At 36.6% G+C, this 72,089-nt stretch overlaps 2 protein-coding genes across 2 annotated transcripts; both read right to left on the minus strand.

Annotated features, from left to right (window-relative positions):
- On the minus strand, window positions 14,606-17,827 carry LOC107630542 (protein MARD1-like). Its single transcript, XM_021118946.1, has 8 exons — window positions 17,701-17,827; window positions 17,559-17,634; window positions 17,394-17,466; window positions 17,220-17,315; window positions 16,839-17,128; window positions 15,858-16,763; window positions 15,366-15,458; window positions 14,606-14,842 (listed from the first exon to the last, which is right to left on the minus strand). Exons 4-6 carry the CDS (start codon window positions 17,241-17,243, stop codon window positions 16,661-16,663), a joined length of 417 nt encoding a protein of 138 aa, XP_020974605.1. The 5' UTR covers window positions 17,244-17,315; window positions 17,394-17,466; window positions 17,559-17,634; window positions 17,701-17,827; the 3' UTR covers window positions 14,606-14,842; window positions 15,366-15,458; window positions 15,858-16,660.
- LOC107630541 (CASP-like protein 1B1) lies at window positions 24,101-26,788 on the minus strand. Its single transcript, XM_016333716.2, has 3 exons — window positions 26,391-26,788; window positions 25,883-26,006; window positions 24,101-25,304 (listed from the first exon to the last, which is right to left on the minus strand). Exons 1-3 carry the CDS (start codon window positions 26,645-26,647, stop codon window positions 25,059-25,061), a joined length of 627 nt encoding a protein of 208 aa, XP_016189202.1. The 5' UTR covers window positions 26,648-26,788; the 3' UTR covers window positions 24,101-25,058.

Here is a 72,089-nt window from a genome sequence, read left to right on the forward strand (position 1 = left end):
TAAAACGTGCTGTCGACCTTTTTAAGGGAGGGAGCCTCAAAGCATCATATACAAATAATGGCATAATACTCACGCATGCACCTAAGTCACACATGCAGTCAAAAAATTGTATACCCTCAATAGTACATGTAACCATGCATGGCCCCGGATCCCTACATTTTTTTGGTATGGCACCCAATAAAGCAGATATAGAGCTACCTAAATGAATAGTTTCTATATCCTGTATTTTTTTCTTATTCATGCATAAATCTTTTAGAAACTTCGCATATTTAGGTACCTGGCGAATAGTGTCAAAAAGGGGAATGGTTACCTCAACCTTTTTTAAGATCTCCATCATCTTGGGGTCGAGCTCCATCTGCTTTTTGGACTTTCTAGCAAGGTGTGGAAAGGGAATAGGAATGACTTCCCTTACAGCTTCATCTTCCTTTGGTGCTCCATTCCTCGGTTGAGCTGCTTCTTCTTCAACCATGTCTTGTACTTCATCTTCCTCTTCAACATCCTCTACCTCAACAATGTCTTCAACTGAAGTGTCTTCCTTTGATCTTGGCTCCTCATGACTCCTCTCTTACAGTGTGTGATGGCATTAATTCCACCTTTGGGGTTGGGTAAAGGTTGAGAAGGAATTGCACTGGAACTTGAAGGTTGATTGTTGGGGGTAGATAATGAATCCATCCAGGAGACGAGAGCTTGTAAAGTAGCGTTCAGACCATTTATGGTAGAGTCAAGTGTATTCTAATATCTTGTTGTCCTTGTGCAAGAAAATGAAGCATTTCATCATTAGAAGAAGAAGGAGGGTAAGTGATTTGAGGGGCCTACTGTTGGTTGTTTTGAGGCTCTTGGGACTGCCTTAGGTGAGGTGCTCGGTAAGGTTGGAATTGGTTCTGCAGTTGGTAGGGAGGGTTCTGTTGATACCAGTTCCGCTGATTGTTGTTGTTGTTCCACCTCTTATTTTCACCATTGTCTCTGCCTCCTCGGTTCTAGTTGTCCCTCCATCCTTGGTTGGAATTATCCCTCCACCCTTGGTTGGAGTTATCTCTCCACCCCTGGTTGGAGTTGTCTTGCCAACCTTGATTATAGTTCCCACCTTGGTTATAATTACCGCCTTGTTGATAGTATCCTTGATTCGAGCGGTCATAGAAATTATGGGTAGCTGCCAAGGTATTGTCTTCTTGTTGGAGCTGCGGATACTCATCAGTGTAATGAGTATAGCAGGCACATATTCCGCACACTCTCTGAGGAACCAACTGTTGACTCTGTTGTTGTGGGAGAGGCTGAGGTTGTTGTTGATTCAGCTATAGCTGCTTCAGTATGTTGGTCATCTCTCCCAAAGTCTATGTGAGAGCAGTAGTCTCACTACTAGAGGAAACCTTCGTAATAGCCTTGGGATGGTTGTTCCTGTGCCTGGCATTCTGGGTAGACTCAACTAGATCGGTGATCAGCTGCCATGCTTCTATCGCCGTCATGTACTTCTTCAGAGAGCCATTACTCGCAGCATCTAATGTAGTCTTGTCTTGAGGCTTCATGCCTTGTGTGAAATAACTGATCAACACCAACTGGTCAATCTTGTGGTGAGGACATGAGTCTAGGAGATTCCTGAAGCATTTCCAATACTCGTAAAGGGTTTCTGATTCGCCTTGGATAATGCAGGAAATTTCTTTCCTCAGTCTATCTGTAACTTCAGCCGGAAAGTATTTGTCCAGGAACTCCCTTCTGAGCAGATCCCAATTAGTAACGACTGCTTCAGGTTGAGTGTAGAACCACTCCCTTGCCTTTCCCTCAAGAGAAAACGGGAAGGCATACAACCAAAGAGTAGTTTCATCTGCACCATGACACCTAGTAGTTGAGCAGGTTGTCTAAAAATCCCTGAGGTGCTTGATAGGCTCTTGATCAGGTAAGCCAAGAAACTTGGGCAGCAGGTTGATTAGCACAGTCTTCAGTTCAAAATCTACAGCCAGATTTAGGTGACGTGCTTGATTCGGTTGCAGTGTAAAGTCTAGAGCTCCTGCTTACTACAGAGTAATCCTTCTGGGCTCCGCCATATTACCTGCACGTAAATCAACCGAATTAGTAGAAGAGGAGCTTGTTTCTTCCTCACATGGCGCTTCAGATTCGCCCTCAGATAAGACTGGTGAATTGGTAGTAACCACTTCACCACCCTCAGAGGCTAACTGATGAGCGGATAATTTATACGCTTTTTGGCACTATTTTTAGGTAGTTTTTTAGTATGATTTAGCTACTTTTTAGTATATAATTATTAGTTTTTAAATAAAAATTAAATTTCTGGACTTTACTATGAGTTTGTGTATTTTTCTGTGATTTCAGGTATTTTCTGGCTGAAATTGAGGGACCTGAGCAAAAATCTGATTCAGAGGCTGAAAAAGGACTGCAAATGCTGATGGATTCTGACCTCCCTGCACTCAAAATTGATTTTCTGGAGCTACAGAAGTTCAATTGGTGCACTCTTAATTGCGTTAGAAAGTAGACATCCTGGGCTTTCCAGAAATATATAATAGTCCATACTTTGTCTAAGATATGATGGCCCAAACTGGCATTCAAAGTCAGCTCAAAATATCTTGGCGTAAAACGCCCAAACTGGCACCAGAATTGGAGTTAAACGCCCAAACTGGCACCAAAGCTGGCGTTTAACTCCAGGAACAGCCTATGCACGTGAAAGCTTCAATGCTCAGCCCAAGCACACACCAAGTGGGCCTCGAAAGTGGATTTCTACATCATTTACTTATTTCTGTAAACCCTAGGATACTAGTTCATTATAAATAGCACCTTTTACTATTGCATTTTCATCTAAAGATCATTTTTGAGACTATCCTTGTATCAATTTTGATCTCTTGATCACTTTTGGGGGCTGGCCATTCAGCCATGCCTGGACCTTCATCACTTATGTATTTTCAACGGTGGAGTTTCTACACCCCATAGATTAAGGTATGGAGCTCTGCTGTTCCTCATGAATTAATGCAAAGTACTATTGTTCTCCTATTCAATTCAAGCTTATTCTTATTCTAAGATATTCACTCGCAATTCAACCTGATAAATATGATGATCCGTGACACTCATCATCATTCTCACCTATGAACGCGTGCCTGACAACCACTTCTGTTCTATCTGCAATAGCTTGAGTGTGTATCTCTTAGCCTCCTGGTTCACGATGCATGGTTGCCTCCCCTGACAACAGAGCCCTCCATTCCGTGAGATCAGAGTCTTCGTTGTATAAGCTAGAATCAATTGGCAGCATTCTTGAGATCCGGAAAGTCTAAACCTTGTCTGTGGTATTCCGAGTAGGATTTGGGATGGGATGACTGTGACGAGCTTCAAACTCGCAAGTGTTGGGCGTAGTGATAGACGCAAAAGGATCAATGGATCCTATTCCAACATGAGTGAGAACCGACAGATGATTAGCCCTACGTAACCCGTAGCCGGACCATTTTCACTGAGAGGACGGACGGTAGCCATTGACAATGGTAATCCCCCAACATACAGCTTGCCATGGAAGGGAGTACGCATGATTGGATAAAGGCCATAGGAAAGCAGAGGTTCAGAAGCAACAAGCATCTCCATACGCTTATCTGAAATCCTACCAATGAATTACATAAATATTTCTATCTTATTTTCTGTTTTAATTGTATTTCAATTATCAAAACCTCATAACTATTCGAATTTGCCTGACTGAGATTTACAAGGATGACCATAGCTTGCTTCAAGCCGACAATCTCCGTGGGATCGACCCTTACTCACGTAATGTATTACTTGGACGACCTAGTGCACTTACTGGTTAGTTGTGCAGAATTGCAAAAGTGTGACTGTAATTTTGTGCACCAAGTTTTTGGCGCCGTTGTCGGGGATTGTTCGAGTTTGGACAACTGACGGTTCATCTTGTTGTTCAGATTAGGGACTTTTTATTTTATGTTTAAGATTTTTAATTTTTATTTCTTTTCGAAAAATTTAAAAAAAATAATAAAATAAAATATTTTTCTGAAGAACAAAATAAAATATGTTTAGTTTTCTAAAAATTCTTCAGAATTTTTAAGAATGAATTCTAGAGTTTCATAATGATCTGTTGAAGTTTGGCTAGCTGTGAAGCCATGTCTAATCTTTTGGACCGAGGTTTCAACTTATCACCACAAGAGCTTGTTGATTTCTATCAATCTTGCTGTTGAATATAATGATCTGCTAAAGCTTGGCTGGCCATTGGCCATGTCTAGTATTTTGGACCGAAGCTTTCACTAAAAGCTTGGCTGGCTAGTAAGCCATGTCTAATTCCTGGACCAGAGTTTTAGACTAACATTGCATGATTCCTAGAATTCTCATTAAGAATTTTGAATTCCTTATTTTCTTTTTCCAAATTATTTTCGAAAAATACAAAAAAAAATTAATAAAATCATAAAAACCAAAAATTTTTGTGTTTCTTGTTTGAGTCTAGTGTCTATTTTTAAGTTTGGTGTCTTGCATATTTTTAATTTTCATGCAATTTTTTGAATATATGCATTAAGTTCTTCATTGATCTTCAAGTTGTTCTTGACGATTTTCTTGGGTCTGATCTTTAAATTCTCTTGTTTTGTGTCTTTTGTTATTTCTCATGTGCATTTTCAATTTGTTAGTGTCTCTAATTGAAAATTTCTAAGTTTGGTGTCTTGCATGCATTGTTTATCTGATCTTAGTTTCCCATGATTAGTTTCATTTTGTTGTTTCTCGTCATTAAAAATTAAAAAAAAATTTCAAAATTATGTCTTTTCAAGTCAATAATACAGAGAATTGAAGATTCAGAACATGCAGCAGGGGAATTACAGAAAAAAAACTGGGCGTTCAAAACGCCCAGTGAGGAAGGAATTCTGGCATTTAAACACCAGCCAGGGTACCTGGCTGGGCGTTTAACGCCCAAAGAGGTAGCCAAATGGGCGTTAAACGCCAGAATGGATACCATTCTGGGTATTTAACGCCAGGACAACACAAGGGAGATAAGTTAGTTTTTAATTCAAATCTTCATAATTTTTCAAAATCAAATCTTTTCCAATGATATCTTTTTCAAAATCAAATCTTTTTCCATTTTTCTTCCACTATTTTCGAAAATCCTTGCTACCAATTAATGATTTGATTCAAAAATTTCAAGTTTGTTACAACCTTGTTAAGAAAGGGTCAAAATTTGAATTTTAGAATTATATCTTTTAAATTTCTTGTTAGCCAAGTCATTAATTTTAAGACCAAATCTTTTTAAATTGTTTTTCAATCATAAATTCTCAATCATATCTTCTCAATCACATCTTTTTCAAAATAGTTTTCAATCATATCTTTTTCATTACTGATTTCAAAATCTTCTTCAAAATCACCTAACCATTTTCTCACTTTTAATTTTCGAAAAACCATCAACCACTTTTCAAAATTCTTTTTTATTTTAAAATTTTCAGTTTTATTTAAAAATTTGTTTTCAAAATTTTTCCCCATCCTCAACTTCTTCTATTTAAGGACTAACACTCTTCCTCAATTAACAATTCGGACTCTCTCTCCTTCTTCATATGTTCGAATTCTTATCTACCTACCTCATCTCTCTATTCCTGTTTTCCTCTGACACCTCAAGGACTCTCTATACTGTGACATAGAGAATTTTATACTTTCTTGTTCTCTTCTCTTTCATATGAGCAGCAACAAAGACAAAGGCATTCTTGTTAAAGCTGATCCTGAACCTGAAAGGACCTTGAAGTGGAAGCTAAGAGAAGCTAAAGCACAACTCTCTGGACAGGACCTAACAGAAATTTTCAAAAAAGAAGAAGACATGGCAGCCGAAAATAACAACAATGCCAACAATGCAAGGAAGATGCTTGGTGACTTCATTACACCTTCTTCTGACTTCTGTGGAAGAAGCATCTCAATTTCTGCAATTGGAGCAAACAACTTTGAGCTTAAGCATCAATTAGTTTCTCTAATGCAGTAGAATTGCAAGTATCATGGACTTCCATTGGAAGATCCTCATCAGTTTTTAGCTGAATTCTTACAAATCTGTGATACTGTTAAGACCCATGGTGTTGACCCTGAGGTCTACAGACTTATGCTCTTCCTTTTTGCTGTAAGAGACAGAGCTAGGACATGGTTGGACTCACAACCTAAAGAAAGATTGAACTCTTGGAAAAAGCTTGTCAATGCCTTCTTGGCAAAGTTCTTTCCACCTCAAAAATTGAGTAAGCTTAGAGTGGAAGTCCAGACCTTCAGACAGAAGGAAGGTGAATCCCTCTATGAAGCTTGGGAAAGATACAAGCAATTGATCAAAAGGTGTCCTTCTAGCATGCTTTTAGAATGGAGCATCATATGCATATTCTATGATGGTCTGTCTGAACTATCCAAGATGTCATTGGACAACTCTGTTGGAGGATCTCTTCATCTGAAGAAGACACCTGAAAAAGCCCACGAACTCATTGAAATGGTTGCAAATAACCAATTCATGTACACTTCTGAAAGGAATCTTGTGAATAATGGGAAAACTCAGAAGAAAGGAGTTCTTGAGATTGATACTCTGAATGCCATATTGGCTCAGAATAAAATATTAACTCAGCAAGTCAATATGATTTCTCAGAGTCTGACTGGAATACAAGCTGCATCCAGCAGTAATAAAGAAGCATCTTCTGAAGAAGAACCTTATGATCCTGAGAACCCTGCAATGGAAGAAGTGAATTACATGGGAGAACCCTATGGAAACACCTATAATCCTTCATGGAGAAATCATCCAAATCTCTCATGGAAGGATCAACAGAAGCCTCAACAAGGCTTCAACAACAATAATGGTGGAAGAAATCGGTTTAGCAATAGTAAACTTTTTCCATCATCTTCTCAGCAACAAATAGAGAACTCTGAGTAGAGTCGTTCTGGCTTAGCAACCATAGTCTCTGATCTATCTAAGACAACACTAAGTTTCATGAATGAAACAAGATCCTCCATTAGAAATTTGGAGGCACAAGTGGGTCAGCTGAGTAAGAGAATTACTGAAACTCCTCCTAGCACTCTCCCAAGCAATACAGAAGAAAATCCCAAGAGAGAGTGCAAGGCCATAACCATGGCTAACATGGCCGAACCTAGAGAAAGTAAGGAGGACGTGATCCCCAGTGAGAAAAACCTCGTAGGATGTCCTCTGAACAAAATGAAGTTCCCTTTTGAGTAACCTAGGGAATCTGAGGCTCATACAGAGACCATAGTGATTCCATTGAACCTACTTCTGCCATTTATAAGATCTTATGAGTATTCTTCTTCTGAAGAGGATGAAGATATTACTGAAGAGCAAGTTGCTAAGTACCTAGAAGCAATCATGAAGCTGAATGCCAAGTTATTTGGTAATGAGACTTGGGAGGATGAACCCCGCTTACTCACCAATGAACTGAATGACTTGACTAGGCAGACATTACCTCAAAAGAAATAGGATCCTGGAAAATTCTCAATACCTTGTACCATAGGCACCATGACCTTTGAGAAGGCTCTGTGTGACCTGGGGTCAAGTATAAACCTCATGCCACTCTCTGTAATGGAGAAACTAGGGATCTTTGAGGTACAAGCTGCAAGAATCTCACTAGAGATGGCAGACAATTCAAGGAAACAGGCTTATGGACTTGTAGAGGACGATTTGGTGAAAGTTGAAGGCCTTTACATCCCTGCTGACTTCATAATCCTGGACACTGGGAAGAACAAGGATGAATCCATCCTCCTTGGCAGACCCTTCCTTGCCACAGCAAAAGCTGTGATTAATGTTGACAGAGGAGAGTTGGTTATTCAAGTGAATGAGGACTACCTTGTGTTTAAGGCTCAAGAATCTCCTTCTGTACACATGGAGGAGAAGCATGGAAAGCTTCTCTCAATGCAGAGACAAACAAAGCCCCCACATTCAAACTCTAAGTTTGGTGTTGGGAGGCCCCGACCATGCTCTGAATATCTGTGAAGCTTCATGAGAGCTCACTGTCAACCTATTGACATTAAAGAAGTGCTTATTGGGAGGCAACCCAATTTTTTATTTATCTATGTTAAATTTCCATTTTCCATTGTTATTGTATGTTTTCTTTAGGTTGATGATCATCTGAAGTCATAAAAACAACTGAAAAATCAAAAACAGAATCAAAAAAAGCATTGAAAACAGCACACCATGGAAGATGAACTTACTGGCGTTTAATGCCAGAAAAGGGAACCAGACTGGTGTTTAACGCCAGAAAAGGGCATCAAGCTGGCGTTAAACGCCAGAAAGAGAAGAAAATGTGGCATTAAACGCCAGAAATGGGCAGCAACCTGGCATTTAACACCAGGATTGGCACTCCAAAGGGCATTTACACGCCAAAGGTGCATCAAGACCACTTCTATGAAGTTGTGGCAAAGAAAAAGGTGATCCCTGAGGTCTCCTTTAAGCTCAAAAAGAGTGAATATCCGGAGATCCGACATGAGATTTGAAGAAGAGGTTGGGAAATTCTCACCAACCCCATTCAACAAGTCGAAATCTTAATGGTTCAAGAGTTCTATGCTAATGCATGGGTCACCAAAAACCATGATCAAAGTGTGAACCTGGACCCAAAGAATTGGCTTACAATGGTCCAGGGGAAATACTTAGATTTCAGTCCGAAAAAAGTAAGGTTGGCATTCAACTTGCCAATGATGCAAGGAGATGCACGCCCCTACACTAGAAGGGTCAACTTTGATCAAAGGTTGGACCAAGTCCTTATCGAAATTTGTGTGGAAGACTCTCAATGGAAGAGAGATTCAAGAGGGAAGCCGGTTCAACTAAGAAGGCTTGACCTCAAGCCCGTAGCTATAGAATGGTTGGAGTTCATCCAACACTCAATCATTCCTACTAGCAACAGGTCTGAAGTTACTATAGACCGGGCTATCATGATCCATAGCATCATGAATGGAGAGGAAGTAGAAGTTCATGAGGTTATATCCCTAAAACTCTACAAGGTGGCGGACAAGTCCTCTACGTTGGCAAGGTTAGCCTTCCCTCATCTCATTTGTCACCTCTGCAATTTAGCTGGAATTGACATAGAGGAAGACATCCTCATTGATGAGGACATGCCCATCACTAAGAAAAGGATGGAGCAAACAAGAGAGCCCACTTATGGACCTCAACAAGAGCATGAGGAAATTCCTCATCATGAAATCCCTGAGATGCCTCAGGGGATGCACTTTCCTCCACAAAACTATTGGGAGCAAATTAACACCTCCCTAGGAGAATTAAGTTCCAACATGGGACAACTAAGGGTGGAGCACCAAGAGCATTCCATCCTCTTCCATGAAATTAGAGAAGACCAAAGAGCCATGAAGGAGGAGCAACAAAGGCAAGGAAGAGACATTGAGGAGCTCAAGCACTCCATAAGATCTTCAAGAGGAAGAACTAGCCGGCATCACTAAGGTGGACCCATTCTTTAATCTCCTTACTCTTATTTTTCTGTTTTTCGAAAATTATGCTTTATGTTTTATTTATGTTTGTGTCTTATTATATGATCACTAGTGTCTAAGTGACTATGCCTTAAAGCTATGAATGTCCTATGAATCCTTCACCTTTCTTAAATGAAAAATGTCTTAATTGCAAAAGAAAAAGAGGTACAAGAATTTCAAATTTTAAAATAGTTTAATTATTTTGATGTGGTGGCAATACTTTTTGTTTTCTGAATGAATACTTGAACAGTGCATATTTTTTATAGTGAAGTTTATGAATGTTAAATTTGTTGGCTCTTGAAAGAATAATGAAAAAGGATAAATGTTATTGATAATCTGAAAAATCATAAAATTGATTCTTGAAGCAAGAAAAAGCAGTGAATACAAAGCTTGCGGAAAAAAATAAGGGGTGAAAAAAAAAGAAAAAGAAAGAAAAAGAAAAAGCAAGCAGAAAAAGCCAGTAACCCTTTAAACCAAAAGGCAAGGGTAAAAAGGATCCAAGGCTTTGAGCATTAATGGATAGGAGGGCCCAAAGGAATAAAATTCTGGCCTAAGCGGCTAAACCAAGCTGTCCCTAACCATGTGCTTGTGGCGTGAAGGTGTCAAGTGAAAAGCTTGAGACTGAGCGGTTAAAGTCGTGGTCCAAAGCAAAGAGTGTGCTTAAGAGCTCTGGACACCTCTAACTGGGGACTTTAACAAAGCTGAGTCACAATCTGAAAAGGTTCACCCAGTTATGTGTCTGTGGCATTTATGTATCTGGTGGTAATACTGGAAGACAAAATGCTTAGGGTCACAGCCAAGACTCATAAAGTAACTGTGTTCATGAATCAACATACTGAACTAGGAGAATCAATAACACTATCTGAATTCTGAGTTCCTATAGATGCCAATCATTCTGAACTTCAAAGGATAAAGTGAGATGGCAAAACTATTCAGAAGCAAAAAGCTAAGAGCCCCGCTCATCTAATTAAAACTGATCTTCATAGATGTTTTCGGAATTTATTGTATATTCTCTTCCTTTTATCCTACTTTGTTTTTAGTTGCTTGGGGACAAGCAACAATTTAAGTTTGGTGTTGTGATGAGCGGATAATTTATACGCTTTTTGGCACTGTTTTTAGGTAGTTTTTAGTATGATTTAGCTACTTTTTAGTATATAATTATTAGTTTTTAAATAAAAATCACATTTCTGGATTTTACTATGAGTTTGTGTGTTTTTCTGTGATTTCAGGTATTTTCTGGCTGAAATTGAGGGACCTGAGCAAAAATCTGATTCAGAGGATGAAAAAGGACTGCAGATGCTGATGGATTCTAACCTCCCTGCACTCGAAATAGAATTTCTGGAGCTACAGAAGCCCAATTGGCGCGCTCTTAATTGCGTTGGAAAGTAGACATCCTGGGCTTTCCATCAATATATAATAGTCCATACTTTGTCTGAGATTTGATGGCCCAAACTGGCATTCAAAGTCATCTCAAAACATCTTGGCATAAAACGCCCAAACTGGCACCAGAATTGGAGTTAAACACCCAAACTGGCACCAAAGCTGGTGTTTAACTCCAGGAATAGCCTATGCACGTGAAAGCTTCAATGCTCAGCCCAAGCACACACCAAGCAGGCCCCAGAAGTGGATTTCTGCATCATTTACTTATTTTTGTAAACCCTAGGCTACTAGTTCATTATAAATAGGACCTTTTACTATTGTATTTTCATCTGTAGATCATTTTTGAGACTATCCTTGTATCAATTTTGATCTCTTGAGCACGTTTGGGGGCTGGCCATTCAGCCATGCCTGGACCTTCATCACTTATGTATTTTCAATGGTGAAGTTTCTACACTCCATAGATTAAGGTGTGGAGCTCTGCTGTTCCTCATGAATTAATGCAAAGTACTATTGTTCTTCTATTCAATTCAAGCTTATTCTTATTCTAAGATATTCACTCGCACTTCAACCTGATGAATGTGATGATCCGTGACACTCATCATCATTCTCACCTATGAACGCGTGCCTGACAACCACTTCCGTTCTATCTGCAATAGCTTGAGTGTGTATCTCTTAGCCTCCTGGTTCACGACGCATGGTTGCCTCTCCTGACAACAAAGTCCTCCATTCCGTGAGATCAGAGTCTTCATGGTATAAGCTAGATTAATTGGCAGCATTCTTGAGATCCAAAAAGTCTAAACCTTGTCTGTGGTATTCCGAGTAGGATCTGGGATGGGATGACTGTGACGAGCTTCAAACTCGCAAGTGTTGGGCGTAGTGATAGACGCAAAAGGATCAATGGATCCTATTCCAACATGAGTGAGAACCGACAGATGATTAGCCCTACGTAACCTGTAGCCAGACCATTTTCACTGAGAGGATGGACGGTAGCCATTGACAACGGTGATCCCCCAACATACAGCTTGCCATGGAAGGGAGTACGCATGATTGGATAAAGGCCTTAGGAAAGCAGAGGTTCAGAAGCAACAAGCATCTCCATACGCTTATCTAAAATCCTACCAATGAATTACATAAGTATTTCTATCTTATTTCCTGTTTTAATTATATTTCAACTATCAAAACATCATAACTATTTGAATTCACCTGACTGAGATTTACAAGGATGGCCATAGCTTGCTTCAAGCCGACAATCTCCGTGGGATCGACCCTTACTCACGTAAGGTATTACTTGGACGACCTAGTGCACTTGCTGGTTAGTTCTGCGAAATTGCAAAAGTGTGATTGTAATTTCGTGCACCACTAACTGACGCTGAGATCACCTAATACGTGAAATGGTTCTTTCAATTTCAGGATCAAACGCGACTAAGCTCGGATCAGGTAGTGAACGCGTCATTCAATGAAAGAAACACACAGCTCATGGTAATAAAATAAAATAAAATATGCAAATATGTAAATTTAAAAGGAAGTAAAAATATTTACACCAACGAATAATTTAGCACATTGTTGCAACTCCCCGGCAACGGCACCAAAAATTGACGGGCGAAAAATTGCCGATTAAGAATTATTAATAGAAATAACGTTGCAAGTACAGTTCTTAATCGATGAAAATTCCGCTTATCAATTTAGAAAGAATTGTCACAAATTGAGAATAAAATACTGGGAGTAGAATTCCCAAGTCATCTTCCAATGAGTTGAAAAAAGAGTGCAATTTAATTGTCAGGAGCTTTTCGAGAAATTTTAGAGTTGGAGAATAGAAAAATAAATATTTATAAATTAAAGCAATGAAAATTAACAAGAGGTTTTATGTAATTGAATTAAAAAGCCTTGACCAGGAGAAGATTAATCGGAAGTTCTATCCTTGTTAGATTTTCCCAAGTGTAATAGTAAGAGGTTTTTGTTCTACTTAGTTATCCCTTACCTAATAAAGGAAAGTCAAGTAACTAACCAACTCGGAACCCCAAGTCCTGATCCTCTCCTAAGGAAGGATTAGAGTTAGAGACTAGAGAGCCAGCCAACAACTTCCAATTAAAATTAACACTTGAGTATTCCAACTCAAGGTTCTCCTATTAATCAAATCCAAAGTCAAGTTAGGAGTCTACTCCATGGACATGAATACCACTTTCATAGACATAAAAAGGGAACAAAAAGAAAACAAAATAAATTAAATAAAATAATAACTAAAAATTAATTAAAGGTAAAAGTAGTTTTTTGCATTAATGAATTCCCAAATCAAAGATATCCATATGTAACTCTGAACAGGGTAAATGGGCAATAAAAGAGTAAGGAAATAAGGAAACAAACTAGAATGATAAAAACTTCAGCGGAGGTAGTAACTCTTCTCAATATCCAATCCAAAAGCATAAAACTAGAAATCTATGAATGTGAAGAACCCTAGAGGAGGTAGTATATTCTCTCTAAGATTCAAAAACTAAACTAAAAACTGAGTGAATGAGAATGTGTGTTGAGTCTCTGCTTGTCCCCTGGCTCTAGTCTGTGTTTCTGGGATAAAAACTCGGTCCAAACTCCGCCCAAAATCGCCCCCAGCATCTTCTCCAATTTCTGCACGTGACGCATGTCACACGTACGCGTCAGTCACGCATACGCGTCGATGGTCTTTTTCACGTGTAACGCATATGCATAAGGTGCGCGCACGCGTCACTGTGGAATGCGCCAAGTTGAACGCACGCGTAAGTCATGCATGCACATCGATCCTCGCTGGTTAGCTCCTTAGTTTCTTGTGTTCCTTTCATTTCTGCAAGCTTCCTTTCCATCCTCTAAGTCATTCCTGCCCTATAAAGCCTGAAAACACTTAACACACAGATCACGACATCGAATGGTATAAAGGGAAATTAAAGATTGGTAATTTAAAGGCTTCGGAAGCAAGTTTTTAATCATATAACAAAATTGGGAAGGAATTATAAAATCATGCAAATTGTATGAATAAGTATGCAAAGAGTTGATAAAAATCACTCAATTTATCACAAGATAAACCATAAAATAGTGGTTTATCACCTCCACAATCTATTCAGTGGGGGTTTTGTATGTGTTGAGTTGAGGTTTTATATTAGACTTTTGTGACAATTTTAAATCACTTTTGTGGCAGTTTGAAACCCCCACAAATTTTTTTTTAATTTAACAAAAATTAATTATTTTGTGAGATTTTCAAACCTCCACAAATTCTGTAATTATTTATTTATTTTTAATTTCAAATCACTCATTAATCTCATCTCAGTTACATACTCTCAAATTAGAATTTTATTTGTTAATATCAAAATTTAAAAAGTAAATCTTTTATAATACAATTCCTCAGTATAAGACAAAACTCTATATATAAAAAAAATTCTCAATGTCAATAGTTCCAAACATAATTGCATATTGTATTGTTTTACATAACTATTACTATTTTTCTTTAAAAGTAAAATAAAACAATTTTAATATTTCAATATCATCTAATTATATAAAGTCTCAAATATATAATCCAGATCCAAGAATGAAAAAATATTCTATGAACTACACAACCTTAAGAACATGCCCGAGATTCCAAACCTATAAAGCACTTTGCCAAAGAAACTACCAGCATTTCAGCCTCTTTAGTGTCCCAAGCTTCATCAGCATTGAACAAGACAAATAACATTCACTACTCAAATCGAGAATAAGAAGTTTTCAAGAAATGTGACAAACATGTGTTGATAAGACATTTAGAGGCTCCAGTTAGGAGTGAATTAAATGAAGATAATGTGGTAGGAGACAAACTATAGGAAAAATTATAAAGAGATTTCAAATTAAAAAATGGTATAAACATGCATATGACCCATAATATTCATTTGATCTATGTAATCAAAAACCAACCCACTATGTGGGACTAGGCTTACTTTACTGCTAGTGCTGGCTAGTGTTTCTCTTTCCAGCAATATAGATACTCAGGTGCATTCAAAATGGTAAACCGTGTTGACTTTGTCTCAAAATGAGCTCTTCCAACTTCAACTATTTTTCCCTGCAATTATTACAAACTTATAACTTTACCCTGATTATGAGTTCTAAGCTAAATACAGTAAAATTGTCTCCATCAATTTGTAAAATACAGTAAAATTATTTTCAGTTATAATTCCTTTTGAAAAGAGAAACATGGATAAAGTATGGATGCTTCTGCATAGTTCAGGAATCAAGAGTAGAGTAATATTTCTGCGCAATTATTGTCAAACTCAAAGCATTCATCCTAATAAATACCTTTCGGGCTGAAAGTTGCAACCTAGGCTACAAGCATGACAATCACAAACAATGTAGTCATCGGGTAAAATAGTAAGACAAAGAGTACAAAAGAAAATCTGCATAGTTTCCATACTAATTTACATAAATCTTAGCATATAAAAGTTCTCAAACATGTTTTATTTAAATCCTCTAACTTACCTAAATCATTAGCCCTGACATTCATCAGAATATAAATAAATAAAGTGATGATACAAAATAATAACCATGTGATAATAAGAGTAAAATGAGCCATTGATGGTGGTGGGTACCTTAATTTATCAAGTGGAGAACAAACCAAGTCAGCATTACATACTGGACAATGCTTTAATTGCTCATCTATTAGCTTCTTATCTATGCATTCCCTGCAAATTGTTATTCAACAAACACAAATCCAGCTCACATTACATGCTGCATGGAACATACTCACAGTGACACACAGCCAAAAATGAATCAAAAGATATGAGGTGATAAATACAAATATTTTCCACAGAATGGATTAGAAAAGTACTAAAACATGACAATAACAAATAATGTATCAAAGAGTGAACAAAATAAATAAAAATTGTACCAAAAGATTATCGTAACAGATACAAAGAATTAATAATGTATTAAAGAACAACCATAATAAATAAAAATTTTATTGAATTTACCAAGACAACATGGCCAAATAAAAGAGAATTAAATGCGATCGTAACTAAAAATAAAAAGAAAAAAGGGAAAGAAAGATAAAAAAAGCAAGAAGGAGGAGGAACTGTACTGACAAGTGTGTAAGCATTCAGAAATGGTGGTGGCATTGTTGAACAATTATTGCACAAAGGATATGTTAAGCATGCCTCAAGCTTCACTCTATTCAGCTTCACCGCTTGCCTTTCAAGATTTACTCTTTTATACCTGAAAATACGACAATCACGAACATCCTGTTAAAAGATAAAAAAAGGTATATTAATTTAGAAAATGGCACAGAATCATTCCATTGAATAAAGTCAGTAAGCTGTTCCCTCGTAAAGCTTACATCAAGTGTTCTATATTCTCAAGCGATGACAGTATTCTTTCACTTTAATTTATACAATGTTATTGTAGACAGTTTTTACATAAATATCTAACTATATGCTACTACATAAATGAGAAATGTTTAACTCAAACTACATCCTATTTCAAAATTTATACCAACACATGTCCTTGTTAATATAGAATTCTAATTCTTTTATAGTATTATTCACCTTATTATTATTGGTATTATTATTACTGTAGAGTGTAAAATACTTTATAAACAAAGACAGTAGAGACTAGAGTGTAAGGTGAAGCTATAGATAAGAGTATAACACAATAATCATCACTACCATATTTGAATTGAAGGAAAAAAATTGTGGCAAGCCAAGAAATCCCCTAATTCATGATTTCAACAAAAATCTCCTCTAGCTTAACCTTTTAATTCAAACCCCCAACTCTATTTTCTACAGATACAATTTCTATATATATAGTTTAAACCTAGAAATTAAAACTGAAAATGGAAGAGGAAGTTGATTATTATTAATGGTTGAGACTTGAGACTTGGTGAGAGGAACTAAGTCCCATAAACAGCCTCTTCAGCTTCCAATTTGTTGATCTCTTCCTCCATCAGCATCCCCTGGTAACAGCATTCATTGTTGCAAAATGCTCTCTCACCCCTGAACATTGATTGAATAATTAAATCACTTGGCAAACTAAACTAAAGCAGTATTTGTAATTAGCATTAGACATACCTGTACATGTAGATGTCTTTACCATGCCCAAGATTCTTGTTACAGATAAAGCAGACAGTGAGAAAGGAGTGAGAAGGATACCAAGTAGAAGCATCTAGCTTGGGTGAGACAGAAGGGGTACTCTGAATGATGCAGTTATCGAATATGTGAGTGTTCCTTGGGTTAGGACAATGGAAAATCATGCATGTGTAGTCCTCAAAGAGTTCCATCAGTTCCAACTCGCTGGCAGATACACACCCTTTGAACACCCTCTCACCTTCTGGTGGTAAGGGAGGAATTTGAATCTTCAGCTGTGAACCAAACACCATCATTCTTAAAAAGCGAAACATTTTCTAAACATTTCTAAACATTTATCTAAAGTCATTTCTAAACATTTATTACTTCAGCCATTGGCATAATTGACATTGGCTGGCCATCCTGGAAACAAAAGAGTCCACCATTGAAATCCTTGCCATAATTATTTAAATAGCACACTACCTTTGATGAACAAAAGTTGTCAGCAATAGTATTAAATAAAATTCAATAAATGAGAGTAGTGGAAAATAAAATCCTGACTGCAAAGTGCCGCTGTTTCAGATAGGGTCTGTTATCATCACTATGCCACCCAATGTTTGCACCTCTCCTCCAGCTATTTGATGATTCATAAATACAATAAGGTAAAGATTGTAAAAGAAGTAACAACCAACAAGCAATTGATAGTCCTTAAGATAGAGTAGTAACCTGATTAAAGCGGTGAATTCAACAAAGCGCTTGTATTGACAGTTGAAAAACTCCTCTAGCTTGTCTTTCAACCTTTCTGTGAAGAAATTTGATTGAGATTGAAAATTTTGATGAAGGGAAAGATGATAAAGAAAGAGAGTACCTCGGATGGGAATGAAGGGAATGAGGAAGTGGTAAGAGTTGGTGGCAATGAGATGGGAGAGAGTGGTTGAGAAGACATTTTGTCTATAACCAACAGTGCTTCTACTCTTGTGTATGAATTCTAGCTCCTAAAAGCAAGTTGGGGCCAAGCTTTGTATATCCCAAATCAAGACTCCTGAGTTGAAAAGGAGGAATCCATGGATTATTGAAATGGTATTTTAAAGATGTATTGTGCATCAACAAATCTTTCAAGTTTGAGAGTTTGGAAAAGTGCTCTTCGAATATTGTTTCGAAAAATGAATTTTCCCAAATATCTAGACATTCTAATGACGTCACCTAAATTTGAAGGAATGGTTTCATAGAACAAGTTTTAAGAGAAATCAAGAAACCGCAGGTTTTTCTTTTGGACTATCCACTCTGGAATTGAGCCATTGAAATAGTTACCGAATAATTCATACACATCTAGAAGGCTATTGTCAATGAGCAGCTTCTTTAGTTCAAGAGCAATTTTAATAGCTACATGATTCGGAATCTGCAACCAACAAGCTAATCACAAATGATACTAACCAAATCGAATCCACATTGCAGCATTAAATCCAGTCTATAAGGGCAAGTACAACACTTTTCAACACAATCCAATCTCAGTCCTATCCACATAGTAGTGATCCACATTATCACCCAACCGCACCTTCACCTATAAGCATAAAACACAACGGAATCGATATTCACATTATAGAAGCAAATAAACCAATTGAAACTGAACAAAAAATAGATTCCAAAATGATTGATTATGTGCATTCATGCAATGAAGAAAATTTTCGATATCTATATTGAAATTGAGGTTTCAAAACGGACCTTAACAAAATCATACTTGGAAGAAGCATTGCGGGAAGAGAAATTATTTTTGGAGGAGAAGCTTTGCTTTTCGTCGCTTTCTTCGCCGCTGGCGGGGATCGAAGGCATGGGTTCTTTCTCAAAAGTTACCGTGTCGCGACTTAAGGAGACACATCGACAGAAGAAACAACGGGAAAAGAAATTGTTGAATCACGTGGTGGTGGCGTTAGCATCAAGTAGATGAATGGCTGTAGCGGTGGCGGTGGCAATGGCGGTAGCGACGGCACGGCGACGACGACGGCTGTAATTTAGGGTTTCCATTAGGTTTTGTTCACAGTTCACTCTCCATCTCACTCAAAGCTAACCTTGTTTGCATCTTTAGTATGGGTTTTGAGTGTTTGTTTGAGCCTTTAAAATACTGAAATTTTTATTTTTGGGAGTTTTGTAAATTGTCACAAATAAATAATGTTAGGGAGGTTTTTAAAAACTTCCACTATAAAACCTCCATCAATTAATAAGAATCTTGTAGTGTCATTTTGTCATTCCAACGATTTCCATCGAAGAGATTCAATTTGAAATTTAATTTGATCTTGAGCCATCTTCAACTAATTTCTCTTTAAAATTGTTAGAATAATTATCATGAGAAGATGACAAAATTTAATTTCATTCTGTTCAATACACGATTAGATTGTTGTCGTTAGGAAAATATTTACCCTCACACGGAATTGTTGTTTGATTGATAACGATTCTCTTTTAAGTTACAATAAACCTTTTAATTTGTTTACCAGCAATTTTAAAAAATTACTTTCCACTCTTTACATACATTTGAATACAATTTTTTTAATTAATATAATAATTTTTCTTGTATTTAATATACTGAATAAGGAATATATATATATATATATATATATATATACACTTAAATGTTCGGGCTGGTTATCTTCGCAAACCGAGTCTTGAGCTTTGATATCTGTATTTTTGTATCCATCAAAATATAGACATAATGATATGTATATAATATTTATTTGATGAGACACAAAATTATGAAAAATACTACAAACAACTACCATAAACGACATGTATTCTGTATTTTTGAAAAATATTAAGACAAATAAAAATTTGAGACACTAATTTTTGTGTAATTTTTTTTTTTAGTATTTTTCTCTCCACTCTTTCTTCATCTTCTCATTCGCGAGTAGTCTTTCTCAGCCTTCTACTATTGCTGGCTTTAGGTTTCAACAGCGCCAACTTTCAATCTCTGGCTATTCTTCTTTTTCAAAGTTTGTACAACTCTCTCTTTCTATGTTTTGTTTTTCTTCTCGTTCCCCTTCAAGATCTTGGCAATGATGGGAATAACCACTGATTCAGCATCAAGGAATGACCACAGATCTATGATTCTGCCTCTCCTTTCCTCTTTGCATCTTTGTCGTCACCTCTATCCTTCAATCTTTCGTTTCTCCTCAGATGTCGTCTTTGTCGTTTGATTCTCTTTATATTTGTTTGAATTTTTTATTTTTATTTTTATTAAAAAAATTGAATCTTTGTATTTTTTTTATTTGAGATGAGATTGAATTTGATTTAGATTTGTGTAAAAATAAAAATTCATGCTTCTGAAGTGAAATAGAACTTGATGCATGAAGACTTGAATCTTTTGCCTTTCTACTATTTTTCATTTGGGATGAGATTGAATTTTTTTTTTTTGTTAATTTTACATATTAAATTTAGTTTGAATTTTGATTTTTTTGTTTTTAAATTTAGTTTCAAGATGTTGGTGATTTTTTATAACTTTAAAAGAAGACTGAGAAAAGTAAAAATGGTGGTGCTGTTGAAATAATGAGGATAAAGTTGATATTTTACTATAAAGTGTTCTGTTCTGTCTAACTTACGAAACAAAACATAAAATGTCAATGTACTCTATGTACTTTTGTGTCTATGTACTCTTTTGTATTTATATCTATGTCTTTATTAAATTGAGACAGTAACCAAACACAATCTTACAGACACGGGACATTGAGATAGAGACACAGAGACACAAAATTATATTTAGCAGATGTGATATGGACAAAGATATTATATCCAAAGACACTGAATTAGTATATTTTGTGTGCAGATAGAAATGACACAAAGACTTTAAGAAGAGATATGTAAAACCCAAATAATTAATATATAATTAACTCATAAATTAAAATTTATTCTACAAAATTAGAAATGTTATTTTTATGATTTAATATGATAGAGCTAATTAAAATATGAATTTTGACACCAATTTTAAAAAAATTTAGCCCAAAATTGGGCCGAACGAGCCAAATCAGGCGAACCGGGACCATATTAGGCCAACCTAGTCACCTAACTGAAATAAGCTCAGCTCATTTCTCCCTCCTTCTTGATGCATGCTGCGCTAAAACACTCAAAAGGAGGGAAGGGAAGAACAAACCCTTGGTTTGATTCAATTTAACATAACATTTCACTCCGAGCTCCGATCGCTGCACAATTTGTGGCCACGCGACCGCAGCGTCAAGCTCTACAAAGCCCACAAAATTGTTTAAGAGGTAAGCCACGAAGTCCTTCTAGTTTTTTGAGCCCTTGATTTTTGAATTTTTTGGATAAAGGTGTTGAGATTTTGAATTCTTTGATGTTATATGATCCAATTAGCTTGAGAAGAACGCTTAATCTTACCTCGTTAGTCCATGGGTACGGTAAAAATTCTTAATCCTATTAAAGTTCTTGATTTGTTGTGTTTGGGTATTGAGTTTGTATGTATGGGTGTCTATGATGTGTATTAGGTAATATATATAATAAGTTTGGAGCTTGATTGAGATTTTGGAAGCTTGGAAGTGGAATTGTATGCTGAAAAATCTTTTGGTGAGGTGTTGAGTTCTTGAAAGCTTGAGGAAAGGTGAATTGGAGGTGTTCTGGGTTTATTGGAAAATCGGTCAAGGTATGGTTTCGGTTTCTCGTATCTAAAATGTAATGTAATGTGAAAATTTAGGCTAGTGACCCTAGGATAGGAATTAAATTTATGATGTTGTTGATTGGTTGAAATTGATTGTATTAATGATGTGGTTATTAGTTTTTGAGGATGTAATTAATATCCTTGTTGATGATGCATGTGCTTGGTATATGATGATGATTGGTATATGTAAAGGTTGATTGGAAGTTGATATTGTACTTGATATGGATATTTGATGATGTATATTAAATATTGTGGAATTGGAAGTATTGGATTGGAATTTGATGAAAATAGAGAATTGGTAGGATGATCGATATGTATTGTATATTGTTGAACTTGAAATATTGAGTTGAGATCTATGAAGGATGCTGAATTGGTAAGGGTTTGGGTTGATTTTAAAAAGGGGTTGAAATTAGTATGTTTTAAAAATGGAGGTTTTGTAGAGTTTTTACAAAACCTATGATTTGGACACAACTTTGGCGGAGCATAACTTGGTCCCCGAACCTTTGATTTGTATCAAACTTGTTTAGAAAGAAAATTTGATTCGAGATATTTACGCCGTTTAAAGAACGATTGAAAAATATTTTAAAATGAAAAAGTTATGCTCGTCGGAGTTCGGAGTGCAAAACTGAAAATTCTGCAGCATTCAGCATTTTTCTATTTTGCAAAGCTTGCGTACGCGACTACTGCACGCGACGTGTCCAACCTCTTCGGGTTGGGCGTCTCATGTACGCAAGCAAGGTGTTGGCGTATGCGAGGAAGCAAAAATGCATGCCCACGCGTATGCGTGGCCCACGCGCACGAATGAGGAAGGAAAAATGCACGCCAATGCGTACACCTGGACCATGCGTACGCGTGCCCCTGTCTTTCAGCAAACTTAATTTTGTGTTAAAACCTAATTTTGAACCTCTAAACCTATATTTTTACTCTTTTAAACCCCAAAACTTAATTGTATGTAGAGTTGTGAAAAGAAGGTAGGGAGGAGTGGTAACTTGGAGATGAAGAAGTTTAAAAAATGAATGAATGAATGAATGTAAGTGAAAATGAATGACGAAGTATTACTGAAATATAATTGATAATTAATTGAGAAAGCATAAAAATGTGGCGAGTATGTCGGAGATGCATATATGAGTAATGAATAAATGTGGTAAATGAATTCATGAGCAGATGTTTTATACACTTTTTGGCATCATTTTCATATAGTTTTTAGTGTGTTGTGTTTAGCTTTTATTAATTTTTATAGGTTTTAGTGTTAAATTCACATTTTTGGATTCTACTGTGATTTTTTGTATTTTTGTATAATTTCAGGTAATTTTTGGCTGAAATTGAGGAGCTGGAGTAAAAGTCTGATTCAGAGACAGAGAAAGCACTGTAGATGCTGTCTGGATCTGACCTACTTGCACTCGGAAGGGCTTTTCTGGAGCTTTAGAAGTTCAAATGGAGCATTCTTAACGTTTTGGTTGTCACAAGTAACAAACTCCTTAAAATTGATAACCGAGTATTTAACCTTGGGTCGTCTTCTCAAGGAACTGTAGGGAAGTATGTTCTTATTATTGGTTATGGAGATTGTAAAACTGGGGTTTCAAGAATGAGGAACGAGTAATTTAATGACAAGTAAATTAAATGGCAATTGAAAATAGATAAATACTGTAAAGCAAACTTTTGGCAAGGTATGAGAAATTAGAGGTTCTATCCTAGCTATCCTTAGCAATGATGATGATGGTTGAATCCTAATTCCACTTTGTTAACCTTTACTAAGATAAAGGAAGGTCAAGGGATTAATTGGTTTGATCTTCGAATCCTTTTTATTTCCTAAAAAAAGATTGGGATTATAGAAGTTCAATTCAATTAAAAAAGATAACAATTATCAATTATGCTGTTGAATTGGATAACTCATGAGTTACTGATTTCTTAACCAAGACCAAAAGGAGAAAAATAAATCTACTTGGAATAAAAATGTCTTCAGAGTAAAAGTAACAATAGCATGAATAAGAGAAATCAATATTAAACTGAAATACCTCAAATAACATTAATTCAAATAATCTGTAACATGAAAGGATTCATAAAGTAGCTTGCAAAAGTAAATAAAAGGAATATTGAACCTGATCAAAAGAGATAATCCTGAAAGTGAATAAAAATCCTAAATATAAACCCTAATCCTAAAGAGAGAGAATCTCTCTCTAAACTGAATCTAATTCATGGAAAAGTAACAATTGGCGAGCTCTCCCTAAATGGATGCATTCCCTCACTTCATAACCTCTGGTCTATGCCTTATGGACTTAGATTTGGGCCAAAAAGGGCTTCAGAAATCGCTGGGAGCGTTTTCTGCAATTTCTGGTGCGTGGCCTCTGTCACGCGTCCGCGTGGGTCACGCGGTCGCGTCATTCGGAGCTTTTCTTGCCACGCGGTCGCGTCAGTCATGCGACCGCGTCATGTGCGTTCTGCTTAAGGCGCGCGGTCGCGTCAGTCATGCGGCCGCGTCGCTGCTTCTTCGCACTTGGCACGCGATCGCGTCGTCCATGCGATCGCGTGGATACCAGTTTCTTCAAGGACTCCGTTTTGTGCTTTCCTTCCATTTTTGTATGTTTCCTTTCCATCCTTTGAGTCATTCCTACCTTAGAAGATCTGAAACTACTCAACACACTGATCACGGCATCGAATGAAAATAAAGGTAATTAAAATAATTAATTTTAAAGTATAGGAAACATGTTTTTCACATACATCACATAATAAGGAAGGAGAAGTTAAATCATGAAATTAATATGAATATGTGGGTGAAGGATTGAATAAATCACTCAAATTAAGCACAAAATATATCATAAAATATGGGTTTATCAATCGTCGTGTCCAAATTTTAAAGAAGCCATGGACTTAAATATCCATAAACCAACCAAAAAATTAGACGTCAATTTATCCTTTTCCTCTAAATTTTTAAATATCTTTGATCCTATTGCTATACTTTAGTACCACTTGAACCGACCGTCTGGTTCTTATCTTTGCCTAATTTATAAAGAAACCAAATTATTAATAATTCATCGCATGTCTGAACAGTAGTGCATATAAGGCGACTCAGAAAGTTGCATGATATTAAAAGTTTGGCTAAATTTCTTAAATAAGTTCTTTTGAAAAAGGAGATTAAAATATAAAGACTTTTATTAATAACAACTTTTAAATAAGTTATTTGTGTTTGGAAAGTTATTATAGAAGTCCTTGTTTTAAAGTTGTGCATTAAATAGGAGTAATAAGATAGATTTTGAAAATAGGAGAAATCATATTTTTTAACTTCTTCAAAAGCTCTTAAATAACTTTTTAAAAAGTTAAAAGTTTATCTAAAAAATTGTACCAAACACTATTAATGTAACTTTTTATAAGTCAAAAGATAAAAAAAAAAAAAAAAAAAGTAGCTTTTGGAGTTTCCAAACGGTCCCTAAACCTTTTTTTATTTGTGCATCGGGTAGCATTCAAACAGGAAACTAAAGTCAACCTGACAAATATTAAGAAGAAAGAAAGTAAAAAAGAAAGAAATAAAAAAAAAGAAACAGAAATCTTTTGTGTAACTACTGTGATGTTAATTATCAGTTAAGGATCAGAGCATGGTTAATGCGATTTGGCTTGAGGAGCTTGATGATAGACATGACTGTAATTATCAAGAGGATGATGAAGCCAATGAAAGATGGTATAAGAGCAGCACCACCTCTGTCACAATAGGTTTCGAATTTGTCACATATCTTATTCCATCGTGCATGAGAATTGCCATTCCTTCCCAACATTGACATGAATGTTGCAGCACCATCTCCAGCTGATGCCAAAGCCACAACCATCTTCCCCACAAAACCATAATCAAATATGGTTATCGTAAATTATATTAGTAATTTAAATGAGAGATTCTGTAGCATTTGAGTTGCACAAAATTAAAAGAATTGAATTTCAAAAATGCTGTGTGAACACTAAAAATTGTCCGTCAAATCAACTATCATATATTAACTTATTTTGAATGCGTATTTTATATTTTAATATGTATTTTTTATAATTGATTTTTTTATACATTTAACATGATTTATTTAATTTTGATATGCTACTCATCAACGTATTTTATAATATCTAATTATATATTATCTCCAGAGATATATCCACATTCAAGAGGAATAATTACATAAAACTTCTTATTATGTTTATATATGACTCATCAGCTAAATTTTCTGAAATTTTTGGTCACGTATGTCACATATTTATATATGTATTTAACTATGTGTCCTATTTTTTCTTTTTAAAAGCTGGTAGAAAAATTCAATAATAGTATAAATTCCTTTTCTCTAGTAAATATAGTATAGAATTCTTATATTTTAACAGTCAAAATTAATCTCAAAACAAAAATCAATAAGAGAAATTTGTTCAGTACCATATCTAATATTGCAATTAATGCAAGCCGGAGTGCCTTGTAATCATATCGGGGTCCTAATAAATCCACAGCTATCATCACCAAGTTATGGAGACAAGCGTTTCCATTGGCTATAATAAAGAACCTGTATCACAACCAATAATTTGATTATAGTTGATCAATAATAATGTCTAACATTTTGGGGTATGTTGCAAATAAAATCTTTGAACTTGTTCATGCTCAAAATGTATAATTTAGTTTTCTAAGGTTGTCTGTCAAATGGTATAATTTAATCTTTTAATTTCACGTGGAGATTATTTGTATTTTTCCAATATTATTTCAGTAGTAGTTTAGAAAATTGTCAAGACAGAAAAAAGAGAAATATTAGTGTATTTAACTTGTATTTTTATTTTTAATATTTTTTATTTTTATCATTTTTTCTTTCACAAAAGTCTAAAAATAAAAAATACTAAAATAAAAAAAGAAAATAAAAATACAAACAAACTCACATCTACAGTTGAGAACTTACACAAAAGCTGGAGTTTGGTTAAACTTTGCGGTAATAGTGGTAGTTATAGGAGTGGTACCAAGCGTAGCAACTACCAAATTTTTTGTCTGTTTATTGAGTGTCATCACAATTGTGGCAGAAGCAGTGGCCAAAACTGAAACCACCCTAAGGGACAAAAGGACCCAGTCCTTCTTTGCCTTTGTCTCATTAGTAATTGATGATGAACTGAAACCAAGCTCTTCTTTCTCTCCGTTACTCTTATTACCTGTTGAGGCCATTGTGAAGCAAGCACTTTATGAGAAAGTGATGGGTGATGATATATATATGCACATGTGTTAGGGACAGACAGTTAAATTGATGTAACTTATCATTTGTCAAGTCAAAGAAGCCAAGTGTTGTCTGTTGTATGTGTGTAACGGTGAATTCTTTGGGTGGGGTAACAACTGAACTTCTGGTGGTTGTTGGTTGGTCAGAAATATGAGAAGTTGCCCTTATGTTACAACGGATGTGACTTTTTTTAAGGGATATGGCCATACATGTTGATCCAATGGCTCAAATATTCTGACTTCTTACATTATAACTTGATAACTTCATTGTTATTTGATACATTCCATATATACAGATTTGTAAAATAATAAATAATTAATTATCATTAAATTTATATTTTTTATTATATATAAATTTATTATTTGATAAAAAAATATTAAAAAAATAAAAATATCATGTATAATGCACGTTTTAAAAAAATTTAGTTATAATCTTTATTTTTCATCCAATTTCATGTATAAATGAAAAAAAAAATTCCAAAGAACATGATAGCAAAGTTTTGAAAATCGAACCAGTTATCCAATCACTTTAGTTATTGGTTTACTAATTTATTGATCCAAGCAAATTCAACTGTGGTAAACTGTTTTATAATAAAATAATAAATAAATTATGAATAAACACCCTAAAACATGATTATAGCCTAATATGGACTTTAAAATGTCTTTCAAATTTAAAGCACTACATCAACCAAGATATAATATAACATTTAATCTCATTAATTATTAACAAGTTATCACTCATTAGTCATTATATCACTATCGAACTCATTAAGATCGTTACAAGAAATAAAAAAAATATTGAATTAACCAAACCAATCATAAATATTCAATCATCTACAAATAAAAGCTTATGCTTTAGTATAATTTTAACAATATTTCAACATAATTTTAACAAAGATTAACAAACTTTTCTACACAAAGATTATCAAGGTTTTTAGGCTTTCCGCACATTTTTTTCAGCATAACACAAAAAAAGCAACAAAACAAAGTATAGCACAATAGCAGCATTCAACAATTCAATCTGAATAGTACTAACGCAGTGGAATCCTTAACAAAAGAACAAATAACCAATGTTTAAGAACCTTCACCTACTTCGTTCAACGTTTAACTTTGTTCCATGTTTATTGTGTTACTAGAACCAACAATGCGACGACGCTGTAACAGTTCAAAACAATAATTGAAACAAGAACAATGGAAAACAAGAATTGTAACAGCATACTAATCATTAACACAACAATTGAAACTTTAAAATACAGCAAACCAACAATCAAATAACAAGAACAATTGAAACTTTAAAATACAGCAAACCAACAACAAACAATAACTGTAACAATATACTAAACATTAAAAGTTAAAATAACAATCAAATAAACAATAACTGAAAAATAATTAATACAAAAAAGAACAAGAAGAAGAAAAAGAGCTGGAGCTTTAAAACGCAATGGAGATGGCTGAACAACAGTGGAACTGAGGCTCCAACACGCGATGGAAAAGGATGAACAGAGGACTAAGCATCTCTAACTAGAAGTAGACAAGGCATGGAGCTCGGCGGAATAGAGGCTGAAGAGCAGAAAAACCTCGGCGAGACAGTGGCAGAATCACGGCAAAATAAAGGCAGAAGCTCAGCCAAAACAGAGGCAGAAGCACGGCGAACAAGGGTGGAATAGATGCCTTGCAACAAATTTGTAGCAGTAAGGACGGTGGCGGTGATTGGACGTTGAAGAACGGCAATGAGATGGAGGGCTGCTTCCTCCAATTTTGAAATTCTCACTTCTCTTCTTTGCTTTGGGTTCAAAGGCAAGAGAGAGATAAGGAAAAATCTAGGATATTCTTTCAAATTGCTGAAACGGCGTCATTTGGATGATCTTGCAAAAATCGGCCAGGGTCCAATTCGGTTAGACCGACTGATTTTCAACCGGTTTAACGATTTTTTACCAATTTTCTTAATAGGAAGCTTTTTCTATTATCCAAACTAATGCAGTCAGCGGTTCTCGGTTTGACCAGTCCAACTGGCCGGTTCAAACTGATTTTCAGAACCTTGCATGATAGAAATGGAAAAATTATTTACAATATTGGGTGGGTAACGAGGATCTAAACTATATCTCTCTTTCCTCACATTCTCATCTATGTACATCTCTCTTTAATCTTATATTTAAAGCCATTAAAATAGATTAAATTTATAAAATATTCAACTCAATTCAATTTACATGTTTAAAACTTCTCAACCCAAACTCTACCTGCATCCTAAAGTCTTACACTTGACCTTACCTATAAAAAAAATTATTTTACAAAAACACAATATTTAATTTACAATATTTGATAAACATACTAATAATATAAAAACTACTAAATTAAACCCATATTAAAATTAAAAGCAACAAAATCATAACTAAATCTATGATAAAGTTACAAACAACACAAACATCAATTTATCATCAAGTTCTTGCAAAAGTTAATAACACAAACAACAATAAAATATTTACCTCAGTGGTTTGGAGAAATTTTACAAAACAAAAAGACTATTTTAGATCATCACAACTCACAATATATGTATAATATTTTTTTACAAAATACACTAACGTCTTAGGGATAATACAGATAGGTTGAGTAGGATTAGACCTAAATTCGCACCCTATTCGATCTGTGGCTCAACCTGAAACCTCCAACTCTACCAGCAGTAGGCTAGGTTGTTAACCTTGTTCGAACGGATTAAATCAGATTGGATACCTGTTCGTACCTGTGCTGAGGATATGAGCTAGTGAGACCAGGGGGTTAGGAGATCCTAGTCCGCACGGTGTTAAAATCAGGCCGAGTAGGCTTCCTGCAAGATACTCTGATACTTAAGTCAGTAGTATTTTCTGAAATTGGAGTTTGAGTTAGAGTTTACCTGCTGAGCCACGTTCTTATTTATTCCCTTTTTCCAGGGTAATGGCTTTCTAGGTGTTTACTGCCTTTGATATCCATTTTTAATGCCATAATTTGGTGGTTTTGTCAGATCTCAACTTCATTGACATTAATGATATACCCGTTTATTAGTAACGTGATATCCTCTCTTGATTATGATGTCGGTCGGCTGATCTTGTCCAGCACAGTACCACTACAAGAATTTGACAAATTAGCGATGAACTTTTGCGAGAAATATTTTTTGTTACTAAGTCACTAACTAGTGATAAATTAGTGACACACTAACGACAAAATTAATGAACGGTCAAAATATCCAAACTTGAGAAAATCAAATGATTAGCGAGATATTCACAAGTAAGTTTGTTTCTTGCAAATTGAGTTTTCTATCTAAAAAAGAGAAAAAAAAATTTTCTCACTAATTTGTCACAAATTAATTAGCGAGTGACAATGTTCAAGCAAATCAGTCACTTAGGAGTTCAATCGAATAAGTAAAGTAGTAAGGGATATGTTGTCACTGTTCTGCCGTAAGTGTTTGATATACAATTAGCGAGAAATAATTCACACACTAGTTCTTCGCTAAGTAAACTTTATGCGAAAAGGCTAATTAGTGAGGAACAATATTCCTAGCTAATCTGTCACAAAGACTTGAAATGCATTTTGCGATGAACAATTTCCTAGCTAATTTGTCACCACAATTTTTATTTTTAGTGAGCAACTAGTTTCTTGCTAATTTGTCTCATAATATTGTAAAGTTCAAATCAGGTTAGCGACGGAAAACACTCGTCGCTAACTTGTTGCAACGGATAAATTATTCTGCTAGGAATGTTCCTTGCTAATTAGTTGCTAAAGTGGAAATATGGATATTGAGTGTCTGGGACCTCAGTAGCGATAAATTTCCGACCCTTTAACAACTGATACACTTCGTTCGCTAATTTCAAGTCGTTAATTAACAAGCGAAATACATTTGTCGCTAAGTTGTCTTATTTTTAATTTAGTGAGCAACTTGGCAACTACAATCTTGTTGCAAAACAAAAGCTATACCCTACCTAATTTGTAGCAAATTACTCGCTAATCTCATTAGAAATTCATCGAGAGTTATGACAAATCCAAAACTAACCGAAAAAATTTTAGAAAGTAATTGATCGCAATTGAGTTACTAATCAAAAACTTATTTAGTGAGTAATTAGTGCTTAACAACTGATAGACATTTTTCGCTTATTTCATGTTGCTACTAATTTGTGAGTAAAAATGCTAGTCCTTATTCCATCCTTATTTCATGTCGCTACTAATCGCTAACCTCTATATAAATCCATGAAAAATTCATGAAAAGTTTGAAGCAAATTTTTCAAACAAGCTAATGTAATTTGTCCCAATTTTATCACTAATCTAAAGCTATTTTAAACGAGAGAATAATTAAAATCCCAAAGTCGTGACTAACTAACTAGCTAATTTTTAATAACTAATAACTTACAATATTTTAGCAAGATGTTGATTCTCAAAAATGTCACAAACAGCTCAAATCAAAAGCTTTTTCTCAAAAAAGTTTTTGCCGCAATTTGATCACAAATTTGTTGTTATTTTTAATGGAAAGTTTGCTGAAAATTTGAATTGAAATTTAAAATTAATATAACTTAAAGACAAATTTAAATATTCAATATTTTTAGGAAATGGGAGCATAATGATAATTTTCAATCACAAAATATACTAGAAAAATATATAATAGAAAAGGTAATTAAATTGTTATATATGAGGATTTATTTTCAAATGATCGTACAAGTTTTATTATTAATTAGAATCATTTAGAAATTTATTCAATAAAGATTAAACTGAGCCAGCTCTTGAATTAATTAGGATCGTCAAAATGGTCTAGATCCGTCGGACTAGCCCGTTTATCTTACTTAAATAGATAGATATTTGACTCTAAAATCAAACTCGTAAAAATACAAACCTAAACGACTTAGCTCGATTAACCAGAAAAAATAATGAATTAAACTGGTCGACTCTCGGACCAAACGAATGCCTCTTTTTTTTTTTTCCAAAATAAGCTAGTACATTTTTTTGTCGACTCGCCCTGAAATCCGATTAGCCCCCGAAAAAAGTAAGACGGTTAACTTAAAAGTGTTTTTTTTAGCTAATTTTTTTTTTTAATTTCTCACAAAAAAATTTGATTTTTTTTCAATATTTAGTAAAAAAACAAAAAAATTAACCGGGTTTAGCTTTGGCCATAAATTGTTTGGGATAGCTGGAAAATTGAAGTCTACAAGTAAAGAATTTTCAATAATTAAACTATATTGATACAAGAAGTAATCAATACCTGTGTATAGGAATAGATTCATGAATATATATATATGGTCAAATAATACTAACAAATAATATTAGAGTATATGGTCAAATAATACTAACAAATAATATTAAAGTATATGGCCAAATAATACCTGTGTATAGGAATAAATTTAATAAATAATACTAACAAATATATTAGAGTATATGGTCAAATATATATGGCCTATTAAATATTTTACATGAATGATTAAGATTAAACTAAAAAGTTATAAAATATTTTAAAGTGGTCGTCCATTCATCATATATACAAATCCCAATTTTTGTTGGCAATACTGAATTGGGGGAGGGAGCTCTATTGTACTTGATGGATCAATACTGAATTGAATTTCTTCATCTCTTCATCTCTCTTTGATTTACTTGAAAACATTTTATTCTTCATTTCAACATTCAATGATCTTGGAAAAGAGATTGAATGTAATAGGATTTTATGATATCCTCGGAAAAGGGATCATAGAGTCATGCTTGAAATACTTTCTCACATTTGAGTAGATATGGATTTTAGGATTGGATATGGTGACATTAAATCTATCCATTGTTTGGATCTATGAGAATGCGTGGTATAATCAGGGACCAAGCCTCATCTCTTTTCATGAGTGGTGTACGAAACTGGCTCCGCACATTTTGTACAGATAGACCGACAAGTATACTGGATCGTCTAAGTAATACCTCAGGTGAGTGAGGGACGATCCCACGGAGATTGTTGGTTTGAGCAAGCAATGGTTACCTTACAGATCTTAGTTAAGCAGATAGAAATTATAGTTTGTCACGAAAAATATATAAAATAGATAAATAAATAAATGTTACTGGATAGCTGTGAAATCTATGGTCTGAAAACAGTTGAGGCTTCAGAGATGCTTCTTCCTTCTGGATTAACTTTTCTCACCATCTACTCCAACTTCTAATTGATTCATTCCATGGCAGGCTGTTGATGAGAGGACTTTTGTGTGGTCTAGAATTTCACAAATGAAATCTCGTTGCAAGCATAGTTTCAAAACCAACAATAATCCTTTCATATAAAAATTTGTTTGTCACTAAAATAAACCCCTAAAATCTATAAACTGAAGTATTTAACCTCGGGTCGTTCTCCCTAGGAATTGCAACAAAGTGTCTTGTTATTGGTTATGAGGTATGTTTGGGGTTTTTGAGGTTTTAGACATGAAATGTAAATGGCAAAGAAAATTAAACTAACAACTAGAAAAGCTCTTGGCAAGATATGAGAACTAGAAGTCCTATCCTAGTTATCCTCCTCGATTGTGACCACAATTGTCCATTGCTACCACTTAGTTAACCTCTAACCATGGAGGAAAGTCAAGTGGATGAATTAACTTGATTCCACAAGTCCTAGCCAACTCCCAAGGGAAAGACTAGCATTAGTGGCATCCAAATCAATTAGCAACTTCTAATTATCAATCAACAAAGGAATTAGATAACTCAAGCTTCACTAATTACTCTACCTAGACCAAGAGGAACAAAATCTACACTAAAGCTAAAAGAAGCATTTTATTAAACACATAAGAGGCATAAAAGGAATCATATGAAATCTACAACAAGAATGAAATCTAATAACAATTATTGCAAGAAATTAACAACAACAATCAAAAGAAACACAATTATTATGAATTACCTCAACTTGAATTGAAAGAAAAGAGAAGGAGCAAGAGTAGATCTACAACAAAGTATAGAAGCAACATAAAGAAAATTACAACAAAAGAATAGAAGAAGATGATTGCAACAACAAGAATTAAGAAGCAAAAGTAGAGGGAAGCATGAATGAAAACCTAGATCTAAGAACTAAACCTAATCCTAATTCCTAATCCTAGAGAGAAGTGAGAGCTTCTCTCTTTAAAACTAACTTTCCCTCCAAAACTACTCTAAACTAAACTAATGATCAAAAGTGTCTAAAGTATGTTGATTCCCCTTCAATCCTTGGCTTAAATAGTATTAGAAATGAGGTGGATTGGGCCCACAAGGCTTTAGAATTTGCTGGCCACGTATTGCTTTAAGTGGATCATATGGCAGCAACGATGTGTGTGCGTACAGTGCGCGTACACGTCACCATATATATAGAAACAATGGCAAATCTTATATCATTTCGAAGCCCCGGATGTTAGCTTTCCAACGCAACTAGAACCGCATCATTTGGACCTCTGTAGCTCAAGTTATGGTCATTTAAGTGCGAAGATGTCGGCTTGACAGCTTTTGCGATTCCTACATTTCTTCATGAGTTCTCCATTTATACATGCTTTTTCTTCATTCCCTTGATCCAATCTTTGCCTCCTAAATCTAAAATCACTTAACAAACATATCAAGGTATCTAATGGAATCAAAGTGAATTAAATTTAGCTATTTCAAGACCTCAAAAGGATGTTTTCACTCTTTAGCACAATTAAAGGAGAATTTACAAAACCATGCTATTTCATTGGATAAATTGGAGAAAGGTTGACAAAACCATCTAAATTCAACAAAAGATAAACCCTCCAAATGGGGTTTATCAGTTGTATATGATTAACGTCAGGTCAGCGGTCATTAATCTCCTTTGCTTCAGATCAAACGTCGGGTCAGTGGTCATCCAATCTGAACGGGGGTGAAGCTCTAGCAGTCCATTACCTTGGTGATCCTACTCAAAATACCACAGAAAAGGTCGAATCTTTCGGATCAGAGAATGCTGCTTCTTTGGTTCTAGACTATACCACAAAGGCCCTAATTGCCCCACACCTCAGCTGAACTGATGTCTCGAGAAGTCCCCAACGAAGCCGTCTAAGAGATGTATAATCAAGCTTGTGGTTTAATACTATCCCGCCAAGGACTTGCAAGAACCCATGTGAATAGGGATGAAGAACGAAGATACATCTTAGAATAGAATCAAACATAGATTGAAGTAAAGTAGTGATATTATTAATTCATAAAAATTAGCAGAGCTCCTAACCTTAACCTTAGGAGGTTAGTGACTCATGTTGTACATAGAACAATGAAAAATGTGTAAAGTGGGCAAGAGTTCCTAACAAGGATGAACTCTTGTCTATATACACTAATATACTAACTAAGAATTACAGAAATAAAATAAACTAGTCTTGTAGTACAAAAATCTATTTCTGGGAGCCACTTGGTGAGTGTTTGGACTGATCTTGAGTGAAATCCACGAGCTAGTACTCCTTAGGGGTGTTGAACGCTGGCTCGGGACTCCCTTTTGGGCGTTGGATGCTAGCTACCCCCTCTTGGGCGTTGGACGCCAGAAATGGGGCTGGTAGCTGGCATTGAATGCCAGTTTGGGCCTTCATTTCCAGTGAAAAGTATGGTCTATTATATATTTCTGGAAAGCCATAGATGTTAGCTTTCCATATCAGATTAGGGAGCACTATTTGGATTTCTGTAGCTCCAGAAAAGCTCCTTCGAGTGCACGGAGGTCAGATCCTGACAGCATCTGTAGTCCTTTCTCTGTCTCTGAATTAGACTTTTGCTCAAGCTCCTCAATTTTAGCCAGAAAATACCTGAAATCACCATAAAACACACAAACTCAAAGTAGAATCCAAAAATATGAATTTTGCACTAAAACCTATGAAAACATAATAAAACTTAAACAAAACATACTAAAAACTATATGAAAACAATGCCAAAATGCGTATAAAATATCCGCTCATCAGGACACCAAACTTAAATTGTTGCTTGTCCCCAAGCAACCAAAAACAAAGTAGGATAAAAAGAAGTAGAAGAATAGAATAAATCTCAGAGTTCTCAATGAAGCTCAGTTTCAATTAGATGAGCGGGACTACTAGCTTTTTGCTTCTGAATAGTTTTGGCATCTTACTTTCTATTGAAGCTCAGAATGATTGGCGTCTTTAGGAACTCAGAATCCAAATGATATTATTGACTCTCATAGTTTATTTCTTTTTTATTCTTGAACACAGCTTCTTTAGAGTCTTGGCCGTGACACTAAGCACTTTGTTTTCCAATATTACCATCGGATACATAAATGCCACAGACACTTAACTGGGTGAACCCCTTAGGATTGTGATTCAACTTTGCTAGAATCCCCAGCCAGTGATGTCCAGAGTTCTTAAGCACACTCTTTGCTTTGGATCACGACTTTCATTGCCCAGTCTCAAGCTTTTCACTTGACACCTTCACACCACAAGCATATAGTTAGGGAAGCAGCTCATTTGAACTGTTTAGGTCAAGATTGTGTTTCTTTCAGGCCCTCCTAACCATTGATGCTCAAAGCCTTAGATCCTTTCTCTTTCCTTTTGGTTTAAAGAGATATTGGCTTTTTGCTCTTGCCTTTTGGTTTAAAGAGCTATTGCCTTTTTCTTCTTTTTATTTCTTTTTCTGCTTGCCCCCTTTTTTCACATATATATTCTTTTTTTCTCTTTTTTTTTGCATGCTTCTTTTTCTTTCTTCAAGAATCAATTTTGGATTTTTCTGATTACCAATAATACTTTACTTTATCATCATTCTTTCAAGAGACAACATTCTTAACTCCAACATCAAATATGCATGGTTTATTCATGCATTCAGAAAATAAAAGTAATGCCACCACATCAAATAATTGAACTATTCTTAATATATAACTCGAAATTCATGCATCTTACTTTTCTTTTTCAATTAAAATTTTCTTTTAAGTAAGGTGAGAGATGCATGGAATACATGGAAAACAGACAAATAAGATAAAATACATGGAAAACAGAAAAACAACACAGGCAACAGGAGATTAAGAGAATGAATCCACCTTAGTGATGGTGGCTACTACTCCTTCCAGAGGATCCAATGGAGTGCTTCATTTCTTCTATTTCATGCCCCTGCCTCTGTTGTTCTTTGACAATGCAAGAATTCTCGTTTAGTTTGGAATCGATAAAAAACAAGAATCAATTCGTTGGTAGCATAGTCCAAAAAAATAATGAATTCTCACGATCAAATGTTAATTCAAATTAAAGTAACCGAGATCAAGATTAATTCAACCTCGGGTTGTTCTCCCTAGGAGTTACAACTAAGTGTCATATCATTAGCTATGAGGGAGGACAGGGAATTGGGAAAGCAAGAGAGCAAGAGATGTAAATAGCAAGAGAGCAAATGATCATGTAAGAAATTAAAAGGAAAGCAATTAAAAGCAATGCAAATAGAAATCAAATAGTAAAAAGAGGCTCTTGGCAAGAAGTGGGTAATCTAGGTTTCCTATCCTAGTTGTGTGGAATTAATCCCAATTTGTCAATCCTACTTGAGAATTAGTCAAAAGGGTATAATTGATTCCAATCCCTAAGTCCTAAGTCAACACTAGTGGGTCACTTAGAGTCAAGGGAAACCAAACCAATTAAAAATTCTTACACAATGCGGAATGGACATCCACAACACAATTCCACCCAAACACCCAATTTCTCAACCAAGAGCGTGAAAATTAAACGTGCAAGAAATAAAACATAAAAGCAATAAAAGTCAAAGTAATTAAATGCAAGGAAAGGAAACTTCAAATGCAAGAAACCTCTTAGCAAGTAATTGAGAGCTAAGGTTACTTATCCTAGCCATTGACCACAAACACATGATGATTATGAAGAGTTAATCCTACTTAGTCAACCTTACATTGAGGATAAGTCACATAGGCATAGTTAATTTTAATCCATAAGTCCTATGTCAACACTAAGGGTCACATAGAGTCAATGGAGACCAAATCAACTAACTACTCTAATGTATCAAACAAGAATGGACATCAATGACTCAAGAAACACCAAAGTCCACAATTCCAAGTCAAGAGTGAGGAAAAGCTATGTAAAAATTAAGCCAAGCATTTTATCAAACACTTGGTGTGAATGAAAATAAAATAATATTAAATTGCATTAAAAATAAAATATAAAATACCAAAAGCAAGAAAATGACAAAGACAACTAAAGAAAGCAACAAATGACATGGAAACATAAATTTACATTAATTAGAATTAAAATAACAAAAGTATTCATAACTTGAAAATTGACATAAAAGAGAAAATAACAAAAGAGATGAAGAAGATAAAGACAAGAAAGCATAGAAACATAAATGAAACTACACTAAAACAAGAATTAAAGACTGAAATCAAAGGAAATTAAACTAAACCTAACCTAATTCTAGAGTAAGGCGGGAGCTTCTCTCTATAGAAACTAAGAGAAAAATATAAGAAAAGCTAAACTTAATTGCCCCCCTTCATTCCACTTCACTTTGGCTTGATATAGCTCCAGAAATGAGTTGGACTGGGTTCTGGAGGCCCAGAATTCGCCTCCAGCGATTTGCATTAATGAGCTCACGTGACTCATGTCACGCGTACACGTCATTTGGCGCAATTCACTCCCACGCATACGCGTTGGTCACGCGTACGCGTCACTCGCAAATCTTCTTTGTGCGTACGCACGCATGGTTGTGCGTGCGCACACATGCCAAAATTTCCAAACTCCATTTCTTCATGGTTTCTTCCCTTTTGCATGCTCTTTTTCTTACTTCTTCAACCCATGCTTGCCTTGGAAACCTGAAATCACTTAACAAATACATCAAGGCACCAAATGGGATTAAAGTGAATAAAGTTGACTAGAATTAAGCACAAAAGAGCATGTTTTTACTTTTAAGCAAAATTTAGGAAGAAATGTCAAAAGCATGCTATTTAGATGAATAAATGTGGGTTTATGTCATTAAATCCACTCAAATCAAACCAAAATATATCATAAAATATGGACTCATCAATTCTCCCACACTTAAACAATAGCATGTCCTCATGCTAAACACAACCAAAGGAGATGAATGAAAGGGTAAACATTTGATTTAATACAACTATCTATATGCATGCAAGTATACTATATACTATCTATATATATCTACAATATTGTTCCTATTGAGTTTGGCAAAAACAAACAAAAGAATCTCAATTAATCCAAAATAAAGCTTAGGGTTAAGACAAAGCAAATATAGCAATATGATCAATATCCAAAGAATTGATTTGAAATTTCCAAAATTCATTTCAACAACTTGCAAGAAGACACAAGATAAGCAATGGGAACATAGAATTGAGCAATTGAAACCCTCACCGGATGTGTTTACACTCTAATTGCTCAGTGTGTAGGGTTTAATCACTCAATCCTCCATTAATTATTTTCTCAAAGATTTGCAAGTCATCTAACAATCAACTAATATTTGATGCACGAATGCAAATATCATATAAGGACTTTTGTGGGTTGCAATGCGGCTTAGGTAAGGGTATGATTAATATGGTTAAATGGGCTATTAGATTGGATCTTTGATTAGCTCAAGTATCCCACCTAATCATATATCATCCTATATAACAAAATAAAACAACCTATTACCTATTTATCCTCTTTTTCATGTTCACTCATGCATGCTTCTCTTCAATTCAACCACATATGCATCTCTTATTTACATTTTTATTATCATTTCTCTTTTTTTTAATTACAAAGTATGTACATCAAAATTTTTCTTTTATCATATAAGAGAGATGCATATGTTTTAAGTAATAGATGCATAAGTAATTACCCATTTTTCCAAATTTTGTTAATGAATACCCAAAGTAAACTAACTACCAATGATTTCCCACAAATTTTGCTAACACTTGAATAACACACAAACTCAAACCCAAGCTAATCAAAGATACAAATCATGGACATAATGGTTTTTCACTTAGGGGAATGATGTACTTAAAATTAGAACAAAGGAGAATTAAAAGGCTCGAAAGTGGTTTTTCAAAGGTAGATGCAAGGGTTGGCCATATGGGTTAGTGAGTTCAATTCAAAAAATGGCCTCAATCATCCTAAATGCATTCAAAACATCAAACATAGGACATATAGACTAGAGCAAATCTAAGATCACAATCATAAAAGGAGTTTATCACACAAGAACAAAATTTGTGGTTGAAAATGTACAAACACACAATTAAAGCTCAAATCTCACTTGGTATTTGTCCAAGCTCTTTTCTATGTTCCATAAAAAAAATACTTCAAGCAAGTTCAAAAATAAGTTTTTAAATCTAATCAATGGAATGCCCAAAAAGGGATTTCCTAAAAATTCTTTGTTGTTTTACCAAAAGGCAACATGCAAACATTTACCAAAAATATACTATAGCAAGCTAAGATATATACAAGCAAACTAAGCAAAATATAATGCAATAAAATAGTAAGCAAATATTCACAAAAACGTAGCTACTAAAAACAAAAGAATAATGCAAAGTGTTGAGAAAGAGAAAGTTATACCCCAAAAGTTGCGGATCCTCCTCCACACTTAAACGTTGCACGGTTCTCCGTGCATGCACTCAATCCGGGGGTGAAGAGATGCTCTAAGAGGCTCCACCTTCAGCTGGTGGGCACCGGGGCTCTGGGTTGCTGTATAAACACATAAACAATAGTTGAGGAAGAAGTCATAGAAGTGTGGTATGATAAAAGATAACGTGTGTATTCTAAATGCGCACGGTTTAGAACACAACACATTGGCCAGTTAAAATGGTAACCACAAAAGCAAGAAAAATAGCATGTTACTCAATCAAGTCACCTAGGTTGCAAGTAAAGAGTAAGTAAAACTTAAGGCACAAGCAACCCTAGGCAACCACAAAGTGAATTGAGTATTTGAGATATTGGATATTAAAATTGTGCAAGTGAAAGCGCAAAATTAATAGAAAATGGCACAATAAACAACAACCGATTCAATGATAAAAAGAGACTACTTATTCATCCTTAGGAATAATGAATTAATCACATGTATAAGGTGCTTGTTACAAAAAGTGACAAGTCTTGATAAGAATCAAGTCAAGTCGACTCAAAAAAATGCAAAGCATTAACAAGGAACAAATACCTGGTTATGTGATTATATTCACTTAAGACCCATGATGACTAAGTAGTTCAACTTAATTCACTAAATGCATTATGCACTTATAAAAAATTTCACCTAATATGCAACAACATGAAAATGTGCAAAATAAATTAGGTGCTAGTAATTTAAGGCAAAGTATAAGTGCGTTGATGAAATATAATCAAGAAGCAACCCAATCACATAAATCAAACACATGCAAGTTATTTAATTAACAAACAACTAAACAAAAACTAAACAAAGTAAAGCAAGTAGAGAAGAGGGCTAAAGCAAGAGAAGAGAAGGGTGGAAGAAAGAAGAAGAGAAGAAGTAGAGATAATAGAAGAAGAGAAGTATAGTAGTGAGAAAACAGGAGCGTGCGTAGGCACAGAGGGTTGTGCGCACGCACAAGGGGTCACTGATAAACGCCATTTGTAGGGTTTATCTTGTGCTTGATTTAGGGGATTTTATAACCTTTTACCCACATTTATTCAATGAAATAGCATGGTTTCATGATTGTCTCCTAATTTGTGCTTAAATGTGAAAACGTGCTTTTTAGGCCCTTGATTGTTTAATCTTGATTCACCTTTGATTCCACTAGATGCCTTGATTTGTTTGTTAAGTGATTTCAGGTTGAAAAGGCTAGGAATGGATCAAAGGAATGGAGAGGAAAGCATGCAAAGTGGAGAAATCATGAAAAGCTAAAGATTTGGAAAAAGCCCATGGGCGCGCGCGCGCACTATGCGCCTACGCGCGGATCGCGTAATGTTCCAGGGGCGCGTACGTGCACTGTACGCGTACGCGCCGATGCCGCACGTGACTTTTTGAGTGAAAACGTGCCTGGAAATTTCTGAGGAGGTGCTGGCCCAATTTGGAATTGACTTTGGCGCCAAAATGCATAAAAGGACCAATGATTAAAGGGGAATGAATCATTCACACATCTTTAGCTCATTTTTACACATTAGGATTAGGATTAGTTAGTTTTAGAGAGAGAAGCTCTCACTTCTCTCTAGAATTAGGATTAGGATTAGGTTTAGTTCTTAGATCTAGGTTTTCATTCATGCTTTCTTCTACTTCTTTTTCCCAATTCCTTGTTGTTGCAATCATCATTCTTCTATTCTTTTGTTGTAATTTCCATTATGTTGTTCTTATACTTTGTTGTAGATCTACTCTTGTCTCTTCTACTTTCTTCCAATTCCATTTGAGGTAATTCATAATAATTGTGTTCTTTTTGATTATTGTTGTTGATTTATTACATTCAATTGTTGATAGATTCTACTCTTGTTATCAATTTACTATGCTTTTCCTTTGTGCCTTTCAAGTGTTTGATGAAATACTTGGTTGGATTTTAGTATAAATTTTATTCCTCTTGGCCTAGGTAGAGTAATTAGTGATGCTTGAGTTATCTAATTCCTTTGTTGATTGATAATTAGAAGTTGCTAATTGATTTGGATACCACTAAAGCTAGTCTTTCCCTTGGGAGTTGGCTAGGACTTGTGGAATCAAGTTAATTCATCCACTTGACTTTCCGCCATGGTTAGAGGTTAACTAAGTGGTAGCAATGAACAATTTGTGGTCACAATTGAGGAGGATAACAAGGATAGGACTTCTAGTTCTCATATCTTGCTAAGAGCTTTGTTAGTTGTTAGTTTATTTTCTTTGCCATTTATATTTCTTGTCTAAAATCTCAAAAACCCTAAAATATCTCATAACCAATAACAAGAACACTTTATTGCAATTTCTAGGGAGAACGACCCGAGGTTCAATACTTCGGTTTATAGATTTTAGGGGTTTGTTACTTGTGACAAACAAATTTTTGTATGAAAGGATTAGTGTTGGTTTAGAAACTATACTTGCAACGAGGATTCATTTTTGAATTCTAGACCATCAAAAATCCAATCATCAGTCACACGTAAGCATCAGGGACGCGTCCGCGAGGTGTGGCAAAAAAAAGAGATCGACGCGTATGCATAAATGGACGCTGATGAGATATTTTGGTGAAAAACGAATCTCTCACAAAACATCACAAAACTAACCGGCAAGTGTACCGGGTCGTATCAAGTAATAAAAACTCACGGGAGTGAGGTCGATCCCACAGGGATTGAAGGATTCACAAACGTTGGCCCTTCCCCCTTTGTGATTCATGTGCCAACGTTAGCCTCCAAGTTAGGGGGCTAACGTTGGCGCCAACGTTAGCCTCCAAGTTAGGGGGCTAACGTTGGCGCAAACGTTGGTGCCCAGGGGAGAAACTCTCAAGTGCCAACGTTAGCCTCCAAGTTAGGGGGCTAACGTTGGCTCAAACGTGGGGAGCCCAGGGAGTAATCTTCATGCCTAACGTTAGCCTCCAAGTTAGGGGGCTAACGTTGGGGCTAACTTCATGCCTCCTGGTTCAATTTCACTTATACCATTGTCCTCTCTTCACTCCTAGCCATTCCTCTTTGCTTCAACCTTTCTACGCGTACATGTGAAATGGAGAAAATGCAAGGTTACGCGTACACGTACACATGGAAGGAAAAATGCAAAATGCTTGTGCATTCACACTGTGCGTGAAACGCTGCGAACAGAGCCCTTGTTTTGATGTGTGCGTGGGCATAGACCTGTGCCCACGCACAGAAAGGCTAATTTTTTTTATGTGAAGCGTCAAAATTGTCAGTTATCTCGCCATCTGTGTGTACGCACACAGGTCCGTGCACATGCACAAGAGACACAAAAAGAGGGGGATGCGAACACACAAGGTGTGCTAACGCTCCCAACAGAAGGTGCATAAGCTGGTGTGCGCACGCACAGAGTGGTGCGTGCGCACAGAATGTGAAAATTAGGGTTGTGTGCGCATGCACATGCTCTATTTTTCTCAATACTTTTTAGTGCTATAAGGCATCAAACTTGATATCCAAAAATATTTTTCAAACCCAAAATATATTATTCATCAAAAACACATGATCTAACTAAAATCTAATCAAATTAAGCTTGAAATTAAACTAAACTAAGATATCTACAAGAAACAAAATGCAATAAATTGAAACTATGTACAAAGAGAGGGTTAGAAAGGTGTTACCATGGTGGGGTGTCTCCCACCTAACACTTTGGTTTAATGTCCTTAAGTTGGAATTATGGAGAGTTCTAACCAAAGAAGCTTGTGCTTATATTCATCTTGGAGCTTCCAACAATGCTTAAATCTCCAAAATTCCCAATTGATTGCACCAAGCTTGGATGGAGTGTCCAACAAGCTATGAGCTCCCAATAAGAAAAACAAAAAGCAAACAAGAGAAACATATTCACAATATCAACATATCCATAATAACCAAAAATAAGCAAGCAACATATGTACAATAAACCAAAATTAAGCTATTCACAATATTCACATATGTACAATAGCCAAGAATACAACACCATTGGAACTCCCTGGCAACGGCGCCAAAAATTTGATATGTGGCCTACACTACAAAAAAAGAAGGTTAAAATGGCATTTATATTATGGAGGTTTTGAAGAACCACCATAATATTTGAATATTCTGGCACTTTTCATTGATGCCATAATTTATTTTTGGATTTGTGGCGGTTTTTATAATTAGGGTGGTTTTGAACCGCCATTATCACCTTAGTATAAAATAAGAATGATCAATCCCTAATTCCAGAAACCCTTACTCAATTGAAACCCTTACTCATTACCCTAACTACGCTGTGACGACGCTGTTCTCCTGGTTGGCCTCTGCGACAATCTCCGATCCTTTGGCGTTTTCCGACGACCTTCTCTTGTGACATCTCCTCTGGCATCGATCTCCATCGACGACATATCCTACAGCGGTGATTTCCTCCGGTGTCGTCTCATGCAGCTTCCTCTCCTTGTCCTCCTCTGTGTCTTCTCCACCAAAATCGTCAACGCCTTCCTCTTCGACAATCCAGGTCAGCTTCCTTTCCTTCCTTTTCTCTCCTTTTCTTCCTTTTTGATGAGTCTCTCTTTTCCTTCCTTACCATTCAGATCTGCCGCTAGGGATTCCATTCCGCAGGAGAGGAATTCCTTTGTCAACTTCCAAGCCAAAACCGGTGTAGAGGTTCATTCCTCTTCTTACTGTATCGCAATACATAATTTGGATGTTTTGTCCCATTTCAACTTTTAGGTTTCGAAAGAAACTTTTGAAAGTGACGAGCAACAATTTGATTGAGAAAATAGTTAACGAAAAATAATGCTCCTAAACTGTAGATGGTTATTGAATATCAAATGCTTTGAAGTGGTAAAAATTGTGTTTCACTGGTTGATAAATTAGCAAATCACCATTTCTTTTTTGTGCTTGTCATTGTGGGGAAGAAAAGCATTTGAATGTTAGTGTTTTGATTTCTCGTAATTTATATGCTTTATTTTTGCATTTTAGTTACAGTTGATTGAAGAACAGGGATTTTGGTAATGATGTTTAAACTTGAAATATGGAAATGGACCCCTGACTCATTAAGATTTTAGAATGATGAGTTCTATTTTCGTTTCTTTTAGTGCAACTCAAAGTTCAGAGTTGTTTTCAGTTGATATTTGTTGTGACTAGCTCTTACAATTTCTTGCAATTTCTTGTCCATAAGGTGTATTATTGTCTTTGAGTCTAATATTTCTTTTGAGGAGCTTATGCTTTATGTATTTTTTGTGCTTGGGTCATCATTCATTCACTTTTGCTTTGTTGATATGATTGAGATGGATTGTTTCTAAGCCATAGAGGAAGTATCTAAAAGAACAGTGGCATTAATTGACTGCTTTTGAAATTATTTCTCTAGTAATCTTTGTCATCAGTTGAGTTTGAACATGTTTCTTGCAATTTCTTGTCCATAAGGTGTTTGTGTTATTGTCTTTGAGTCTAATATTGTTGCAATGACTCTTGCATTGTGTTTCTCTGTGCTATTTTTGGTCCAATGAATTGGAGAGTAGGAATTTTCAATCTTGCAGATTGTAGCTGCCCTTGCTGCTCAATGAAAACTTTTGTTTATTATGGAATCACAATTTTTCAGGAGATTGCTTTCTTCGATGTTACTCGAACAGGAGAAATCTTAAGTAGGTTGTCGGAAGATACACAGATCATAAAGAATGTCGCAACTACCAATGTTTCTGAGGCCATGAAGGACCTAGCAATAACACTTATGGGTCTCAGCTTCATGTTTGCAACATCTTGGAAGTTAACATGTGAGTAGTTGAAGAGTGAAGGTTTATTTCATAAACTACAGACATGCATTTATTCCATTGTTCGAATCCTAAATTCTCTCTCTTCCTTCAATATCTTATAGTGTTGGCTTTGGCTGTTGTGCCTGTAATTGCTGTCTGTAAATTTGGGCATTTCCTGCGTGAACTATCTCACAAAACTCAAACTGCAGCTGCAGTAGCATCTTCAATTGCTGAGGTATTTCTCTTCCATTAAACCAACATTAGGAGATGATATTCATTTCCAATATAATCTTAATTTTGCATGCTGCTTAGGAATCATTCGATGCCATAAGAATAGTAAGATCTTTTGCCTAAGAAGATTATGAAATTTCATGCTACTTTGAGAAAGTTAGTGAGACACATAGCCTTGGCCTTAAGCAAGCTGTGAGTTAGTCCTTTCTGGTTTGATCTATGTGCTACTTTGTACACTAAGTTGTTTTGCCTATGCATTTTAACCTTATCCACTTGATGTTACAGAAAGTCATTGGACTCTTTTCTGGAGGCCTTAATGCAATGTCCACACTTTCTGTTATCGTAATAGTGGGATCTTCTGTATCTTCTATATCTTTTTTGTTAATTACAACCTGTCTAATAAGAATAAATGGCTACCGGAAACCTAGTTTGATTGCATTGTTTGATGTTGATGTCACTCTTATAGCCCCAAGGAAGGTATTTGTTCTTCTTGAGCCAATGGCATTAGTATTGTATAGATAAAAAAAATATATTAATGGAACAATTTGATGTGGTCTGAGTCACATTTATTGTTTACAAGTAGTTTAAGATTACTAATTGATATTTGGATTCGGTTTCCCTCTCCAAAGAAAGCTACTAGTAGCCTCTTCAAATTCAATTATAAAATATACCTGATACATATCTTTTAATATTTGAAAATATTCCTTTTTATTTTTTATTTCTTTTTTAACGCGCATTATCCCAAATTTGAGATACAATGCAGCTTCATTTCTGCCTTCACTATTGCAACTTCCATCAACACTGTTCGGTAGTTTCATTTGTTCGGCATGAAGTTTTATGAATAATTTTTATCTCCATGAGAAGTCCATAAAAGTATGTTCTGTATTCTAACTGTGCCCACTTTCAACCAAGAAAAAGAAAAATATTCCCACTTCCAACAGCTACAAATGCTGCACAAACTAGTTAAAATGACCTGAATGTGCTGTGCATTTGGGTCATCAATGTTGAATTTGACTCTGGGTCTCTTTATGAAACTAGATTACTTTTTATTTTTCGTTCATGGGTCAAGGTCCACTAATAGATATATGCAAGTAATAGATATATTGGTTGGGCTGAGTATGTTGTTGTGTAGTGGGCTTAAAGTGAGAATTGAATATATGAGCCCAAAATGTGAAAGGGCTTGCTTATGACTCATCTTCTCGAATTCCAAATCCAATCTGAATTCACTTTGCTACTGCAATGTACAGGTAGAAGGTCATGAGAGGTGACAACGGTGAATCTGAGCCAAAGAAGCTACAGCACGCCATCAGCGCTAAGCTTAGAGGTAAATTTGATTTTGGTCCACTCTTCTATTTTCTTGCGATTAAAATGGAAGCTTCACTTCTAATTAAGAAGCTATAGACTCTACACTATGACATATTATTATATCTTAATTTAACATTATAAATATGTATCTCTCTTATTCTGAATTAATATGAATATGATATGATTCTTTCGGCTTGGTGTATATCTAGAATAAAAATGTATAAAAGAAAAGTCGTGATGCTTTTCTTTTCGGTGAATGAATGATTTATTGAATTTAGCTCATCCTTTTACATGCATTTGCTAATTTTATTATTTCTTTAGTTCTATTTTATCTTTAGCATCAATTGAACTTACGATTCACTAAGGTTACAAATAGTGCAGTAGCCACAACAAAAAAGGTTATAAAACGACATTAAAATTAAGGCATTCTCATAAAAATGCCATAATATCTATTAAAATTTTGCTTCCATTGATGCGATCTGTTAGGTATTTTATTAGTTTCGGTTCTTCGAGCTTCTCTTCTCCTCATTGACCTTATTTTGTTTAATTCCAGGTTTTGATTGTTCTATGCTAACTTTTGCTACTTATTTTATTTAATGCTAGGTTTTGAGTTTTTTTCCTTGTTTAATTTATTTTTAGGTCAGAAATTGGGGATTATTAGAAGAAATTTAGAATGTTCTTCACCGAATTTCTTCGTAATTATAGGATTGAGTAAAATCATGTGATACTTGTTTTCTCCTGATATTACGTGCATTGTGAACAAATAGATCTTCTTCTTTATGTTTTCTGTGAATATAATAAAGTTCAGAAGAATGACATGAGGTTTGGGGGACAAGTGATCCTCAAAAAAGCAAAAACAGATAAAAGAAAAGCAATTAATGAAGCATAGTTATTCCTATCTTATTTTTAGGAACTAGTAGGAACAAAATTGTGAGGATCACTTATCAATTTTTTTATTTCCAATTTGATACTGAGATTGAAGCTGCCAGGTATCTGCTTCTCTCAATTTTGTTATTTCCAATTTCAATTTAAATAAATGCATCGTGCTGAATAAATGCAAATTGCAATTTCCCTGACACTCTATATATAAAATAAGAATTCACCTTATCATCAGTTTATGTACAAATATTTGTTAGTAAAGTTTTTCTCTCTAAAGAAATATGCAAAGATCTTCCAGTGTGTCAAGAGCTTCTGGTGAGTTCTTCATTGATTTGTCAACTACAGCTTCAGTTGGATTGCCAGTAATGCATAATAGTAACCTGTACTCTGCATTATTATCGGTTTCTGATGATGATGATAGCAAGAAGGAGAGCATCACCGATCTTATTAATGGTAAGTCTAATTAAAAGTCCCAAGGAGAAAAGGCCATTCATCTCATACCCTTTGTGCTTTTCCTTCATGCTTTCGTTCTTTGGATTTTCTCTCATCCTTGAACCTTATAATAATATACCCAAAAGATCAATAATATATATGCTTAATTAGCTTCAAAATATATATATATATATATATATATATATATCTTAATTATTTTTTTTTGCTTTCCATATGTCATTCATATCCATATATAATTAGAGCGTATTTCATCTTTTTTGTATACATATACACTTAGTATATGATCGTTTTCTGAACTTGAGTCATTTTCTATCCCAGATTCTCCTTACAAGATGGAGCAAGAAACAAAGATGTTGGAACAAGTTCCCTGGATGAAACTCACACAAGAGACCAAGAAACTAAGGCATTATTAGATATTAACATAGTTTAGGGAACTTGATGGTAGATTTGACTAATTAGTGTTTATTGCAATGCTTGTATTTTGGTAAGTTTAGTTAGACAATGTTTTGTATAGGAGTTATTACTTTTGATTTTCAATAATAAAAAATTATATATTATATTAATATTTTGTTTATGAGTTATATAATATTTCATTTATGGATTATGATTTTTTGCTATTGTGAAATTTTAATCACAAAATTATTTATTTAACGAGATAAAAATAACAGTAAAAATTATTTTTTTAAACGATAAAAAATGTCACTGTCAGGGTAAAACGGCGATTCAAAAATGCCATTTTAACTAACCAAAACGCTACTGTCAGGGTAAAAATGGCGGTTCAAAAATGCCGTTTTAACCAACCAAAACGCCACTCTGTCAGGGTAATAATGGCGGTTCAAACCGCCGTTTTAACCTATCCAAAAACTACCATTTTAACCCTGAAAATAACGGTGGTTTGAACTGCCGTTTTAACCAACCAAAACGCCACTCTGTCAGGGTAATAATGGCGGTTCAAACCGCCGTTGTAACCTATCCAAGAACCGCCATTTTAATCCTGGAAATAACGGCGGTTTTGAACTGCCATTTTAACCTATTCAAAAACTGCCATTTTAACACAGGGGCCATAATAACCAGAATGGAGCCCAGAATTACGTCGCTTTACGGAACTGCCGTAAATACAAAAAAAAAAACCGCCGTTTTTACCAGAATTTTTTGTAGTGTTAAAGGGGTTAGGAATTTAGATAAAATAATTTCATTGTGAGTATAATTCCCAACCCAACAATTGGACAATAACCAAATTATTATTCTTAAGATTGTTACAATTCAAAGCAAACATAAAGCGAGAGTATTTAACACCCGGATCGTCTTCCCTAGGAGTTGCAATGAAATTTCATATTATTGGCTATGAGAGAATTTCGGGTTTTTGATTGTAAGTTGCAAGATATGTAAATGGCAATAAATGAAACAAGCATGAAATTAAATAGAAAGCAAGTAAAAGTGATGCAAATAGAAATTAAATGATAAAAAGGACTCTTGTCAAGTAGTGGGTAATTAAGGATTCCTATCCTAGTTGTTGGCCACAAACATGGTAATTGTGTATGAATTAATCCCAATTAGTCAACCCTACATCGAGAATAAGTCAAAAGGGCATAATTGATTCCAATTCCTAAGTCCTAGTCAACACTAGTGAGTCACTTAGAGTGAAGCGAAACCAAACCAATTAACCATTCTCACACAATGCGGAATGGACATCCACAACTCAATTCCACCCAAACACCCAATTTCTCAACCAAGAGTGTGAAAATTAAACGTGTAAGAAATAAAACATCAAAGCAATAAAAGTCAAAGTAATTAAATGTAAGGAAAGGAAACTTCAAATGCAAGAAACCTCTTGGCAAGTAATTGAGAACTAAGGTTACCTATCCTAGCCATTGACCACAAACACATGATGATTATGAAGAGTTAATCCTACTTAGTCAACCCTACATCGAGGATAAGTCAAATAGGCATAATTAATTTCAATCCATAAGTCCTATGTCGACACTAAGGGTCACATAGAGTCGATGGAGAGTTGGAGACCAAATCAACTAATTACTCTAATGTATCAAACAAGAATGGACATTAATGACTCAAGGAACACCAAAGTCCACAATTCCAAGCCAAGAGTGAGGAAAAGCAATGTAAAAACTAAGCCAAGCATTTTATCAAACACTTGGTGTGTGGTGCACGAATTGTGAATCACACTTTTCACAACTCGTACCACTAACCAGCAAGTGCACTGGGTCGTCCAAGTAATACCTTACGTGAGTAAGGGTCGAATCCCATGGAGATTGTTGGTTTGAAGCAATCTATGGTTATCTTGTAAATCTTAGTCAGGAGGTCAATTATATTTATCAGTTTGAATTGCGAAAAGTAAAAAAGCATGGATTAAATACTTGTTCTGCAGTAATGGAGAATATGTTGGAGTTTTGGAGATGCTTTGTCTTCTGAATCTCTACTTTCTCCCTGTCTTCTTCTTCATGCACGCAAGGTTCCTCCTATGGCAAACTGTGTGTTGGTGGATCACCGTTGTCAATGGCTACCATCTGTCCTCTCAGTGTAAAAGGTCCAGGTGCATTGTCACCGCACGGCTAATCATCTGTCGGTTCCCACTCATGCTGGAATAGGATCCATTGATCCTTTTGCGTCTGTCACTACGCCCAGCCTTTGTGAGTTTGAAGCTCGTCACAGTCATTCAATCCCTGAATCCTACTCGGAATACTACAGACAAGGTTTAGACTTTCCGGATTCTCATGAATTCTACCAATGGATTCTAGCTTATTCCACGAAGATTCTGATTAAGGAATCCAAGAGATGTTCATTCAATCGAAGGTAGAATGGAGGTGGTTGTCAGGCATGCGTTCATAGGTTGAGAATGACGATGAGTGTCACGTATCATCACATCCATCATATTGAAGTGCGAATAAACATCTTAGATAGAAACAAGCGTGTTTGAATAGAAAACAGAAATAATTGCATTAATTTATCTAAACACAGCAGAGCTCCTCACCCCCAACAATGGAGTTCAAAGACTCATGCCGTCAAAGAGTACAAAGTTCAGATCTAAAATGTCATGAGGTGCGAAATAGACCTCTAAAAGTTGTTTAAATACTAAACTAGTAACCTAGGTTTACAGGAAATGACTAAACTATGATAGATGGTGCAGAAATCCACTTCTGGGGCCCACTTGGTGTGTGCTGGGGCTGAGACTTAAGCTTCTCACGTGCCTAGGCTGTTTCTGGAGTTGAATGCCAGGTTGTAACCTGTTTCTGGCGTTCAACTCCCATTTGTAACCTGTTTCTGGCGTTTGACGCCAGACTGCAACATGGAACTGGCGTTGAACGCCAGTTTACGTCGTCTATCCTTGAACAAAGTATAGACTATTATATATTGCTGGAAAGCCCTGAATGTCTACTTTCCAACGCAATTGAGAGCGCGCCATTTGGAGTTCTGGGAGGTCAGAATCCAACAACATCAGTAGTCCTTTTTCAGCCTGAATCAGATTTTTGCTCAGCTCCCTCAATTTCAGCCAGAAAATACCTAAAATTATAGAAAAATACACAAACTCATTGTAAAATCCAGAATTGTGATTTTTATTTAAAAACTAATAGAAATATAATAAAAACTAACTAATTTACGTTGAAAACATACTAAAAACAGTGCCAAAAAGCGTATAAATTATTCGCTCATCACAACACCAAACTTAAATTGTTGCTTGTCCCCAAGCAACTGAAAATCAAATAGGATGAAAAGAAGAGAATATACTATAAATTCCAAAATATCAATGAAACTTAGCTCCAATCAGATGAGCGGGACTTGTAGCTTTTTGCCTCTTGAATAGTTTTGGCCTCTTTTTTTTGCAAGCTTTTGTATTCACTGTTTTTTCTTGCTTCAAGAATCATTTTTATGATTTTTCAGATCATCAAATAACATGTCTCCTTTTTCCTTATTCTTCAAGAGCCAACATATTTAACATTCATGAACATCAACTTCAAAAGACATATGCACTGTTTAAGCATTCATTCAGAAAACAAAAAGTATTGTCACCACATCAAAATAATTAAACTAGTTTCAAGGATGAATTTGAAACCATGCACTTCTTGTTCTTTTATAATTAAAACATTTTTTATTTAAGAACGGTGATGGATTCATAGGATATTCAAGACTTTAAGGCATAGACTCTAATTTTTTTTTATTATTTAATAAAAATAATATAAATTAGGCATAAAAGAAGACACTTAATAATAAAAGACAGGAAATTAAAGACATAAAAGGATTTGAGAAAGGGTTTATGAATTAAGATACATTTGATTTTTTTGAAATTAGGGTTTTTAGAAATTAGGGTTTGAGACATGTTTGTGCAAGAAATTATGAATTGAAACATAAAAAATGGAAAAAAATTTGAATTGAAAACAAAATTGCCTACTCCCCACATTCCTGGCGTTAAACGTCCAACTGCTGCATGTTTTGGGCGTTTAACGCCTAGTTAGTGCTTGGTCAGGGCATTTAACGCCCAGCTGTTGCTTCTAGCTGGCGTTAAACGCCAGAAACCCCTTTGTCATTGGGCGTTTTTCTGAACGCCCAGGATGCTGTCAATCTAGCGTTAAACGCCTAGAAGCTACTTCTTTCTGGCGTTTAATGCCCAGATGGCTATCATTACTGGCGTTAAACGCCCAGTAGATGCTCTTTTTGGGCGTTTAACACCCAGTTGTGCCTCTTACTGGCGTTTTCTTGCCAGTGAGCTCTTTTTCTCTGTTTTGTGTGCTGAATCCTTCTGTAACCCTGTGAACCTCTGCAATTGACTCTTTACCTTATTAACAGTGAACTTTATATAAACAAATAAAATCAAGAATAGGGCAAAATAACAGAAAAAGTTTTCCCAATGGCTGGGTTGCCTCCCAGCAAGCGCTTCTTTATTGTCTTTAGCTGGACCTTGCTGAGTTTTTTTTCAATCTAGCCTCAGCCTTGAGCACTCTTGCACAACTTTGCCTTCAAGATAGTGTTTGATTCTCTATCCATTAACAATGAACTTCTTATCAGAATCAATGTCTTGAAGCTCCACATAACCATATGGTGATACACTTGTAATCACATATGGTCCCCTCCACTGGGATTTCAGTTTCCCAGGGAATAGCCTGAGCCTAGAGTTAAACAACAGAACCTTTTGTCTTGGTTCAAAGATTCTTGATGACAGCTTTCTGTCATGCCACCTTTTTGATTTCTCCTTATAAAGCTTGGCATTTTCGAAAGCAGTGAGTCTAAATTCCTCTAGCTTATTTAGCTGGAGTAATCTTTTTTCTCCGGCTAATTTGGCATCAAAGTTCAGGAATCTGGTTGCCCAGTATGCCTTACGCTCCAGTTCCACGGGCAGATGACAGGCCTTACCATACACAAGCTGGTATGGAGAGGTCCCTTTAGGAGTCTTGAATGCTGTTCTGTAAGCCCACAGAGCATCATCCAAGTTTCTTGCCCAATCCTTTCTACGGGCACTTATAGTCCGTTCTAGGATTCTCTTTAGTTCTCTATTAGAGACTTCAGCTTGCCCATTTATCTGTGGGTGATATGGAGTGGCCACCTTGTGGCTAATCCCATACCGGACCATGGCAGAGTAAAGCTGTTTGTTGCAGAAGTGAGTGCCCCCATTACTAATTAGTACTCTAGGGACACCAAACCTGCTAAAGATATGTTTCTGGAGGAACTTCAGCACTGTCTTAGTATCATTAGTGGGTGTGGCAATGGCCTCTACCCATTTTGATACATAATTGACTACCACCAGAATATAAGTGTTTGAGTATGATGGTGGGAAAGGTCCCATGAAGTCAATCCCCCATACATCAAATAACTCAATCTCCAAGATCCCTTGTTGAGGCATGGCGTAACCATGAGGCAGATTACCAGCTCTTTGGCAGCTGTCACAGTTACGTACAAACTCTCGGGAATCTCTATAAAGGGTAGGCCAGTAGAAGCCACATTGGAGGACCTTGGTGGCTGTCCGCTCACCTCCGAAATGGCCTCCATATTGTGATCCATGGCAATGCCATAAGATCTTCTGTGCTTCTTCTCTAGGCACACACCTACGGATTATTCCGTCTGCACATCTCTTAAAGAGATAGGGTTCATCCCACAAGTAGTACTTTGCATCAGTAATTAATTTTTTCTTTTGTTTCCTGCTGTACTCCTTGGGTATGAACCTTGCAGCTTTATAGTTTGCAATGTCTGCAAACCATGGTGTTTCCTGAATGGAGAATAAATGTTCATCTGGAAAGGTTTCAGAGATCTCAAAAGATGGGGGGGGGGGGGACGCCCCTTCTATTGGCTCTATTCGGGACAGATGATCAGCCACTTGGTTCTCTATCCCTTTTCTGTCTCTTATTTCTATATCAAACTCTTGCAGAAGCAGCACCCATCTTATGAGCCTGGGTTTTGAATCCTGCTTTGTGAGTAGATATTTAAGAGCTGCATGGTCAGTGTACACAATCACTTTTGATCCTACCAAGTATGATCTAAACTTGTCAATGGCATAAACCACTACAAGCAATTCTTTTTCTGTTGTTGTGTAATTTTTCTGGGCATCATTTAAAACACAGCTAGCATAATAAATGACATGCAAAAGCTTGTCATGCCTCTGCCCTAGTACTGCACCAATGGCGTGATCACTGGCATCACACATTAGTTCAAATGGTAATATCCAGTCTGGTGTAGAAATAACTGGTGCTGTAACTAGCTTAGCTTTCAGAGTCTCAAACGCTTGCAGACACTCTGTGTCAAACACAAATGGCGTGTCAGCAGCTAGCAGATTGCTCAGGGGTTTTGTAATTTTTGAAAAATCCTTTATAAACCTCCTGTAGAATCCTGCATGCCCCAGAAAGCTTCTGATTGCCTTAACATTAGCAGGTGGTTGTAATTTTTCAATTACTTCCACTTTAGCTTGATCCACCTCTATTCCCTTGTTTGAAATTTTATGTCTGGTGGCTGTATTGAGCCTTCTGTAGTCAATACACATGCGCCACGCTGTAACTGTTCTTGTAGGAACCAGTTCATTCTTTTTTTTATGAACCACTGTCATACCTCCCTTTTTGGGGACAACTTGAACAGGGCTCACCCAGGGGCTATCAGAAATAGGATAAATAATCCCAGCCTCTAGTAACTTGGTGACCTCCTTCTGCACCACTTCCTTCATGGCTGGATTTAGCCGCCTCTGTGGTTGAAGCACTGGCTTAGCATCATCCTCCAATAGGATTTTGTGCATGCATCTAGCTGGGCTTATGCCCTTAAGGTCATTTATGGACCACCCAAGAGCTGTCTTGTGTGTCCTTAGCACTTGAATTAGTGCTTCCTCTTCCAGTGGATTTAAAGCAGAGCTTATGATCACTAGAAAAGTGTCACCTTCTTCCAGAAATGCATATTTCAGGGATGATGGTAATGGCTTGAGCTCAGGTTTAGGAGGTGTTTCCTCTTCCTGAGGAAGTTTCAGAAGTTCTTTCAATTCTTCTGAATCCTCCAAATCAGGCTGAACATCTTTAAAGATGTCTTCCAGCTCTGATTCGAGACTCTCAGCCATGTTAATTTCCTCTACCAAAGAGTCAATAAGATCAACTTTCTTACAGTCTTTGGGTGTGTCTGGATGCTGCGTGGCTTTGACAGCATTTAACTTGAACTCATCCTCATTGACCCTCAAGGTTACTTCTCCCTTTTGGACATCAATGAGAGTTCATCCAGTTGCTAAGAAAGGTCTTCCTAGAATGAGAGTAGCACTCTTGTGCTCTTCCATTTCCAGCACCACAGAGTCAGTGGGAAAGGCGAATGGCCCAACCCTGACAATCATGTCTTCAATCACACCTGATGGGTATTTAATGGAGCCATCAGCAAGTTGGAGACATATCCGGGTTGGTTTGACTTCTTCAGTTAAGCCAAGCTTTCTGATAGTGGATGCAGGTATTAGATTGATGCTTGCTCCAAGATCACATAAAGCTGTCTTGGTGCAATTACCCTCTAGTGTGCATGGTATCAGAAAGCTCCCGGGATCCTTAAGCTTTTCTGGGAAGCTTTTCAGAATGACTACACTACATTCTTCAGTGAGGAGAACTCTTTCAGTTTCTCTCCAATCCTTCTTATGGCTCAAGATCTCCTTCATGAACTTGGCATAAGAAGGTATTTGCTCAAGTGCCTCTGCAAATGGAATCTTTATTTCAAGAGTCCGAAGATAGTCTGCAAAGCGAGCAAATTGCTTATCCTGCTCCTCTTTATGGAGTTTTTGAGGATAAGGCATCTTGGCTTTGTATTACTCAACCTTAGTTCCTGCAGGTTTACTTCCTACAGAGGTGGTTGGAGAAGCCTTTTTAGAGGGATTGTTATCAGCACTTGTGTGTGTCTGAACCCTCACTGGCATTTGGACGCCAACTCCTTACTTGTTCCTGGCGTTTGAATGCCAGAACTGAGCTTCTATTGGGCGTTTGACGCCAAATCATTGCTTGTTTCTGGCATTTGAATGCCAGAGTTATTCTTCTCTGGGCTCTTACTGTCCTCAGAGGGATCGTGAATAGCAGTTTGTTCATTTCTTGGCTTCCTGCTGCCTTGAAGTGAGGTATTTAATGTTTTTCCATTTCTTAATTGAACTGCTTGGCATTCTTCTGTTATTTGTTTTGATAACTGCTGTTCTGTTTTCCTCAACTGTACTTCCATGTTTATATTAGCCTTTCTTGTATCTTGTAATATCTCCTTGAATTTGGCCAGCTGTTTTGTTAGAAAATCTAATTGCTGATTAAATTCAGTAAGTTGTTCTGCAGGACTGAGTTCGGCATTTACTATTTTAGCCTCTTCTTTCTCAGAAGATTCACTATTTAGGTACAGATGTTGATTTCTTGCAACTGTATCAATAAGCTCTTGAGCCTCTTCAATTGTCTTTCTTATGTGTATAGATCCACCAACTGAGTGATCTAGAGAAATTTGAGCTTTCTCTGTAAGCCCATAATAGAAGATGTCTAACTGCACCCATTCTGAAAACATTTCAAAGGGGCATTTTCTTAGCATCTCTCTGTATCTCTCCCAAGCATCATAAAGAGATTCATTATCTCCTTGTTTAAAGCCTTGGATGTCCAGCCTTAGCTGTGTCATCCGTTTGGAAGAAAAACAGTAAAAAGACACAAAACTTAAAATTTTTAGATCTAATGCTTCTTATTTTCGAAAATTTTGGAGGGAAACACCAAGGAACACCAAACTTAAAAATTTTAAGATCAAAACACAAGGAAGACTCAAGAACACTTTAAAGACTCACAAGAACAACAAGAACATGAAGATAGAACACCAAACTTAAAATTTTTAGAAAACCAAAACAAAATTTTCGAAAACTAAAGAAAAATCAACAAGAAAACACCAAACTTAAAGTTTGGCACAAGATTTATTCAAAGAAAAATTAATTTTGAAGAAGTTTTAAAAAAGAAGATAGCCAATTACCAAGAACATAAGCATCACGCTCTAGCCAATTGAGCTATAAATTTAAAGTGTTTTAACAAGGTATTTAATAAATAAATTTTTTTTAGATACTAATAATTCGAAAATGCACAAGAAAAATAAGAAAAATCACGAAACAAGAAAAAATAAAGATCAAACAAGGAAAATAAACAAGAACAACTTGAAGATTAAGAAAGAACATTGAATACAATTTCAAAAATTTAAAAGAAAATAAAAATATGCAATTGACACCAAATATAAAATATGAAACTAAAATCAAACAGAAAAACTCAATTATTAGTTTATAAAAATTTTTCAAAAAATTTAAAAAGAGAAAATAAGGATTAAAAAGAAAATTTCAACCAAAAACAATAATATAAGACTCTAAACCAAAAAGAAAATTTTTTTCCTAATCTAAGCAACAAAATAAACCGTTAGTTGTCCAAACTCGAACAATCCCCGGCAACGGCGCCAAAATCTTGGTGCACGAATTGTGAATCACACTTTTCACAACTCGTACCACTAACCAGCAAGTGCACTGGGTCGTCCAAGTAATTCCTTACGTGAGTAAGGGTTGAATCCCACGGAGATTGTTGGTTTGAAGCAATCTATGGTTATCTTGTAAATCTTAGTCAGGAGGTCAATTATATTTATCAGTTTGAATTGCGAAAAGTAAAAGAGCATGAATTAAATACTTGTTCTGCTGTAATGGAGAATATGTTGGAGTTTTGGAGATGCTTTGTCTTCTGAATCTTTGCTTTCTCCCTGTCTTCTTCTTCATGCATGCAAGGTTCCTCCTATGGCAAGCTGTGTGTTGGTGGATCACCGTTGTCAATGGCTACCATTTGTTTGAATAGAAAACAGAAATAGTTGCATTAATTCATCGAAACACAGTAGAGCTCCTCACGTCCAACAATGGAGTTCAGAGCCTCATGCCGTCAAAGAGTACAAAGTTCAGATCTAAAATGTCATGAGGTGCGAAATATACCTCTAAAAGTTGTTTAAATACTAAACTAGTAACCTAGGTTTACAGAAAATGACTAAACTATGATAGATGGTGCAGAAATCCACTTTTGGGGCCCACTTGGTGTGTGCTGGGGCTGAGACTTAAGCTTCTCACGTGCCTAGGCTGTTTCTGGAGTTGAACGCCAAGTTGTAACCTGTTTCTGGGGTTCAACTCCTATTTGTAACCTGTTTCTGGCGTTTGACGCCAGACTGCAACATGGAACTGGAATTGAACGCCAGTTTACGTCATCTATCCTTGAGCAAAGTATAGACTATTATATATTGCTGGAAAGCCTGGATGTCTACTTTCCAACACAATTGAGAGCGCGCCATTTGGAGTTCTGTAGCTCCAGAAAATCCATTTCGAGTGTAGGGAGGTCAGAATCCAACAGCATCAGCAGTCATGTTTCAGCCCGTATAAGATTTTTGCTCAGCTCCCTCAATTTCAGCCAGAAAATACCTGAAATTACAGAAAAACACATAAACTCATAGTAGAGTCCAGAATTGTGATTTTTATTTAAAAACTAATAGAAATATAATAAAACTAACTAAATTACATTGAAAATATACTAAAAATAGTGCCAAAAAGCGTATAAATTATCCGCTCATCAGTGTGCATGAAAATAAAATAATATTAAATTGTATTAAAAATAAAATATAAAATACCAAAAGCAAGAAAATGATAATGACAACTAAAGAAAGCAACAAATGACATAGAAACATAATTTGCATTAATTAGAATTAAAATAACAAAAGTGTTCATAACATGAAAATTGACATAAAAGAGAAAATAACAAAAGAGATGAAGAAGATAAGGACAAGAAAGCATAGAAACATAAATAAAACTACACTAAAACAAGAATTAGAGACTGAAATCAAAGGAAATTAAACTAAACCTAACCTAGTTCTAGAGAGATGGGGGAGCTTCTCTCTCTAGAAACTAAGAGAAAAACATAAGAAAAGCTAAACCTAATTGCCCCCCTTCATTCCTCTTCACTTTGGCTTCATATAGCTCCAGAAATGAGTTAGACTGGGTTCTGGAGGCCTAGAATTTGCCCCTAGCGATTTGCATCAATGAGCTCACGTGACTCGTGTCACGCGTACGCGTGGTGGATCAACGTACGCGACGTTTGGCACAATTCACTCCCACGCGTACGCGTGGGTCACGCATACGCGTCGCTCGCTCGCAAATCTTCCTTGTGCATACGCACGAATGGTTGTGCGTGCGCACACATGCCGGAATTTCCAAACTCCATTTCTTCATGGTTTCTTCCCTTTTGCATGCTCTTTTTCTCACTTCTTCAACCCATGCTTGTCTTGGAAACCTGAAATCACTTAACAAATACATCAAGGCACCAAATGAGATTAAAGTGAATAAAATTGACTAGAATTAAGCACAAAAGAGCATGTTTTCACTTTTAATCACAATTTAGGAAGAAATCTCAAAAGAATGCTATTTAGATGAATAAATGTGGATTTATGTGATGAAATCTACTTAAATCAAACCAAAATATATCATAAAATATGGACTCATCATTCTTCCCTTATAACTCTTTGTTCTTCCTTCATGGCCCTTTGATCTTTTCTTATGTCATGGAAGATGGTGGAATGCTCCTGATGTCCATCCTCAAATGATCCATGCTAGATCTTAATTCTTCTAGAGAAGTATCCAATTGGTCCCAATAGCCTTGGAGAGGAAAATGCATCCATTGAGGCATTTCAGGGATTTCTTGTTGAGGTAGCTCCACATGCTCTTGCTGTGGTCCATGAGGAAGGTGCATGAGGAAGGTGCATAGTTGGAGCCAAAGTTGGACTCCAACTATGGGTCCAACATTGGGGTAGAGAGGTGCCAACGTTGGAGGTCCAACGTTACCTCCAACGTGCTCGATAAAATCTCAAAATTTGAAGTTGGAAAAATTGCATCGACGCGCATGCGTGGGCTACGCGTATGCGTGAGCGTGGAAAAATTGCAATCCACGTGTACGCATGGGTGACGTGCATGCGTGACAATGCCAACATTGGAGGTAACGTTGGTGATCCAATGTTAGATCCAACGTCTACAATGACATCCTTGGAAAAATTTGATATGACGCGTAGGCGTGGATGACGCGTACGAGTGGAATGGAAAAAAGTAGCATTCACGCGTACGCGTGGGCGACGTATACACGTGACCAGGAAAACGTTGGTGCACCAACGTTGAGTCAAACGTTGCTGGCAACACCCAGAATTCAATTTTTAAGTGACGTTTGACCCAACGTTTGCCCATAAATGTTGACCCCAATGTGAACTCCAACTTCAAAGCCAACTTCAATGCAAAATGGTACCATGCAGAGTAGGAATGTTAATGTGCAAACATCCTCATCAATGTCACTAAAGGCCACTCTCACTTAACTTCAACAAAGGCCAAGGCCCACATCCAAGACTTGAAGTGTAAGAACTGTAACTAATATCAATCGGTTAATTAAGTGATTAATTGCCCTAATTAGACTTCGAGAAGTTAGAGTGAGAATTTGAGGATTTGAAGGTGATTTTTGGACTCAGTAGGTCTTTCTGAGTCAGAAAATGTGCTTTCTGTGAAAAATCGTTAAAAACCGTGAATTGGTAGTTGAGCCGATTCAACCGGTTCAAGTCTGCCCGATACCGCACGAGAAAAAGTGAAAACAGCCAAAACATTAGAAAAATACTAGAAGTCGAAAAACCGGGCGTTAATTTTAAAGGTTTGGCCCGAAGTTGGGCCAAACGGGCTAAAAACGCTAACGGGATGGACCGGGCCCAAGTTGGGCCCAAGCCCAACATATATAAGGTTCATTTAATGAACCCATGCAGCCACAACACACATTAAACACACACTAACATCTGAAATTGAAAGAGGGAGGAGAGAAGAGCTTGAGCACTATTCATCATCATCTTCTCTTCGCGATATCTCGAGCTACGGTGCTCGGATTTACGTGTCGTCAGCGGCTACGCGTTCCTTGTGAAGAGCTCTACAAAACCCATATAAGAAAATGGTAAGGTAAGCTCGAAATTCTCCCAGTTCTTCTCTCCAAAATTTCGGGTATTTAGGGCTTTAGGTTAAATGAGTTTTTGTGATTTTGGATGTTTAGGTTTGCTCTAATCCTTGCTTAGCATTGGATTTGTGATATCAAATCTATTGGATAAGGTAAAAGACATTAAACCCTTGCGCTTTTATGCTTGAATGGAACCCTAGGTTGATTTGTGATGGTTTATGCATATATAGTTTGATTATTGTTAGTTGGAGCTTGTTGGTGATTGTTGGAAGCTTGGATTGTGGTTGGAAAGCTCATTGGTGCTCAATTTTGATTTTTGGACATATTGGAAATCGGCCAAGGTATGATTTTAGTTTTCTCTATGTAGTATATAATATTCATAGACAGTTAGACTAGTGACCCATAGGATAGGGTTGATTTTATGTGATTGTTGATGATGGTTGGTTGATGTTGTATGTTGAATTAATATTGTTATGTTGAGAAATAATGATATCAGGATTATGATGTATGATAAATTTGAGTGGATGACTATTGTTGTTTACGGCTTGGAAGCAAGAATGAGTTGATAATAGAAAATTGATGTTGATATAATGATGAATGGTGAGTGTGTTGGTGGAAAGTTGTTGATAATTGTTATATATTGATATTGATGTTGAAAATGATGAAGTATGATGAGAGATTGGTATAAATTGTGGTTGGTGACCCAAGAGGGTATTTTTTGGTGAAATAACAGAGTTTTGGAGTGACTTTAATTGGTTTGGTATTGTTTTGGTTGGTTTGAGATATGAAAGTTGGAAAAATTGATAATTTAGGTTATTAGGTAAAAGTTGGTTTTTGGTGAACTTTGTCTGATTATAACTTTTGTCTCAATGTTCAAAATTTGATGAAAATTTCTTTAGAATTAAAGATCTTTGAAAACCCTTTAAATTGATATAAAGTTTGTAAAATTTGGAATTTTGTAGAGGAAGTTATGATCATTCAAAGATGGTGTTGAAAATCTGAAATTCTGCAAGGTTGCAGAATTTCAGGATTTCTGATATGTGCCCACGCACAGACTTGTGCGGACGCACACCCAGTAAAAATTTTTACCTGTGCGGACGCACACACACCTGTGCACACGCACAGGCAGGGAAGTGCGCTCTGTTCGCAACGCTGGCACAACGTGTGCGCGCACATATCTTAGGAAGGATTTCAACGTGTGCAGACGCACGGGCCTGTGCGGACGCACACGTTGGGAAGGCCAGTCTGTAGGGGGCACTGGCACAGTTTTGACACCTGTGCGTACGCACACCCCTGTGCGTACGCACACTTTTAAAAATTTCCTGGGCGTGCGCACGCACACACCCCTGTGCGGACGCACACGCCCTGTTTCTCAAATTTTACTTGTTTTTCAACTATTCTACCTTCCCAACAAGGTTGTAAGCTTCTCTAACACCATTTTATGACTCTTGGGCCTAGTCTTAGACTTTTAAAACATTGGGAACAATTTTTGCAAATTTAGATGACATTATTTGGAAAACTTAGAAAACGGAGGCCTAGGTTTCTGGCGTGCTGAGAATGGCTTGGGGTTATGTGTTGTATGGTTGATGTATGAGACGAGAATTGAGGAACTATTGAGTCTGGAACTGAGATGTGAATTTACAGTGGTTGTGATGAGTCAAGGACTCTGAATGAGATGATGGATCCATATATACTGAAAAAATGTTTTCTGAAAAACCACTGAAGTATTGTTTATACTGAGATTATGAGACGCTATGCGCCCGGCAGGGACGGTGGTTAATCCCACCTGTCGAGGTAGCGGCGGCGGCGTAAGGGCGGTGGTTCGTCCCGCTTGCGCTTAGATGTGAGGTCGGTGGCAATAGATCCCGCTCGCATCCCTTCAGATCATCAGAGCGTACAGGTGCAAAACCCTGGATAGTAATCCGAGCACTATATCTCGGGGTTCCCACACCATGAATCCGAACGGCAACATCTCCATGGAGATGTGTCGGGTTGGCTGTTGAACCAACAATGTGATATCACAGTCAGTAGGGCAGGCATTCATCATGTGCATTTTCTATCTGTTTATATGCTTTTCTGACTTGATATTGTTTTCCTATCTGTATAACATGTCTAATTGCTATTTGAATTAATTGTGATACATGCTTCTATCTGTATTTTACTTGTATTGTATATATTTGTGTTTTCTACTGGGATTGAGGAGGTTCGGAAGGCAGTGGCGATGGGATCGCATGGAGGATCGGTTGGTGAAGGCTGTGGGATAACAGTGTTTGATTAGATTAGAAATTCCCTAAGATAGATTACCCTTTTATAGTACTATGGTTTTGAGTTTTGTTAAGGTTTTACCTATTATGCTTATTTGGTTTAGAATGCTTTAAGCTTGAATTCTTGTGGTGGATTTGGAGTCTAGGATTGCCTTTGGCATCCTGGGGTCTTATATCCTACATCACTGGGCACTGTTACCATAATGAGAACCTCCGGTTCTCATACCATATTTTTGTTGTTGTTTTCAGATGCAGGTCGTAACCCACCATGGTGAGTTGTCTGGTTGGTGACAGAAGCGGAGGATCTGGGTACTCCTTTTGGGTCTTTTGATTTATTTTGAATTATGTCTCTCACTTTTGTATTTTGTTTTGCTTAGAGGCTTGTATCTGAGAGAACAAAACCTGTATAAGCTGTTTTTACTGTCTGGGTTCATGTATTGTCTGTATATGGCTAGTCGGTTCAAGCACCGCGAGCCGTGGCTGGCGTCTTATGACATTATACTATTATACTATGATATTTTGTTATGCCGTACCTATTCCTTGTGCCTTAAGTTAGTAGCTTCGCTAGTATGTTTTGCACTTTCCAAATCCTGTCTTTAAATGATATTCTTCATCGAGCTTCTAGATATTATTAATTCCTTCTATATATGATATGTATAAGCTTATAACTGTCGTAACCTTTGATAATCTTTGCTTTACGACGTGAGGAAAGGCTTAGGTTAATTAGGATGTTACATTTAGTGGTATCAGACCAGTTCGTCCTCGTGAGCCTGAGGGATGGACCGATTATGCTTCATTGCATACTTTGTGTCATTTTTATTTCATGCTATTTAGGTTATCTACTTTATATTTCATAGCATGCTTGTCTGTGAGGGCCTGTTTGGGGATAGTTGAAACACTAGGCTTTTGATATTGAGACTGATCACCTTGATATTGACTATTTGGTGTAGACAGGAAACCCAATGGCCATTCGCAGACGAGGTCTAGCATGTACACGAGAAAGTAGGAATGAGCAGCCAGCTAATAAGCATGCCAAGTTCATGGTGGCGATGACGAATCTGGCAAACACCATGGAAGCGAATGCAGCTGCGACTCTGCAAGCTGTGCAGAGGTTAGCCTAAACTGGTCGGAAGCGAAAACGAAAATGGAGAGGGTGCTGAGGGCAACTTGAGAGGTGTTTCGAAAACTCTAGCTGCTTTTTGGAAAGCTGACCCGCCGGTTTTCACTGGTTCGACAAACCATACTAAAGCAAACAACTGGTTCCAAGCTGTGGAGTGTGCATTGCTAACTCAACATGTACCGTATGATCAGTTCGTAGAGCATGCAGCTTATCAACTAGTGGGAGAAGCTCAGCAATGGTGACGAGGAGAGCGCCGACTACTACACCAATAGAACGTGAGTATTACTTGGGTGTTATTCGGGGAAGCTTTCTACAAGAAGTACTTTGTTGAGCCAATAAAGGAGGCTAGAGAGTTGGAGTTCTTACAGCTGAAGCAAGGGTCCATGACTATAGCCGAATACACAAGTAAGTTTGAGAAACTTTGTAAGCCCTTGAGAATAAGTAAGGGTGCCCCTGAGTCCTATGAAGGCTGAAAATGCGTTAAATACGAAGTAGGGCTGAGGGAAGATATCAGATGTGTAGTGGCTCCATTGGAGATTAGGAGATTCTCTGAATTGGTGGACAAGCCGAGGGTTGTCGAAGAATAAGCAAGGACGGTAGCCTCGTCAAGGGACACTCATGGAGGAAACTCTAGTAGGGAGCGCGATGATTACCTCAGACTAAGGGGACAGAACTTCAAGAAAGATGGACATACCCCTCAGCATCTGCGAGGTCAAGGGAACTTCAGAAGGGAAAACAAAGTCCAATTTCATCAAGCTAAAGAAAATGGTCGATGCTATGCTTGTGGGAAGCCTGGACATATATCTAAGTATTGTCGCCGCAGGAGGAACCAAGATGAGGGTCAGAATCTACAGTCAGGTCGTGTGTGTACCTTCGATACACGTGATGCGACGGGGTCGGGTCCTCCGACGAGAAGTAAGCGTATGCCTTGAGTATTAAATTGCTTGGACCTGACAGTAGCTTAGTTCTATCTTTTCCAAAGTCGCTGTTAAGATTACAAGGGCTTAGAGTCGTGTTAGGAGTAAACCATGGGAAAAAGGGAGGATTCTAGTGGCAGTAGTCGAGGATTACGGACTTGTGATAATGAACGATCTGAGTGGACGTGTCAAAATGGTTACCAGGCATGACTAGAATTCTTGTCAGCACCCTGTGTGGGTGATGGGTGTGGTTCAGCACTAGAGGCAACGGAAGTACCGACTGACGCCTTGCGGTTTTTAAACTATGATTTCTGCAGTTTTAAGGTTTAAAATGATTTTCAAGTCTGGTTTGGAGCTTTGGTTTAAATAATTTGGTTTTGAAACTAGGATTGGAACTTTCGATCAAATGATACAATTTAAAAGGGAAGGTGAGTCCTAAGATTTTGTTAACTTGTGATTTTGGTTCGCAAAAATTTACCTTATCCAAAAAAGGATTCAAATGGAAAGGTTTTGATATAAGGGTTTCAATGAATTTAGGAAAATCATGCTTTAAGATGATTCATTTACAAATAAAATGTTTTTGACTCTTTTAATAAGGTTTTAACAATGGATTCATTTAGATCGATCTTGTTTTAAAGGTTTTGAAAAATACTACAAAGTCGGCATTTGGTTTAAGGAAAAATCTTTGGATTCTTAACGACGATAATCAGAGTGATGCAGCAGAAGGAGAGAGAGTTTTCAGACTTTGAAGCAGAAGTTAACTTCAGCACCTGTTTTAATCTTGCTAGAATCGCATGAACCGTTTGAAGTATACTGTGACGCTTCCTTGAAGGGTTTAGGTTGTGTGTTAATGCAATAACAGAATGTGGTGGCTAACGCATCGCGTCAGCTGAGACCGCATGAGGTGAATTACCCCACTCATAACTTGGAATTAGTGACGATTGTGTTTGCACTGAAGATTTGGAGGCACCACTGGTACGGAGTGAGGTTTAGCATCTTTTCTGATCATAAGAGTCTCAAGTACATCTCTGATCAGAAAGAGCTTAATATGCATCAGAAGAGATGGATGGAATTTCTTTAGTATTATGATTTTGAGCTGAGTTATCATCCTGGAAAGGCGAATGTAGTAGCAGACACATTGAGTCGGAAATCTTTAACACTAGCTTGGATGACAATCAAGGAAGAGGAGCTAGTAGATAAGTTTGTGGATTTTAAGCTGGATATTGGTGAAGTTGCCGGAAGAGCTTGTTTGAACCAGCTACAAATCTCAAGCACGTTTAAATCAGAAATACAAAGGGCTCATCAAGATGAGTAGAAGCTTCAGTAATTGTTTCAACCAGTTTGTGAGAAGAGGTGCGAAGAATTCACTAAGGATGATGAGGGGTTATGGAGATACAAGGGAAGGATTTGCATACCGGATGTAGGAAGTTTGAGACAAGATTTGTTGTCAGAAGCTCACAACAGTGGGTTTTCTATTCATCCAGGAAGCACGAAGATGTATTAAGTCTTAAAAAAGAGGTTCTAGTGGCCTGGGATAAAAGGTGAGGTAGCTTCAACGGTATCCAAGTGTTTGACGTGTCAGAAGGAGAAGGTAGAGCATCAGAAATCATCAGGGATGCTACAGTCTGTTGAAAATTCCTTAGTGGAAGTGGGAAGAAATTGCAATGAACTTTGTGACTGGTTTACCGACGACTAGGTCGGAATTTGATGCTATTTGGGTGATTGATAAACCACTATTTTATGGTTTATCTTGTGTTTAATTGAGTGGTTTCATCAAGTCTTCACCCACTTATTCATACTAATTGCATGATTTTTACAATCCCTTCCTATTATTATTTTATGATTGAAAACTTGAATTTATGTATTTTAATTCTCCTTTATACCATTCGATGCCGTGATCCGTGTTTTAAGTGTTTCAGGCTTTATAGGACAAGAATGACTTAGAGAATGGAGAGAAAGCTTGCAAAAATGGAAGGAACACAAGAAACTAAGGAGATGACCAGCGAGCATCGACGCGCACGCATGGCTCACGCGTGCGCGCAATATGGAGAAAATTGCAGCGACGCGTGCGCGTGCCTGATGCGTACGCGCGGATTGGAGTCTACACGAATGACGTGCACGCATGGACAACGCGTACGCGTGACAAGGAAAATTGCTGAATGATGTGCACGCGTGATTGACACGTACGTGTGACCTGCGCGATCTACAGAATTAACAGAATATGCTGGGGGTGATTTTGGGCCGCATTTTGACCCAGTTTTTGGCCCAGAAACACAGAATAAAGCCAGGGAACATGCAGATACTCAACACACATTGACACACATTCTCATTAGGATAGTTTTAGGTTTTTAGATCTGAATCTAGAGATACTTTACTCTCCCTCTAGGTTCTCTTTACATTCATAGTTTATTAGTTTATGCTTTTGCCTTGGATATTGAAGAGTCATCACCTCTGTTGAAGATACTATTCTAGTTTGTTTCCTTACTTGCTCTTTTATTTATTCCATATTCTTAATTCTTGTTTAGAGTGGTAATTTGATTATTTTAGATTTATTAATGCAAATGATTACTTTTATTTTTAATTAGTTTTCAATCCCTATTTTATTTAGTTTATCATGTCTTCTTCTTATATTTTTATGAGCGTTATATTCATGTCAATGGAGTAGATTCCCTACTTGGACATGTGGGTTGATTAAAAGTAGACATTTGAGTTGGAAGGCTTAAGTGAAGATTAAACTGGAAGTTGTTGGCTAGTTCTGTATTTACTAACGCTAGACCTTCCCAAGGGAGAGGATTAGGATTTGTGAATAAGAGCTAGCTCAATCACTTGACTTTCCTTTATTTAGTAAGGGTTAACTAAGTGAAAACAATAACCTTTTTAATTCTACACTTAAGAGATCCCAACAAGAATAGAACTTCCAATTAATCATTTCCCCAGTCAAGGCTTTTTATTTAGAATATTAATAATCATTCTTAGTTTTATTGCTTTAATTTACAATTATTTAATTGCTCATTATCCAAACTCAAACTCTCTTGAAAACTCCTGATTAATAAATTGGCACCCTTTCCTGCAACTCGTTGGGAGACAACCTGAGACTCATACCCCCAGTATTTTTATTTTAAATCTTCGTGACACCTTTCTAAATTGGTGAGATGGATTTTAGCTGGTTAAGAGCTATACTCGCAACGCTATTCTTATATTACAAATCTCTTAATTGGCCTAACTTCCGCTGCGCACCAATTTTCGGCACTGTTGCCGGGGAGTTGCAATTGTGTGCTAGATTATTGATTAGTGTACATATTTTATTTTTATTTGCATATTTTATTTTGTTTTATTACCATGAGCTATATGTTTCTTTCATTGAATGACGCGTTCACTACCTGATCCGAGCTTAGCCATGTTTGATCCTGAAATTGAAAGAACTATTTCACGTATTAGGCGAGCTTGACGTCGGTTAGCCTCTGAGGGTGGTGAAGTAATTCTTATCAATTCACCAGTCTCATCTGAGGGCGAATATGAACCGCCATCTGAGAGCGAAACAAGCTCCTTTACTACTGATTTAGTTGATTCACGTGCATGTAGAATGGCAGCACCTAGGAGGATTACTCTCCAGGAAGTTGTAGCCCTAGATTTTTCAATGCAGCCGTATCAAGTGCATCACCCAGCTATGGCTACAAATTTTGAACTGAAGACTGCACTAATCAATTTGATGCCCAAGTTTCATGACTTACCTGCTCAGGAGCCCATCAAGAACCTCAGGGACTTTCAGACAGCCTGTTCTACTGTTAGGCGTCTGATGAGCGGATAATTTATACGCTTTTTGGCATTGTTTTTAGTATGTTTTTAGTAGGATCTAGTTACTTTTAGGGATGTTTTTATTAGTTTTTATTTTAAATTCACATTTCTGGACATTACTATGAGTTTGTGTGTTTTTCTGTGATTTCAGGTATTTTCTGGCTGAAATTGAGGAACTTGAGCAAAAATCAGATTCAGAGGTTGAAGAAGGACTGCTGATGCTGTTGGATTCTGACCTCCTTGCACTCAAAGTAGATTTTCTGGAGCTACAGAACTCAAAATGGCGTGCTTCCAATTGCGTTGGAAAGTAGACATCCAGGACTTTCCAGCAATATATAATAGTCCATACTTTGGCCGAGTTTAGACGATGCAAAAGGGCGTTGAACACTAGTTCTACGCTGCAGTCTGGAGTTAAACGCCAAAAACACATCACGAACCAGGGTTGAACGCCAGAAACACATTACAACCTGGCATTCAACTCCAGAAAGAGCCTCTGCACGTGTAACATTCAAGCTCAGCCTAAGCACACACCAAGTGGGCCCCGGAAGTGGATTTATGCATCAATTACTTACTTCTGTAAACCCTAGTAACTAGTTTAGTATAAATAGGACTTTTTACTATTGTATTAGAAATCTTCGGATCATCTGGGGACGTCTAGTTCTTAGATCATGGGGGCTGGCCATTCAGCCATGCCTGAACCTTTCACTTATGTATTTTTCAACGGTAGAGTTTCTACACTCTATAGATTAAGGTGTGGAGCTCTGCTGTTCCTCATGAATTAATGCAAAGTACTACTGTTTTTCTATTCAATTCAACTTATTCCACTTCTAAGATATTCATTCGTACTTCAATATGAATGTGATGAACGTGACAATCATCATCATTCCCCTACGAATGCGTGCCTGCAACCACTTCCGTTCCACCTTAGACTAAATGAATATCTCTTGGATCTCTTAATCAGAATCTTCGTGGTATAAGTTAGATTGATGGCGGCATTCATGAGAATCCGGAAAGTCTAAACCTTGTCTGTGGTATTCCGAGTAGGATTCAGGGATTGAATGACTGTGACGAACTTCAAACTCGCGAGTGCTGGGCGTAGTGACAGACGCAAAAGGATAGTAAATCCTATTCCAGTATGATCGGGAACCTCCAGATGATTAGCCATGCAGTGACAGCGCATCGGACCATTTTCACAGAGAGGATGGGATGCAGCCATTGACAAAGGTGATGCCTCCAGATGATTAGCCATGCAGTGACAGCGCATCGAACCATTTTTACAGAGAGGATGAAAAGTAGCCATTGACAACGGTGATGCCCTATATAATGCCAGTCATGGAAAGGAGTAAGACCGATTGGATGAAGATAGCAGGAAAGTAGAGGTTCAAAGGAACGAAAGCATCTCTATACGCTTATATGAAATTCTCACCAATGAATTACATAAGTATTTCTATCTTTATTTTCTGTATATTTATTATTATTATTCGAAAAACTCTATAACCATTTGATATCCGCCTGACTGAGATTTACAAGGTGACCATAGCTTGCTTCATACCGACAATCTCCGTGGGATCGACCCTTACTCACGTAAGGTTTTATTACTTGGACGACCCAGTGCACTTGCTGGTTAGTTGTGCGAAGTTGTGAAGTTATGTTTGGACCATGGTTCTGTGCACCAGTTGTGGCGCCATTGCCAGGGAGAGAACGAACAACAAATTTTACAACCTAAGAGTAACAATTTTGCATGTATCAAGTTTTTGGCGCCGTTGCCGCGGATTGTTCGAGTTTGGACAACTGACGGTTCA

This window comes from Arachis ipaensis, chromosome B03, assembly GCF_000816755.2.
Source record: "Arachis ipaensis cultivar K30076 chromosome B03, Araip1.1, whole genome shotgun sequence".
Classification (NCBI taxonomy): Eukaryota; Viridiplantae; Streptophyta; class Magnoliopsida; order Fabales; family Fabaceae; genus Arachis; species Arachis ipaensis.

Bases quoted from the DNA above. Each gene is read 5' to 3' on its own strand.
- LOC107630542 (XM_021118946.1), bottom strand. From the start codon at position 17,243: ATGTCAATTATGCCAATGGCTGAA. The intron at 17,129-17,219 runs GTAATAAATGTT...TTTGGTTCACAG, and splicing joins CAATTATGCCAATGGCTGAA to CTGAAGATTCAAATTCCTCC. The intron at 16,764-16,838 runs GTATGTCTAATG...ATCAATGTTCAG, and splicing joins AAAGACATCTACATGTACAG to GGGTGAGAGAGCATTTTGCA.
- LOC107630541 (XM_016333716.2), bottom strand. From the start codon at position 26,647: ATGGCCTCAACAGGTAATAAGAGTAACGGAGAGAAAGAAGAGCTTGGT. The intron at 26,007-26,390 runs GTAAGTTCTCAA...GTTGTGATACAG, and splicing joins AACCAAACTCCAGCTTTTGT to GTTCTTTATTATAGCCAATG. The intron at 25,305-25,882 runs GTACTGAACAAA...TTTGTGGGGAAG, and splicing joins TAATTGCAATATTAGATATG to ATGGTTGTGGCTTTGGCATC.